Raw genomic sequence first — 60,164 nt, 5'->3', positions numbered from 1 at the left:
CATCGACCCCTGGTGAACCAGGGCTTTGCTCACCCACCATGTAAATATATATATATATATATATATATATATATATATATATATATATATATATATATATATATATATATATATTTATTTATTTATATATATATGCATATATATTTATTTATTTATATATATATATGTATGTATGCATATATATAAATATATATATATATACATATAAATATAATTGCCATACTTTACATCATTTCCTGTGTCTCACATGTACCAATGGTGGCTTAAACTTAACTTAGGACAGCCCAGGGGGTTAGTCAGTTGTTTTTGATTTGTCACTTGCTAGCATACAGGTTACAGACCATCGTCCCCCACACTTAATCCTTAAGTGGGAATGTATACATTCCTTGGTTGATAAAATTGTAATGACTAAACAGGGTGGAGTAAATCTAAAATTTACATAAATTATTCCTAAGTGTGTGTCAATCCATTTTATGATGGATTTTATAGCAAAACAATTCACATAAGAAGTTACCAGGAGAAAAAAGTCATTGAGACCAGGAGATCCAGAAATGGTCTCAAAGACCAGGGGATCTGGAAATGGTCCGGGAAATGGTCCTAGAGTCCAGGAGGAATGGCAATTCTCTTGGACACCTCTTGTATGGGAAGGGGCTGGGGGTAGAGCAGAAACTAAAAAAATGTATATATTCTGCATTTCAGAGTTTGAAATTCAACTGGGGAATCTGAAGATCTCTGACTCACTTGTCTTTCCCAACAATTTGCTCAGACACTACTTTGCCCAGTCCTTTATTCCTTTATGTGAAAAAATATTTCTGAGCTTGCAAATGTATAATCTTTATCAATTTGTTTGAGTCCTCAGGGAAGAGGGACATAACTTGGAGTCCAAAATTAAAAAAAAAAACTAAACTAAAGTTAAAGATATTTTATAGGTAATTAAAATGTTATTAAAATGCATGGCAAATAGTGAATCTTTTATATATAAAGGGAGTCATTTAAAATGAAGTCTGATAGTTTCATCCACATTCTTGTTCTTGTGATACTTTGCAATTGGAAGGTATTTCAGTAGGTTGAAAATAATCACAACAAAAATAAAATTATCACAAAAACCTAGAGTGTCTTCATCAAGAGCAATTCAAAGCAAACATACATTTCCCTTTTAGTTTTCATTAATGAAACATAAGCTAGGGGGCACGACATACAAAAGACAAAGAAGCTTCTCTCAAAATAACTCAAAACATTTCTCTTGCTCTAAAAAAATGGAAACACAAAGAAAGTAAGCACAAAAGGGTAACAAAGCCATGGAGAGATGTTAGCTAAAAGACTTGTCTAAGATGTCAATTCACCAGCAATTGAGTAGCAGCACCAAAGAGAATGGTTTGCTAATGATTCAGTGACAAGTTGGAAGGAGCTCTCTAAAGCTCTTCTCCAGGGAGGACGACCAACTTATGTGTGATATGAAATTTTTGTAAATCATTTGGGAAAAGAATATTGCAGGTTAATCAGATTCTATTATGACTTGAAACATGGAGGGATCACTAACATCCTGGATCACATATTCATGACCCCAAATCATATCATTGCACTTACATATTAGGGTAGTCTAAATGAAAATTAATAGGATAAATATAAGATCTTAAATTTGACCTAAAATAAGCTCTGATGGAGGGGAATAGAGAAGCTTATGTAGAAAACATAATGTATATTGCTGAAAATTCAGCAAAACCAGTGGTGACAGTGTCAGGCACAGAAAATGCCACCAGATGACAATCCATCCTCTCTCCTACAGCACCTGTTCATTCCAGCTCAGAGGGAGGAACTTGCTCAACGCTGCTTAGCTTTTGCTCACACCTAACAAAGGAGAAACTTTCTATCTTTGTACCCCAAGAGTATTAATTTCCCAGACCTCAACTTCGAGTAACTGATGCCAGGAAATAGCTACTAAAGGTTGTGGACATTGCACTTAATTTCCTTGAAACTCCTGCTTCAGTTCAGAGATATCAGAAGGGTGCCTTAATGTTACACTGGTCCATTATTCTCATTCTATTTGTCTTTCCCAGAATCCTTGGCTACCTCTGAAAGTGCTCTATCCTTCAGTTCATACAGGAGACAAGAGAATTGCACGTGGGCCCCATTCTCTGTTAGCTCAGATTCCTGATCCTCACACAATATTTCTGAAAATGAAACTAAGCATGTTCAGGCTCTCCTGGAGAACATAGTGGGGTGAGAAGTTCTGTTACTCTGGATGCAGAGGAGGAAAGAAGGACTGCCCTACTTAATCAGGTTAAGACTTTGCTGTGGAAGAATTAGTATATACACATGATTGGGTACTTGTGCATATTTACATACAGTTTATAGACAAAAAGAAACAAAGCTATTTGGGTATCACTGTTAATACTCTATTTAATATTCACCAGAAATATATCACATTGTAGACTTCAGCTGTACAAATTAATGACACATGAATTAATATATGAATTTATATGTACTCACAAAAACACAATATTTGGAGAACATTCCTAGGTGTCCCATTCCCCTGACATTTGTCACAGAATAACTCTAGAAAAGTGTCATCCTCTCTTTTTGTTTCTTTTAAAGGCTTCCATTCAGGGTAAAATCCCATCCAGATACTTCTTATCTCTAGCAATGTGAGCAAATTACTTCCTTGATAAAAGTCTCCTTTTTCTCATCTGTCCAATGGGGATTGAGGGACTGAAGAAGAATGTTGGTCATCCTAGGCCTCGTGGAAAGTTCTTTCATTTCTGAGACTGAATCTACCATGGCATACATTCTTCTTAAACAAGGACCTGTCAAATGCTGATTCTTCACTCTGCTGCTGTTCTGGGGAAGGGAAAGAGAAGAGAATACTCATATGCTTCTCGCTTTATGCCGGGCACGAAGCTTAGCCTTCTTCAAATGTTATCTACTTTGATTGGAAGAGCAAGAATATAAGATTGAAAAAGGAATTTAGCACAATTCCTGGCACAAAGCAACCCCCACATGAATGTCCATTAATATTAGCTAATATTAAATATCCTTTCAATAAATGTATGAAGTAGATGCTATTATCTGTCCCATTTTAGATTTGGGGAAACAATATAGTGGATAAGTGATTTACCTGACCCTCCACTCACCATACTCCACCCACCATAAAAGTGTCTTCATCTACTTGGGGAGCTATTAATTATTCATTTTAAAACCCAGAGTATCCAACATATCTAGAACACAAACATGATGACCAACTTATTTAGGGACGGTATTAGATAAGAACAGTCCAGGAGAACAATGTACATTTCTGTAAATTAGGTTCTAGCAGGACTTAAACAAGCAGAAAAGACAATAACTTTTCTATCTGTTTGACTCCTTTGCAGAACTCATGTATATATTTTATATGTATGTATCATATGTGATAATTATCCAGCAAACATATATGTATATAATGCAAAATACTAACAGACTAATAGATTAACTTAGCATGGGGATGAACTGACAGATCTAACCCTTAACATATAAGGACAGAGATAGTTATGGTGGAAAAAGGGAAGTTATATAACCCAGAGAGTTAGCTATAGGGAAAGGATGAATTAAACTTAAAGCATACAAAATCTTACATAGTTATACAATTGTGATAGTTAAAACCTTAAATAAGCATTAGTAGTACTAGTAGTCTCTCGGTAACCGAGGATGACGATTGTCTTTGTGCGTTTTTATCTATGGTGTGTAGATGAGTGTGCACAAAGACACTTGTGCGTGAAGGGAATTTAAGTGGAAGAGTCGGTGCACAGAGACAGTCCCACTCTCTCAGTGTTGGAAGCCTGGGTCCAGTGGCACGAAAAGTCGTTATACCTGGAGACTTCCTCAGCTGCATTGGATGGCCATGTTGTCCTTTGTGCTCCAACACACCCTCAGCACTCCACAGTGCTTTGCTGCATCGCCCTCTCAGCTGTTGAACCTTCTTATTGGTTTCTTCTGCCTGTTCTGCCAAAACAGTTTTCACATGCTGGGTGAGCAAAGCCCTGGTTCAACAGAGGTCTAAGACCCAATGGCTACCCTCACAAGGTTTAGCCGGCCTGTCGAAGCCCTGGCCTGGGGTGTGGCCACTGCCGCATGCTAGCAGCTACTGGGAGCCACAAGTGAGAGCTGGGTGTCAGGTGAGGGTCAGAGGCTTGAGAGCTGCCCTAGGAGAGCACGACAAGCCCTCCATACCAGAGATGCTATGCCTCCCTGAACACCCCACATGAGGAAGAGGATAGCTGAATGGGCTAAATCAAATCCAAAAATTCATTTGGAAGAACAAAAGGTCAACCATATCACGGAAAATGATGAAAATAAGCCAGGATAACTGGAGAACAGCACTGCCGGAACTCAGACCAGATCACAAGTCAGCAGTCATCCTATACCTGGGGGACTGGTAAGATAATAAGGAGATAAAGCAATGGGGCAGATTAAAGAAAGGAGAGTCAGCAAAAACTCAATGTCTGAGAAAGTGGGAAACAAGCTATTTGGGGGGAAATTCCTCATTTGGTAAACACTGCTAAAAGAACTGGAATGCATTCTGGCAGGAAATGAGGCTCAGACCATAGAAGGTAAGGGCAGGGAAGAAAAGGGCAAGGAACAGTAGTTGAAAGGAGGGAAGAAGAAAGGAGAACAGGATAGAAAAAAAGAGAATAGGTCAGAAGACCACCCTGAGAGGCTCCCTCCCTCTTCTACGCCATTGGCTGCTCAGGAAGAAGTAAATGAAAGGGTTTGCGCTGCTGTTCACACAGGCCAGGAGCCTGGAGAGCTCATAAAACATTAAAGGGAAGCGGCTAAAAATCCAAACTGCATAAAAAAAACCCCAGGGCAGGCCGCAGAGCAGGAACACGAGGACTGTGAGCAGCACCAGGAAGTAGAGCCTTGGTGGGCGCATGCGCTGGGAGCTGCACTGGACCCTCAGCACCAGCATCAGGCTGGACACGCCCAGCACACAGGTGAGGAGGGAGAACCAGCCGAACTGGACCAAGTTGAGATCGAAGTAGAGATCATAGAAGGTGTTCTTGTTCGGGAAATAAAGAGCCACATATACTCCCCAATACAGGCCAGGCAGAGCCCATAGGAAGGCGCACACAGCCGCAGACATGTGCTTGGGCCGGTGACATCTGTACCAGAGGGGGAAGAGCACAGAGAGGCAGTGCTCGGTGCTGATCGCCGCCAGCAGGCTCAAACCCATACAGTAGGACATGTTTAGGAGGCAGGGCCCTAGCAGCATCAGGACAAGAAGGTTTAAATCTCCAACAATTACCCACATGCACAACACAAAGTGGCTGCCAAGGAAGAGGGCGTCGGCCGCGGCCAGGTTGAGGATGTAGACAGAGAAGGGGCTCCTCCGGGTGCGGAAGCCCAGCAGCCACAGGACGATGCTGTTCCGCACCAGCCCGACCAGGGCAATGACCAGGGAGAGGATCTCTGTCCAGGAGAGTGAGACAGATTTTCTAGCTGCCTCAGTCAGAGGATCTAAGCTCCAATTTGTACTTGTCAGCACTGTGGTGTCCAGAACAGATTCCAGCTGCTCAGCTGTGGGAGACTCAGCCATGGTAGATGATTCCAGCCTCAGAAAACGCTCCTCTCAGTTGCCCTGGAGACACCAAGACAGGGAAGTGGGTGAGAGAGTATTCCAGAGTTATTGATTCTAAGAGGGAAGGTAGAGTTGTCTATTTTTAACAAGGAAGAGATTGGAGTTACTGGGTCTGAATCTCCAACAAAACGAATGGGGAGATTACAAAGGTACACATTCAAGTTTCAGTTCTTGGAATGTCAAGGTTCCTTCATCTTGTCTGGATCCCTAGGTTCGATGTCTGGCCTGACACCCCAGACCTAGGCTTATGATTTCCTCACTTTATTGCCATCATGAATGGAAGATTCTAAAACTCATTCAACTTCTACATGAGCATTCTTTACCCATTTACACTTTAAATTTTCTGGGCAGAACCTGCCCTTGTTTTCCTTCTCCTCCATGGTGACTCTGGCACACATTTCAGGAAAGACTGTGTATATCTTCCCTATACCCATGATGTAGACAAGGGGCAGGATGATGGGAATTGGCACTGCACAGGCCATGGCATGCAGATAAATCCTTGTAAATCACACTGACTCCTTTAACCAAGCATATTACTAAATAGTTTTGTTTTGTTTTGTTTTCTCTGTACAAGGATCACTGGGAGAAATGTGTAAAAAGTGAGATTTTGAACCCTGGACTTCAATCCCCAGAAGTCCTTGGTATTTCCCAGAATTCCCTATAATCTCACCTGAGTCTCCATATTGGCAAGATCACAATTGGTATTTAACTAGCTCTCTGCTCTTCAATTGCAATGATGTAGCAAGTATGCTAAACATGGGGATTTTGAATGGGCTAATCAGCCATGGGCATATGGTTATTATTTTGTATCCTGATTTCTAATAATCCTTAACAAAACTCAAAAATATAATATTTTTATTATCAGAGATATAATTTAATTTTTACAGTTAATGGCAACCACTTGGAAGAGAAATTTAAAATTTTTTTAAGATAGGCTAGATAAAATTTTTTAAGCCATGTTTCTCCTGCCAAGGCTTTTTTGCCCCCTTCGCAAGCTTCTCTTGATTCAGCTTGGAAGCTCTCTCCTGGTGCTCCTGCCTCCATCGATCCACTCAACCTTCTTGACCCAGATTGCTCACCTGGCTCCAGCCCAGCATGGCCCTACGCTCAGGCCCAGTCCCAACTACTCTACTCTGGTGTCTGAGTCCGATCTCCCCAGGCCCAGCCCCAGGACCCAGACTGCTGGTAGCTGGCCTTGTGTCTTCGGAATCACAAACCAACTGGTAAAAACTAGAGTGTTCATTCCTTAGGCTACATTTAGCCTCCACAAGGCAGCAGACCTGGAGGGGGTGGTGGGGTGGAATGAAGAGAAGGAAGAAACTTTCCCAAACAGGAAGTTGATTACTAATATGGTGTGTTCTATGAGAGATCAATGCATGGCATAATTAAAAAGATAATTTTTGAGTGCCCAGTTCCTTTTACTTATTTTACCTGCAATTCAGGGGAGGAATTCATCTCCCTGCAACTCTTTACCAATTGGGCCCGCCCAATTTGAGATTCCTAAAACTCATTTTCTTCCTCCATATCAGGAATTCCACAGTACTGACAAAAGGAATCTCAATGGATGAAAATAAAACAAAAACGAACTTTAAAGTGACTGGAGGTTATATTTTAAGGCTTTTCAGACTCCAAGGTTTTATAAAAATCTCTGTATTTTATTGCATTTTACTGATTGTTTTGTTTAAGTTTTAATTCTGTTGGTTTTAAGTTCATATATTAATGTATTCAATACTATTCTGTTACACTGAATCATTTTAATGTACTGGGTTTTAACTACTGCTATATTCTGTTGCTTTCCCCTATAACTATACTGAACAAAAATTATTGAATAAGTCCATATATAAAAATAGCCTTTTTTCTATCTTGACTTTCTAAATTGTCACATAGAGGATGGATGGACTTCATCAAAACTGGTTACAATTGTAAAACAACCTTTGGAAAATTTAATGAGCTAAATATCTCAAATTATTTTAAGGGGTCTTTAGACATGATTTTTATATTTTTTTCAACAACTGATCAGTAGCTGAAGTGAAATAGAATTATAATTCCCACCTTCCACATTTATAAAAATGTGAATGGATGGGACATCACAGTCTCATACCAAAGAAGTTAGGGAGTTAATCCCAGGGAATGGTACCCCTGGATGACTCCCAAAAAGGAAGCATCTCTCATTTATAACTCTTCACCTCACTTTACTTCCACCAGAACAATCTAGATTTCTTGATGATGTTCTAGACCCAAATAAGTTTGACTTTGTTTAAAAATGTATTTGCCAAGGTTGAACTATTGTTATGCCTCTAAAACTTTTGACAAGTATCCATTTTCTTTAAATGTCATGCAGCAGACTAATGTTAAATATAATAGTGGGTTTGTTTGGTATTGTAATTAACTGGTCTATTGTGAAATTTGGGGATTTTGAAACTTTTTTGAATGTGTAGTTGTGAAAATCATTTTCTTTGCACTCACAGTGGATCATGGCTAGGTATGAAGAGGAAATGGATCTCATTTTTGGTGAGAAACCTTTGTATTTTACATTTCCTTAGCTAACATAGTGTGTGTGAATCTTGAAACTTCTCAGACTTGTGAATGTTAAAAAATTCCCCAATGGGGAATTCTCTCCATTGGGACAAATCCCTATTGGGACCATTCCCCATTTGGACAGGAGAACTCTACTTAGATCAGAAATGGGAAGACCTCTACTCCACACGTACTTAAGACTGCTTTAGGGACAAAAAAAAAACTCCTTCCTGAACAATGAAAAGTACTTAAACCCATACTTAAGCCATGCCTATTTTTAGAATTAATACAGAGGGTTGCTAAGTACCTATAAAGTCAGGCAACTTGTGATCTTATAAGGAGCAAAGAGAAAAAAACTTACACCGAGATTCTAGCCTACTCAGGTGTGGATTACTAAAAGGATTAGTCTACTCAGGTGTGAATTCAGAATGGGCTGTCCTTTGGAAAACATCTACTGTGATTGGTAGATGGAAGAACTTAGGGGAGGTGACATAAGAGAAAACCCCCTATATAAGAAGGACAGTCTGTTGAAAAAAACAGTCTCTAAACAGTCTCTAAGGAGGCTGTTATAAGGAGAGTGCTCTAAGGAGGAGGCTCTGAAAGAAGAGTCTCTAAGGAATCTCTTGGGAGAGGCTCTTGAGGACAGTCAGAATAATCCCTCTCTGGAGAAGGATGGCTGGCTGACCTGGTGTCTATATCCTTGCTTGGACACATCTTGTGGTGAGTGATTAAGGACTGACTGATCTTTTCTTTTAGGACTTAGGCCTGGGTTGGCCAGGCCTGCCCTGGGCTGGTCTATCCTTTTCTCATTATTCCTTTTTTCTTACACTTTCTTTGATTCCTCATTATATTATTTTTTAATTTCTCTATAAAACCCAGTTGACTTGGGTATATTCATAATTGGGAATATTTCCTTGGCGACCACCTTATATTTGATTTAAAACAAGACACTGTAGTGAAAACATATTTTCTGAGGTCAAAATTTACTCACCCATTCTTATATCGACTACAATTTATATTATCCACTATTTTAATCACTATAATTTATGGCCTAAACTATTTTAACTCTTACAGTTTATGGCTTCCACTCTTTTAAATATAACACGTGTCAATGATTATAAGCTATAATTTTGAATTTTAAACTTCTATTATTATATTCTTCTTGCATGTGTAATATACTATTATCAGTTTTTTTTTATTTTTCTCTCCTTTTTATATTTGAAGCACATGTCACCAGTAGTAAGATTTTCTTTAACTTTTTTTGATTTTGCAGTAATATATGTTTAAAATACATTTGCTATAATGTCAATGAATACCCAATGCTTGAGACTATAAAAATTATGCCACTGATTTAAAAAAAATTATGGGACTTTACATAATAATTCTCTCTGATTCAGGCACAAGAGTTACCAAAAAAAGAGCTAAATTGCAGAGTGTCAATCAAGCACAAGGTCAGAGACCAACCAATCCCAATAGGGTTGATGAAAATTTTGGGCCATGACAAGAGTACTTTGACTCATTTGGGGTTTGAGGTTGCAGCTTTTTAACATTTGGTAAAGGCAGGTCTTCCTTGTTCCATATTCTACCAAGTATCTCAAATTTGGCTCATACCTGGATCCTATAATCTAGTTCCTTTTCTGTCTTTCATAGTATGGCAAACTTTCTGTAGTCCTGCCTACTGATTGGGTAAATTCTTAATGCTTATATCATTTTAATGGGGCCCTGATTCAAGGACCTATTATGTATTTATTTTTCCTTTACTTAGAAGTTTTATACATAAGTTTTTGATAGACTATATTTCATCCAGAAATTATCTTCTTTTATTTGGATTTTTTTGATGTTTTTGATTTGTCTTCTGATTGATTCATGCACCCCAGAGTTCAGCCATGCATGCCAGAGTGATCGCTGTGTTTTTCAATCACCCTTTTAAGGGGGGAACATATAATTATTATTAATTTAAATTTGCAAAGTTTAAATTCCTTTTGAGAGTAATTTTAGGTTAAGAAACATTCTACCTCTCCAAATCCAGAAAGTGAACTTTTTGGAGAAGACACCAGGAAGATGCCTCCACAGACCACAAGCTGCACCAGAAGATCCAAAGTGAACTTTGGGATTTGGTGATTTGAACTGTTTGATGTTTAAATGCATTTGTTTTGTATGTGTACTCTTATGCCAAAGGGGACTTCCCCATAACTGGCTTTTTGTCAGTGTGTCTATCAACTATTGGTATTGTTCTCTTTTCCTCTTATCCTCAAATTATTGTAATTTCATTGTTTGTATGTTTACAAGACCCATCAGAGAGACTAGTCCTCCTTGGGTCTCAGGGGAGTAGGTAAAAAGGGAGATTTTGAACCCTAGACTTCAATCCCCAGAAGTCCTTGGTATTTCCCAGAATTCCCTATAATCTCACCTGAGTCTCCACGTTGGCAAGATCACAATTGGTATTTAACTGGCAGTAAAGCATCCCAAATTCTCTTCTCTTCCATTGCAATGATGTAGCAAGTAAACTAAGGGTGGGAATATTGAATGGGCTAATCAGCCATGGGCATGTGGTTTTTATTTTGTATCCTTGATTTCCAATCATCCTTAATAAACCTTATAAAATGTAATATTTTTATTATTAAAGATATAATTTAATTTTTACAGAATGTGAAATTAGAAAATCTTGAATACTTAGAGAGTTCATCTCCCAGCATCCTTTACCATTTGTCCATATAGCGGTCCTTACTATATTTGTATATAGTTGTGTGTGACTTCACTTGCTTTTCTTCTCTTCCATAGTGACAGTCAAGTTTTGCTCCCTCTTTACTTAAGCTTTTTACTTTCCATTTGATTTAAGTTATTAGTAATAAACATTTTAAAATATTATATATGGAGTATCTGGATATTAATACTTAATCTTATAGAATGTAGTCCCAGAGTAATATCTGAGTTATATTTTCAATTATATGTATTGCTATGTGTATGTATTAAACACAAACAAGTTACTATGTTAATCCTAAGTGGGTGGATACACTTTATAATGTAATTTGTATCAAATACATTCTTTGAAGAAGTTAACGGGACTGGAATGTCATCCAAGGGTCAAGAGGTATGGAAAAGGTCTGGAAATAGTCTTGGGGACCAGAATATTTGAATATGATCTTAGAGATCTCTCAGAGACCTCTTGTGGGGGTTTTGGACAGACGTGAAATTCTCTGTGTGTATATTTTACAAGTTAAGGAATCTAGCAGACCTTTGACCCTTTGATTTCTTTCTCACAAAAGAGCCAGATCTTCATCCAGAAGGGTCTCTTTGTCTGATTTTTAATAGTATGTAGTAGTTAAAAGTTAATATGTTTAACTGGACCACTTGAGGCTAGCCTACTTCAATCCTTACATGTATTAGAGAGGGGAATCAAGAAAATTCCTTATTTCCCGTCTTCTCAGTTCAAGTTCTGGAAATTTAATAGAGAGGCAACTCCTTTCATTATTTCTTTATCCATCAATTGGCTTAATGTTCATTCTGGGGTTGGTTTTATGCTTGTCTGACATATGAAGGAGACCCAGTCTAATCACAGAGACAACATATAACTCAATGGAAGACCTTCTCAAGTCAATGCCTAGAATCCATCATGGTATGCATTGTCTCTGAACAATGATTGAACAAACGCTACCTCCATATAAAGTTGCTTCTCTAGGGACAGAAAGGGAAGAGCCATGTTTATTATATATGCCTGGCATTGTTCTAAGCATTTTACAAATATATTCACATTTGATCCTCACTATATCTATTGCTGGCTGTTATCAGGCCATGATGCCTTGACAGAGTCATACATAGTCACTAAGGAGACCACAGAGTGGAGCTTGGCAAGCTGTGATTGCACACTCAATCCCCCTTTCATGACCTCTCTCATTTACATCCCTTACCTTTCTAATTGACATGATTATTATTCCCCCTAGTCTCAGAAGGAATAATTCAAGAGCAAAATATCTAATTCCCCAAAACATCTCCAAAAGATCAGATCCTCAATCCCAACCCCAAAAGACTATCATGGTTTAACTTTTCCTTAGTAACATAATCCCCATTAAAACTGGAGCTGCAGGCCAAGCCCAGAACTTTCCCACTCATAGAAGCTTAATCTCATGAAGCCAGCACACAAATCCATCAGAAAGGCCCATACAAGACATATAGTTACACTACAGGTACACTAAGTTTCAACATGCCTCAGTGACTCAATTTCACAAACCAGTAACTCAGAAAATCCCCAGTAAACCCTGAAAAATCACCAGTCTAATATTAAATCTGAATTGTGTTCCCAGTACCCCTCAACCTCAATAATATGTTTACTGGATTTTCTTTTAAGACCTTTTATTTGATTATTTCTTTTTATTAAAGTAGTAAGTAAATTTCCTCAATTGTTTGTAAGCTCAAAACTCCTCACAGGGTAATGAGAAAACTAAGCCACCTGTGACAAAATCATTTCTCTTGTGTGAAACCTTTATGCTGTCTGTAATCACAATACAAAAATATAGAATGTTAATCAAGTTATTTGTTAAAAGTTAATGTATCAATTTTCTAATTATTTCTTTTTAAACATATATGTTAGGTAATGTATCTGTGTGCCAAGAAAATGGATATAAATATAAACACCGAGGTTGGGGATGGCGGAGCAGCCATCAGATGCAAAGCATTCCCATGGCCATAAGGATACAGTTGACTTATGTTTGTTATTTTCTTGATTGATTGTGCACCACCTGTTGGGAAGCTCTGAAGTTGCAAGTGAGGCTGGACCTTGCCCATGATATTTCTGGCACCAGAACAGGACCTTTCCCAGCTAGGTAAGCCCCCTTCCCCAAAGCCCCATGAGTTTTCAACAGGTCGGATTGTCCCCCTGGAAGAGGTGCTGGGCCCCCCTGTGGATGGAGCAGGATTTGTGGGGTAGTAATCCAGGGCTCCTAATATAAGTGGAGCTGTTCAAAACAGGAGAAGTTAGGAGAAGAAAAGGGCCATCATGGGATACAGTGAAACAAAAGAAAGAAAGATATTCACTGAAATAATCAAACACAGCTTTCAGAAAAGGTGAGTAAAAGAGAAAAGTAAACAAGTCACAGCTGACTAAGCTCTTGGAGTTTATTCAAAATTGCAGTCTGCGGTTCCCCAATATAAGGATGGTAGATTTTGATATAAAAGAAAAAGTTAGCCTTGACTTAAAATCTTTTAACACTTACATATGGGTTAGAAAACCACTGACAATCCCTCCACCTCAGGGAAAGTGGAGTGAGTGGACGGGAATGAGGGGTCCCCCTCCTCATATACCTCCACAAGCCTCAGATCCTCTGCTCTAGCAGAGAAAAGCACATAATTAAAAACACTAGAAAGCATAGGAATAGAAGGGTCGTTACTAGAATAATAAACAGTATATATCTAAAACCATCAACTAATATCATCTGCAATGGGGATAAACTAGATGCATTCCCAATAAGATCAGGAGTGAAACAAGGATGCCCATTATCACCTCTACTATTTGACATTGTGCTAGAAACACTAGCAGTAGCAATTAGAGAAGAAAAAGAAATTGAAGGCATCAAAATAGGCAAGGAGGAGACCAAGTTATCACTCTGCAGATGACATGATGGTCTACTTAAAGAATCCTAGAGATTCAACCAAAAAGCTAATTGAAATAATGAACAACTTTAGCAAAAATGCAGGATAAAAAATAAACCCGCATAAGTCATCAGCATTTCTCTATATCTCCAACACAGCTCAGCAGCAAAAACTAGAAAGAGAAATCCCATTCAAAATCACCTTAGACAAAATAAAATACTTAGGAATCTATCTCCTGAGACAAACACAGGAATTATATGAACACAACTACAAAACACTCTCCACACAACTAAAACTAGACTTGAGCAATTGGGAATACATTAACTGCTCATGGGTAGGACAAGCCAATACGATAGAAATAAAAATCCTACCCAAATTTATTCATCTATTTAGTGCCATACCCATTGAACTTCAGAAAAAAAATTACTGATTTAGAAAAAATACATAACAAAGTTCATTTGGAAGAATAAAAGATTAAGGATATCCAGGGAAATAATGAAAACAATACAAAGGTAGGGGACTTTGCCGTCCCAGATTTCAAACTATATTGTTAAGCGGAGGTCATCAAAACAATTTTGTACTGCATAAGAGACAGAAAGGAGGATCAGTGGAATAGACTGGAGGCAAGTGACCTCAGAAAGACAGTATATGATAAACCCAAAGATCCCAGCTTTTGGGAAAATATTCACTATTTGATAAATTCTGCTGGGAAAATTGGAAGACAGTGTGGGAGAGATTTGGTTTGGATCAATACCTCACACCCTACACCAAGATAAATTCAAAATGGGTGAATGACTTAAACATAAAGAAGGAAACTATCAGTAAATTAGGCGAACACAGAATAGTATACATGTCAGACCTTTGGGAAGGGAAGGATTTTAAATCCAAAGAAGACTTAGAAAGAGTCACAAAATGTAAAATAAATAATTTCGGCTACATCAAATTAATAAGGTTTTATACAAACAAAACCAATGTAACTAAAATCAGAATGGAAGCAACAAATTGGGGAACAATCTTCATAAAATCCCCTGAAAAAGGTTTAATTACTCAAATTTACAAAGTGCTAAATCAATTGTACAAGAAATCAAGCCATTCTTCAATTGATAAATGGGCAAGCGACATGTATAGGTAGTTTTCAGATAAAGAAATCAAAACTGTTAATAAGCACATGAAAAAGTGTTCTAAATCTCTCATAATCAGAGAGATGCGAATCCAAACAACTCTGAGGTATAACCTCACACCTAGCAGTAGGCTAACATGACAGCAAAGTAAAGTAATGAACATTGGAGGGGATGTGGCAAAGTTGGGACATTAATTCATTGCTGGTGGAGTTGTGAACTGATCCAATCATTCTGGAGGGTAATTTGGAACTATGCCCAAAGGGCGACAAAAGAATGTCTAATCAAAGAGCAAGGAATACCTGAAAAGGTAAATATTAAGGAAAGGGGAAAAATGTTATCTTCTTTTACTCAAACTCTCTTCTATAAGGACTACATTTATATCAACCTATGTATACTAATATGTGGGGAAAATGTAATGTATAAATAGGGGGTAAAGAAAGACCAAATAGAATAATGGTTCTCACACAAAGATTCACAGGGGAAGGGGAGGGGAAGAAAACTCCTATAAGAAGGAGAGGAAGAGAGGGGGGGGGGTTTACTTAAACCTCAATCTCAGGGAAATCAACTCTGAGAGGGAAAAACATCCAGATCCATTGGGATCTTGAATTCTATCTTACCCAACAAGGGTAAGGAGAAGGGAAAATCAAGGGGGGGAGGGGGAGAGGGAGAACAAAAAGGGAGGGAAAGAGAGGGGGGAGGGGGAGGGAACAAAAAGGGAGGGACTAAAAAGGGAAACATCAAGGGAGGGGACAAGGGGGACTGATTCAAAGTAAATCACTGGACTAAAAGGTAGAGCCGAAGAAGAAAAGGTTAGAATTAGGGAAGGCAATCAAAATGCCAGGGAGTCCACAAATGACAATCATAACTTTGAACGTGAATGGGATGAACTCACCCATAAAACGTAGACGAATAGCTGAATGGATTAGAATCCAAAACCCTACCATATGTTGTCTTCAAGAAACACACATGAGGCGGGTTGACACCCACAAGGTCAGAATTAAAGGATGGAGTAAGACCTTCTGGGCCTCAACTGATAGAAAGAAGGCAGGAGTGGTAATCATGATATCTGATAAAGCCAATGCAAAAATAGACCTGATCAAAAGGGATAGGGAAGGTAATTATATTTTGTTAAAAGGAACTCTAGACAATGAGGAAATATCATTAATCAACATGTATGCACCAAATAATATAGCACCCAAATTTCTAATGGAGAAACTAGGAGAATTGAAGGAAGAAATAGACAATAAAACCATACTAGTGGGAGACTTAAACCAACCATTATCAAATTTAGATAAATCAAATCAAAAAATAAATAAGAAAGAGGTAAAAGAAGTGAATGAAATCTTAGAAAAATTAGAATTAATAGACATATGGAGAAAAATAAATAGGGATAAAAAGGAATACACCTTCTTCTCAGCACCACATGGCACATTCACAAAAATTGACCATACATTAGGTCACAGAAACATAGCACACAAATGCAAAAAAGCAGAAATAATGAATGCAGCCTTCTCAGATCACAAGGCAATAAAAATAATGATTAGTAATGGTACATGGAAAACCAAATCTAAAACCAATTGGAAATTAAACAATATGATACTCCAAAACCGTTTAGCTAAAGAAGAAATCATAGAAACAATTAATAATTTCATCAAGGAAAATGACAATGGCGAAACATCCTTTCAAACCTTTTGGGATGCAGCCAAAGCGGTAATCAGAGGCAAATTCATATCCCTGAAAGCTCATATTAACAAACAAGGGAGAGCAGAGATCAATCAATTGGAAATGCAATTGAAAAAACTCGAAAGCGATCAAATTAAAAACCCCCAGCAGAAAACCAAATTAGAAATCCTAAAAATTAAGGGAGAAATTAATAAAATCGAAAGTGATAGAACTATTGATTTAATAAATAAGACAAGAAGCTGGTACTTTGAAAAAACAAACAAAATAGACAAAGTACTGGTCAATCTAATTAAAAAAAGGAAGGAAGAAAAGCAAATTCACAGCATTAAAGATGAAAAGGGGGACAGCACCTCCAATGAGGAGGAAATTAAGGCAATCATTAGAAATTACTTTGCCCAATTATATGGCAATAAATACACCAATTTAGGAGAAATGGATGAATATATACAAAAATACAAACTGCCTAGACTAACAGAAGAGGAAATAGAATTCTTAAATAATCCCATATCAGAAATTGAAATCCATCAAGCCATCAAAGAACTTCCTAAGAAAAAATCCCCAGGGCCTGATGGATTCACCTGTGAATTCTATCAAACATTCAGAGAACAGTTAACCCCAATACTATACAAACTATTTGACATAATAAGCAAAGAGGGAGTTCTACCAAACTCCTTTTACGACACAAACATGGTACTGATTCCAAAACCAGGCAGGTCAAAAACAGAGAAAGAAAACTATAGACCAATCTCCCTAATGAATATAGATGCAAAAATTTTAAATAGGATACTAGCAAAAAGACTCCAGCAAGTGATCAGAAGGATCATTCACCATGATCAAGTAGGATTCATACCAGGGATGCAGGGCTGGTTCAACATTAGGAAAACCATCCACATAATTGACCACATCAACAAGCAAACTAGCAAGAACCACATGATTATCTCAATAGATGCAGAAAAAGCCTTTGATAAAATACAACACCCATTCCTATTAAAAACACTAGAAAGCATAGGAATAGAAGGGTCATTCCTAAAAATAATAAACAGTATATATCTAAAACCAACAGCTAATATCATCTGCAATGGGGATAAACTAGATGCATTCCCAATAAGATCAGGAGTGAAACAAGGATGCCCATTATCACCTCTACTATTTGACATTGTACTAGAAACACTAGCAGTAGCAATTAGAGAAGATAAAGAAATTGAAGGCATCAGAATAGGCAAGGAGGAGACCAAGTTATCACTCTTTGCGGATGACATGATGGTCTACTTAAAGAATCCTAGAGATTCAACCAAAAAGCTAATTGAAATAATCAACAACTTTAGCAAAGTTGCAGGATACAAAATAAACCCACATAAATCATCAGCTTTTCTATATATCTCCAACACAGCTCAGCAGCAAGAACTAGAAAGAGAAATCCCATTCAAAATCACCTTAGACAAAATAAAATACCTAGGAATCTATCTCCCAAGACAAACACAGGAACTATATGAACACAACTACAAAACACTCGCCACACAACTAAAACTAGACTTGAACAATTGGAAAAACATTAACTGCTCATGGATAGGACGAGCCAATATAATAAAAATGACCATCCTACCCAAACTTATTTATCTATTTAGTGCCATACCCATTGAACTACCAAAATACTTCTTCACTGATTTAGAAAAAACCATAACAAAGTTCATTTGGAAGAACAAAAGATCAAGGATATCCAGGGAAATAATGAAAAAAAACACATATGATGGGGGCCTTGCAGTCCCAGACCTCAAACTATATTACAAAGCAGCAGTCATCAAAACAATTTGGTACTGGCTAAGAGACAGAAAGGAAGATCAGTGGAATAGACTGGGGGAAAACGACCTCAGCAAGACAGTATACGATAAACCCAAAGATCCCAGCTTTTGGGACAAAAATCCACTATTCGATAAAAACTGCTGGGAAAATTGGAAGACAGTGTGGGAGAGACTAGGAATAGATCAACACCTCACACCCTACACCAAGATAAATTCAAAATGGGTGAGTGACTTAAACATAAAGACGGAAACCATAAGTAAATTGGGTAAACACAGAATAGTATACATGTCAGACCTTTGGGAGGGGAAAGGCTTTAAAACCAAGCAAGATATAGAAAGAATCACAAAATGTAAAATAAATAATTTTGACTACATCAAACTAAAAAGCTTTTGTACAAACAAAACCAATATAACTAAAATCAGAAGGGAAACAACAAATTGGGAAAAAATCTTCATAGAAACCTCTGACAAAGGTTTAATTACTCATATTTATAATGAGCTAAATCAATTGTACAAAAAATCAAGCCATTCTCCAATTGATAAATGGGCAAGGGAAATGGATAGGCAGTTCTCAGATAAAGAAATCAAAACTATTAACAAGCACATGAAGAAGTGTTCTACATCTCTTATAATCAGAGAGATGCAAATCAAAACAACTCTGAGGTATCACCTCACACCTAGCAGATTGGCTAACATAACAGCAAAGGAAAGTAATGAATGCTGGAGGGGATGTGGCAAAGTAGGGACATTAATTCATTGCTGGTGGAGTTGTGAACTGATCCAACCATTCTGGAGGGCAATTTGGAACTATGCCCAAAGGGCGACAAAAGAATATCTACCCTTTGACCCAGCCATAGCACTGCTGGGTCTGTATCCCAAAGAGATAATGGACACAAAGACTTGTACAAAAATATTCATAGCTGCGCTCTTTGTGGTGGCCCAAAACTGGAAAATGAGGGGATGCCCATCAATTGGGGAATGGCTGAACAAACTGTGGTATATGTTGGTGATGGAATACTATTGTGCTCAAAGGAATAATAAAGTGGAGAAGTTCCATGGAGACTGGAACAACCTCCAGGAAGTGATGCAGAGCGAGAGGAGCAGAACCAGGAGAACATTGTACACAGAGACTAATACACTGTGGTATAATCGAACGTAATGGACTTCTCCATTAGGGGCGGTGTAATGTCCCTGAACAACTTTCAGGGATCCAGGAGAAAAAAAAACACCATTCATAAGCAAAGGATAAACTATGGGAGTGGAAACACCGAGAAAAAGCAACTGCCTGAATACAGAGGTTGAGGGGACATGACAGAGGATAGACTTTAAATGAACACTCTAATGCAAATACTATCAACAAAGCAATGGGTTCAAATCAAGAAAACATCTAATGCCCAGTGGACTTACGCGTCGGCTATGGGGGGTGGGGGGGAGGAAAAGAAAACGATCTATGTCTTTAACGAATAATGCTTGGAAATGATCAAATAAAATATATTTAAAAAAAAAAAAAAGCAATTGATAAAGAGAGAATGTACATCAAGAAAGAGGTTAGAGGTGTCTGTGTGTGTGTTTGTGTGTGTGTGTGTGTGTGTGTGTCTGTATGGGAGGAAGAAGATAGAACCAAAGCAATCAGAAGTGGGCAATTGAGGATGACCCTTTAATAATGGCAAAATGATGGTCAGAATCACCAAGGTGGGATTGGTATATGAAGCAGAAGTATGTTAATCACTGAGAATTGGTTCAGAAAGGTGTGAGGTACTTTAGACAAATAGATTTTCTTCATATGCTTGCCAATATGGCTCATAATTTAAATGTCAGTCTTGTCTTTCCCATGAGTCCTGAGGGAGAGACATTGTTAAATAGTATGTCCTGATAGCCATGCACAATTTTACTTTAGTAAATTGTAGCCATTCCCCTTGGGCTACCTTCTGGGGTCAAGAATATCAAAACAAATCCCACTTCCAATTGACAGCCATCTAAATACTGCAGGATAGCACTGTTTTACAATACAAAAGTAATACTTTATGACAGTATAATTCCTATGTACATTCATGAAAGATACACAATTATTGTTACAGAAGGAGTCAAAGTGTATTGAGCATCATTCATCTCCTCTGAGTTCCATTCAAATTTCTATTCTATGATCCTGAGATTGTTAGCTTCTCATGTGTGACTAATCCCTTCCCCACCATGAAATTAGGGAGGACAAAGAGATGCTGGTAGGATCTGTAAGATATAAAAGAGATTTCTTGATTGTGTGAAAATGTTACTGAACTCTTTGCTAACTGAAAGCCTTTTTAATTTTCAGAAGGCAGAGTGGTTAGTGTTAACCTGATTCGTGAAATGAGCAAAAGAGACAGAAATCAGATTCATATTTTTTTCTACACATAATAAAATCTGCCTGGTTACTAAATTATTCAGCTTTCAGTATGTGCTGAGAGTAAATCTTTTTCTTAACCCTTACCTTCAATCTTAGAATCTTAGAATCAATACCATGTATTGGTTCCAAGGCAGAAGAATGGTAAGTGCTAGGCAATGGGCTCAAGTGACTTGCCCAGAGGCACACAGCTAGGCAGTGTCAGAGACAAGATTTGAATCTATGACCTCCCATTTCTGGGCCTGGCTCTCAATCCACTAAGTCACCCAGCTGCCCTCGAAAGTAATTTTTTTTTGCCACCGCTCCATTCAAAATGAATATGTCTTGTCATATTACACACAAAGAGAAGGAAGGGACAACTGAAAGAGGACACAAAGAAGTCAATAGAAAAGGAAAGGATGCTGGGATAAGGGAATGAGAACGTAACAGAAGTATTCATTCCTGTACTATTCCCTCAAAATTGTCCACCTGGGATTCCAAACTCTGTCACATACCACAATACCCAAAGATGACAAGAATTTCCTTCTGCTTCCTTCTTACCCATTTTATCAAGGACAGAAGGAATAGGTTAATTCTCAAGCAAAGACGGGGTCTTGAGGAGACTTACCTGGAGAAGTTTTTTGCATTGATCTGGGTTGTGAGAAGCTCTGAATGGAAATTTAGGGTACAGCAAGTGAAATCAAGATCTTAAATCAGTCCTTGTACTTTGTGGTTTTGTAGAACTGCTCAATCAGAGCACAGAAGTATTAAAATATTCTCTTAGGGGAATTATATCAGCATCAACTCATGATTCTGCTTATATTGCTCTTCCTCTGATGCTTTGTGATCTGCCCAATTCTAATCCATATGTCCACACAGGCTAAGATCTTAAGTTCTCAGACAAGAGTTTAAATAATTCCAGCTCTATGTAATGAAGAGTATTTCTCTCAGAGTCCCCTGCTTCAGGTGAGATTCTGCCTTGGAAGGAAGACTTGGATCAGATGAGGGAAGAGGCTACTAAGAACCTAGATGATGGCAGGTAGCAAGAGTCTCATTCCTGACACCCCTTTTGTTTCCTAAACCTCATTCTGGCATACACTCATTACTTTGGGTTCCTTCCCCCATCTGATTGCTCTGGCCTTCATCCCAACAGCTGTTTCTGGAAAATAGTGATCCCTAATTATCATTTAAATCCCTTTTCATAGTGTATTGTTGATGTGGCTCTGTTTGCATGTATTTATGTGTATTGAACTGAAAGTCCTCTATAAGTCAATAATAAGAATGACTATTCATCATTCAGAAAGAATTTTATTTGGTGAATCTGTTTAATATCTTGATCTCTATGCTGGTCACTGTGATCCTGGAGTTGTTAATCCATTGCCTCAATCCTGGTATGCCAGAGGAGATGATCTCCTCAGCAGTCATCAGTCCCTGGGAGCAGCTAAAGCCATTCATATGCAGCCATGGAGCATCCAAAGGGAAGCAGATTTCCTTATGGCAGTTAGAAAGCAAACTCCACTTGAGTTGAAAGTATCTATGCTCATACTCATTACCCTTATTTCCCTGTAGAAGAATCCATCACCTTTTCTCTCTTCCTTCTTAGTCCATTGAATGGCTGCCCAGGGACCAAGAAGGGGAAAGAGCTGTTCTTGCAACAGTGTCTTATGCTGCAATTTTGATACAAGTGGTGGGCAAAGCAGGCTGCTGCCAAGAGGAGAAGAAAAAGAAGAAAATGGGAAAGAGCTGTGATAAGGGGCCAGTGAGATGTGTTTGAAATTGTTCCATAGAAACTGTTGTTGTAACTTTCCCCCTCCCTCATTTTAGATCCCTCAAATCCTTAGATTTTGTCATTGTGTAGTTCAGCTTCATTCCTCTTTCAAGAGAGACCCAGAAGGTTCTTTCATGGGAAAGAGAAGTCTAGTGAACCATGAAACCCCCTTCCTACTCTATAGGACAGATTTCCATAGAGGATATAAAAGAAACCTACAAAACATAGAGATTTCAGTGAAAACCAGTGGTGACTGTATGAGTCACAGAAAATGCCACCAGATGACAATCCATCCTCTCTCCTCCAAGACCTGTTCAATCCAGGTCAGAGGCAGGAACAGAGCACTTGCTCATCACTGCTTAGCTTTTGCTTACAGCTAACAAAGAAGAAACTTTCTAACTTTATACCCCAAGTGTATTAATTTCCCAAAATTCAACTTCACGATAACTGATGCCAGGAAATAACTCCTAAAAGGTGTGGGCATTGCACTTAATTCCCTTGAAACTCTTGCTTCAGTTCAGAGATATCAGAAGGGAGCCTCAGTATCACACTGATCCATTATCCTCTTTCTACTTGCCGTTCCCAGAATCCTTGGCTACCTCTGAAACTACTCTGTCCTTCCGTTGAGACAGAAGACAAGAGTATTGTCCATGGGCCCCATTCTCTGTTAGGTCAGATCCCTGATCCTCACACAATATTTCTGGAAATGAAAGTAGGCATTTTCAGGCTCTCTTGGAAAACATTGTGTGATCTTAGGTTCCGTTATTCTGAATGCACATGAGTATAGAAGGCCTGCACTACTGAATCATGCTAAGACTTTGCTGAGGAAGGATTAGCATATGCATATGATTGGGTTCATGTGCTTATATGTGGAGAAATTTCCCAGCTGTCCCATTCCTTTGACATTAGTCAGAGAATAACTCTGGATAAGTGTCTTTCATCTCTTTGGGGTGCTTACATAGGCTTCCTTTCAGGGTATAATCCCATCTAGATAAGATACTTCTTCTCTAGCAATGTGAGCAAATTAATTCCTGGATAAAAGTCTCCTTTTTCTTATCTGTCTAATTGGGATTGAGAGATTGAAGAAGAGTTTGGGAAGTACCGAGGCTTGCCTAGCATTAAAGACCATTAACTCACCCAGCTATACCCCACTTGACCTGGGAGAGTAGCCCATGGTAGGTGATAGTTGGAATCTCCACCACTTGTATGAGAATAGAATGAATGGGGAGAATTTAAAGGTACACATTCAAGTTTCAGTATTTGGAAAGTCAAGCTCCCTTGATCTTGTTAGATTCACAGATTTGTTGTATAGTCTGACACCCCAGTCTTCAGCTTATCTTTCCTTTTCTTTCTTCCCTTTAGGATTGGCAGATTATAAAGCAATGATGTCCTCCAAACTCTTCTTTACCCATTTATGCTTTAAACATTTCTGGATGTCAATGACCCTTCCTTCTGTTCCTCCACAGTGACTTTTATAGACTTTGAGGCATTGCACCAGGTGTCCTAAGTATATCCATTACATAAACTAGGGAAAGGATGATGGTTATTGTCATTGCAGAGTCCCTGGCAAGCAAATGCATCCTTGTCACTCATACTGGCTCCTTCACCCAAGGTTATCTTTAAAGTTCTTTTTTCTTTCATGTGAGAAGGGATGAAGTTTGGCATTTTATAAATTATACTAAATCAAAATAAAATGAGATCAAGAAGCTGATAAACCATTGTTCCCCCTTAGGCCATAGGAGACTCATTATGAGAAAGCAATCCTTTAAGAGATGTTACTCACATAGTATGACATGGAAGGAAGATTCTGTAAGCCTGAGTAGTCATTGAAAGCTGATATGTGGAAGACAGGTCTCACTGCTGTGTACATGATTCTAAACTGTTCAACATTCCTTAGAGTACATATCTAATATCATTCTGTATTTCCTGCCCTCTTGGTCTATATTGTGGCAAGGAAAGAGGGAGGCTGGCCCTAATCAGATTCCTTTTTATTTCAATTTTCCCATTCTTAATTTGGGAGTTGGCTCTATCCTCTTCTGGGTAATCTTTGAGATCTGTCCAGCACTTTATCAGAGGTTGAGGGTGTACGCCTTCTAAGTGTGAAGATCCAGTAAAGTAATAGAGATGGAAAGTGCTATGTGCTCAGTCCCACATGCATAGGCTTCATGTATCATTCTGCTATCGCACAGTAGCTCATTTCTCATATAGTGTCATAGCAGGGACAATAGGTTGGTTATTACATATTTCTTTGGCACACAATCAATTATTTATATTTATACATACATATATATATATATACATATACATATATACATATATATATTTCCATGGAACTTAACAACAGACACATAACCAAAGAGATAGTCAACAAAACATGAATGACATGATGATTTAAACAGTGGGGTGTATAGGGTGCTCAGGGAGGGGTAGTATCTCTGGTATGGAGGGCTTGTCGTGCCCTCCTAGGGCAGCTCTCCAGCCTCTGACCCTCACCTGACACCCAGCTCTCACTTGTGGCTTCTAGTAGCTGCTAGCATGCGGCAGCGGCCACACCCCGGGCAACGGCTGGCTAAACCTTGTGAGGGTAGCCATCGGGTTTTAAGTGGAAAGCTTTAAGTGGAAGATTTAAGTGGAAAAGTCGATGCACAGAGACAGTCCCACTCTCTCGGCATTGGAAGCCTGGGTCCATTGGCACGAAAAGTCATTACACCTGGAGACTTCCTCAGCTGCATTGGATGGCCGTGTTGTCTTTGTGCTCCAACACACCCTAAGCAATCCACAGTGCTTTGCTGCATTGCCCTCTCAGCCGTTGAACCTTCTTGTTGGTTTCTTCTGTCTGTTCAGCAGAAGCAGTCTTCACATGCTGGGTGAGCAAAGTCTAGGATTCTAACCCTAACCTGACACCCAGCTCTCACTTGTGGCTCCCAGTAGCTGCTAGCATGCGGCAGCAGCCACACGCCAGGCAAAGGCTTTGACAGGTTGGCTAAATCTTGTGAGGGTAGCCATTGGGTAGTCGACCCCTGGTGAACCAGGGCTTTGCTCACCCAGCATGTAAATCTATCTATCTATCTATCTATCTATCTATCTATGCATATATATAAATATACGTATATACACCTAAATATAATGGCCATACTTTACATCATTTCCTGTGTCTCACATGTACCAATGGTGGCTTAAACTTAACTTAGGACAGCCCAGGGGGTTAGTCAGTTGTTTTTGATTTGTCACTTGCTAGCATACAGGTTACAGACCATCCTCCCCCACTCTTAATCCTTAAGTGGGAATGTATACATTCCTTGGTTGATAAAATTGTAATGACTGAAAAGGGTGGAGTAAATCTAAAATTTACATAAATTATTCCTAAGTGTGTGTCAATCCATTTTATAATGGATTTTATAGCAAAACAATTCACATAAGAAGTTACCAGGATAAAAAAGTCATTGAGACCAGGACATCCAGAAATGGTCTCAAAGACCAGGGGATCTGGAAATGGTCTGGGAAATGGTCCTAGAGTCCAGGAGGAATGGAAATTCCCTTGTACACCTCTTGTATGGGAAGGGGCTGGGGGTAGAGCAGAAACTAAAAAAAAATGTATATATTCTGCAATTCAGAGTTTGAAATTCAACTGGGGAATCTGAAGATCTCTGACTCACTTGTCTTTCCCATCAATTTGCTCAGACACTACTTTGCCCAGTCCTTTATTCCTTTATGTGAAAAAATATTTCTGAGCTTGCAAATGTATAATCTTTATCAATTTGTTTGAGTCCTCAGGGAAGAGGGACATAACTTGGAATCCAAAATTAAAAAAAAAACTAAACTAAAGTTAAAGATATTTTATAAGTAATTAAAATGTTATTAAAAAGCATGGCAAATAGTGAATCTTTTATATATAAAGGGAGTCATTTAAATGACTCCCTTTTTTTTTAAATGACATTTAAAATGAAGTCTGATAGTTTCATCCACATTCTTGTTCTTGTGATACTTTGCAATTGGAAGGTATTTCAGTAGGTTGAAAATAATCACAACAACAAAAATAAAATTATCACAAAAACCTAGAGTGTCTTCATCAAGAGCAATTCATAGCAAACATACATTTCCCTTTTAGTTTTCATTAATGAAACATAAGCTGGGGGGCACAATATACAAAAGACAAAGAAGCTTTCCTCAAAATAACTCAAAACATTTCTCTTGCTCTAAAAAAATGGAAACACAAAGAAACAAAGCACAAAAGGGTAACAAATCCATGGAGAAATGTTAGCTAAAAGACTTGTCTAAGATGTCAATTCACCAGCAATTGAGTAGCAGCGTCAAAGAGAATGGTTTGCTAATGATTCAGTGACAAGTTGGAAGGAGCTCTCTAAAGGTCTTCTCCAGGGAGCACGACCAACTTATGTGTGATATGAAATTTTTGTAAATCATTTGGGAAAAGAACATTGCAGGTTAATCAGATTCTATTATGACATGAAACATGGAGGGATCACTAACATCCTGGATCACATATTCATGACCCCAAATCATATCATTGCACTTACATATTAGGGTAGTCTAAATGAAAATTAATAGGATAAATATAAGATCTTAAATTTGACCTAAAAATGAGCTCTGATGGAGGGGAATAGAGAAGCTTATGTAGAAAACATAATGTATATTGGTGAAAATTCAGCAAAACCAGTGGTGACAGTGTCAGTCACAGAAAATGGCACCAGATGACAATCCATCTTCTCTCCTACAGCACCTGTTCATTCCAGCTCAGAGGCAGGAACTTGCTCAACGCTGCTTAGCATTTGCTCACACCTAACAAAGGAGAAACTTTCTATCTTTTTACCCCAAGAGTATTAATTTCCCAGACCTCAAGTAACTGATGCCAGGAAATAGCTACTAAAGGTTGTGGGCTTTGCACTTAATTCCCTTAAAACTCCTGCTTCAGTTCAGAGATATCAGAAGGGTGCCTTAATGTTACACTGGTCCATTATTCTCATTCTACTTGTCTTTCCCAGAATCCTTGGCTACCTCTGAAAGTGCTCTATCCTTCAGTTCATACAGGAGACAAGAGAATTGCACGTGGGCCCCATTCTCTGTTAGCTCAGATTCCTGATCCTCACACAATATTTCTGAAAATGAAACTAAGCATGTTCAGGCTCTCCTGGAGAACATAGTGGGGTCTGAAGTTCTGTTACACTGGATGCAGAGGAGGAAAGAAGGACTGCCCTACTTAATCAGGTTAAGACTTTGCTGTGGAAGAATTAGCATATACACATGATTGGGTACTTGTGCATATTTACATACAGTTTATAGACAAAAAGAAACAAAGATATTTGGGTATCACTGTTAATACTCTATTTAATATTCACCAGAAATATATCACATTGTAGACTTCAGCTGTACAAATTAATGACACATGAATTAATATATGTATTTATATGTACTCACAAAAACACAATATTTGGAGAACATTCCTAGGTGTCCCATTCCCCTGACATTTGTCACAGAATAACTCTGGAAAAGTGTCATCCTCTCTTTTGGTTTCTTGCAAAGGCTTCCATTCAGGGTAAAATCCCATCCAGATACTTCTTACCTCTAGCAATGTGAGCAAATTACTTCCTTGATAAAAGTCTCCTTTTTCTCATCTGTCCAATGGGGATTGAGGGACTGAAGAAGAATTTGTGACATACTCAGTCTTTCCTGGCACTAAAGACCATTAACACACCCAACCCACTTTACCTGGGGGGAGTGGGGTTCATGTTAGGTGTTAATCAGAATCTCTACCACTTAGTTAAGAATAAAAATGAATGGGGAGAATTTAAAGGTACACATTCAAGTTTCAGTTCTTGGAAAATCAAGGTTCCTTCACCTTGTCTAGATCCCCAGGTTCGATGTCTGGCCTGACACCCCAGACATCAGCTCATCTTTTCTTCTCTTCTTTCCCATCAGGATCAGCAGATTCTAAAGCACTGAACTCCACCTGAGCATTCTTTATGCATTCACACTTTAAAAATTTCTGGATGACAACGACCCTTCCTTCTCTCCTCTGAAGTGACTTCCATATGCTTTCAGGCATCGTACCAGGTATCCAAAGTATATCCATGACAGAATCAAGGGAAAGGATGAGGGTTATTGGCACTTCTTAGACCCTGGCAAGCAGATGAATCCTGGTCACTCACACTGGCTCCTTCACCCAAGGATGCCATTATAGGTCTTTTTTCTTTCATGTGAAAAGGGAGGAAGTTTGGCATTTTAAAAAGTGTACTAAAGCAATATAAAATGAGATCAGGACACCGATAGGCAATAGTTTCCCCTAAGGCCAGAGGAGATTAATTATCAGAAAGCAATCCTTTACCCAATAACAATATCACAATAATAATAAGGGATGTTTCTCACATACTGAAACCCTGAGTTGTCATTGAAAGCTGATATGGGGAAGATAGATCTAATGTGTATGTACATGCAACTGTTCAAAACTCCTTAGAGTGCAGATCTAATAATATTCTTTATTTCCTGCCTTTTTGGTCCATGTTCTGAAAAGAAAACAGGGGGACTGGTCCCAGTCAGATTTCTTTATACTTTGGTTTGCCCAATTGCCTAATTGGGGAGTTGGCTCTATCCTCTTCTGGTTAATGAACATGGCCCAGTCTGATCATAAGAGAGCATAGAATATGTGTTGTCTATGAGTTCCCGTCATGTCAGTGTTGGAATATATTATAATATGGCTTGTCTCAGAAGAATGAAGCACAATAGCCTGTCTCTTTGGTCATCCTAGGCCTCGTGGAAAGTTCTTTCATTTCTGAGACTGAATCTACCATGGCATACATTCTTCTTAAACAAGGACCTGTCAAATGCTGATTCTTCACTCTGCTGCTGTTCTGGGGAAGGGAAAGAGAAGAGAATACTCATGTCCTTCTCACTTTATGCCGGGCACGGAGCTTAGCCTTCTTCAAATGTTATCAACTTTGATTGGAAGACCAAGAATATAAGATTGAAAAAGGAATTTAGCACAATGCCTGGCACAAAGCAAACCCCACATGAATGTCCATTAATATTAGCTAATATTAAATATCCTTTCAATAAATGTATGAAGTAGATGCTATTATCTGTTGTAAACCTCAAATTTCCTTAGACTTATAAATGTTAGAAATTTCACCATTGGGATATTTTATACTTGGAAAATTTCTTACTGATAGTCTATTGGAATGGGAACCCCATTGGCATAGGAGGTTCCTTCTCTTCCCTTCTTAAGATTACTTTAGGACAGAAACCTTTTGCTGAACAATGGAAAGGACTTTGACCTATGCTTAAGCATAGAACAGGAAATTCTTTGAATCATGACTGATTTTAGAATTGATACAGTGGAGATACTTGGAATAAATCTCCACCCTATTCAGTCCTAACAGGATTGAGTAAGGGCTGCAGCCTAGATCAAAGATTTAATCATTTGAAAATATGACCTTCAACAGACATGTGCAAAAGCCAGAAACCTCTGGGCGGTCCTGGGTTAAGCTAGAGCCTCCATTGGCATAGGGAAATTGATGAACAGTGATTGGTAGATGGGAGAACTGAGAGGAGGAACTTGGATGGTTTCCTAAAAGATAGGAGGGTCTGGAGACTGGAGGAGGTTGAGGAGTTTGATCGGGGGTGATTGCGGTGGACTCGGAGAGGCTATCTCTGAAGGAAGCTGAAGGTGGGGGCCTCTGAGACTGTTTCTCCATTTTTGGTCACGTGAGTGATAGGGACTGATCTCTTTTCTTTGCCCCAGCTATCTAAGGGCTTGGGCCTTTTGGCCCAGCCTAAACAGAAGGGGTATTTAAGCCCTATTCCCTTCTCTCCCTTTTTCTCTCTCTCTATCTCTAATTCCTTTCTTGCTCCTATTGTAATTAAACTCCAAAAAAGGCTGACGGCTGACTTGAGTCTTTCATATAGGAATTACGTAGCTGAATTCCTTGGGGACCTTAAATTAATATATATCAGTCCTTTAAAGTGATTCCCTTGTCACATTGTGGTGACCACGAAGGGAGTCTAAAGAAACCTCTCAAATAACTTTTGAAATTCCTTGCCTTTTTTACTATACCGTATCACCACTTAGTCCCTCTTTTTTTTTTTTTAACAAAAAACTTGGCTTAAAGACACAGCTGCTAGAACACGTGAGAATAAAAAACTTTTTCTCTTTTCTCCTTAAGTTAAATTGGAATCAGCAGTCTTTTCTTTTTCTTCCCTTTAATCTTAAGGGACAGCTGGGTAGCTCAGCGGATTGAGAGCCAGCCCTAGAGGCAGAAGGTCCTGAGTTCAAATCGGACCTCAGATACTTCCCAGCTGTGTGACTGTGATAGACAGAAAACAGCTGTTTTAAATCTCAGCAACAGGACTCTAAACTCCTGGCTGGAAGAGCTGTTTCTAAATATCCTTTCCCTTAAGGAACAACTTCCTGGATTAGAGAGAAAAAAAAAACCTGTGGACAGTTTGTTGCTTTGCCCTGCTCCCCACGTGTTTTGTGAAATTACAAAATATACATATAAAAATGAGTACTACATTCTTTGACAATTATATGGCAGCTGAAGAAGTAGGGGCATTGAGGAATGAAGGATACCTCCAAATTTTTATATTAATAGGTACTGTCATTTTTGTAATCCTCAATACTATATTTAGAGATGATAAAATAAGAAAAATTGAGGATAAAATACAAGCCCAATTAGAAGATCTAAAAAGTTTCTTACAGGATCAATTGGCAAACAACCACTCTACCAGAAACAGACCTGTTTCTGAACCTTTGAATGAGGAAATTTCCTTCCCTGAAATAGAGATGGAAAACACCTTCCCTATAGCCCAGTTAACAGACTGCTTCTCTCATGTAGTGCAAATCTTGTCTGAATTTAATCCCCAAAATCCTTCCCCTGCAATCCCAGTTTCTCATGTTCCCTCTCCTACAGAAAACCAAATTCCAACGCAAAGGAGATCTTGTCCTCCTAGAGAAACCTGTCCTTGTCAAACTGACCCACAGGTACAAAATTCAACTAGAGGCCTGTTTCCTCTAAGAGAAGTACCTGAAATAGGACGGAATGGGGATGTGGTGACTTTAAGACATAGGATTCCGTTTACTCCCCAAGAAATAAATGAATTTACACGAAATATCCCCACATATGAACAAGATCCTTTTCTAGTAACAAAAAAGATGGGAGACATATTTTTTCAGTATAATCCATCTTACAAGGTTGTTGAGAACTTACTACAGGCTTTTTTAAGTGAACGTGAAAAAAATAAAATAATTGCTCATGTCAACAAAACCCGGGGGCGTAATGCAGCACATTGGCCATCTCAGGATCCCGAATGGGACTATAATAATCCTGAGGATTATCTACAACTATACCGTTGTAGAGAGGCCATCCTCACGGCTATGAAGGAATTTGCAGACAGTACAGATAAGTGGATGGAACTGGAAAAAATTAAGCAAAAGGACGAAAAAACACCCTCCAGATTTATGGACAGAATTATTGAGTTTGGGGACAGATACTTAGATTGGGACTTAACTAAAGAGAGTAGTTTAAGACAAGTTAGGAGAATCTTTGTAAACAATTCTTGCAAAGCAATTAAAAATTATTTTAAAACACAGTGCCCAAGATGGTCAGATATGGACCTTGAAGAATTGCGAAAAACAGCTATATATGTTTTAAAGGGAAACAAAGAAAAGGAGAAAGAAAATAATGATGACATGTTGGAAATGAAGAAAAAAATGAGATGTGTAATAGATAGGATAACTAAATTAGAAAGTGGGCATGATAATGAACCAACGACAATTGCCCCTCTCCAGAAATCCAATTATCAATCCATTACTTGCCACTTCTGTGAGAAGAAGGGCCACAAAATGATGGAATGTAGAACCTTTCTTAAGATGTTTGGAAGGAATACACAGTTTAATAATAGTTTTAGAAATAATAACTATAGAAATGATGATAATGGTTATAGAAACCAGAATTCTAGAAATTATAATAATGACTATGGAAATAACTATAATGAATATAGAAATAAGAACTTTAGAGACCAGAATTATAGAAATAGGAATTGGGAAATTAATGACAATGCTCAAATTGAAGAAAATTTTAATGATAATACTCAACAATATATGAGAAATGGCGCTCATCCAAAAAATACTCAAGGTACTGATGACCCTCAGAGAGGTGCCCTTCAGAGGGGTGCCCAAGGAATATCCCAAACACAATGATGGTGTCTGGGGGGGCTGGGGCACAGGAATCAGAGGATACAACCTTTGATTTCCTGGACCCTGATGTCCTACTACCCATTGTCCCTATCCACTGCCCTCCCCATACTAATGAACCCCATGTTACCTTAAAGGTGGGTAACACCTATTATGATTGTCTATTGGACACCGGAGCTTCCTGGTCTGTATTAAAGAGAACACCTGATTTACAATGTTATTCTATTGGCTCAGAGAATGTAATGGGATTATCAGGAATAACCCAAAGAGTTAAAAGACTTCCTCCTAGAATGGTGTCTGTAGGACCCCTAGAGGTACAACACTCCTTCCTTTTGATGCCTGACTCCCCTTTAAATTTGCTGGGGAGGGACCTTCTATGCAAACTCAGAGCCACAATAACCTGCTCCCCAGATGGCTCATTATCATTAGAAGTACCAGAGGAATCTTTAAATTTACTCCCTGTACTTCTCTCGGAAAACCAGGAGGCAAAAGAGCCTTCCATTTTTGAAATACCTAAAGATATACAGGAGTCTCTTTGGGCCACATCTTCTTCTGATGTAGCCTTACTTAAATCTGCTGTTCCTGTGCAGATAAAAACTAAATCTAGCCCACCTCCTTCTATCCCTCAGTATCCCCTCTCAAAGGAGGCAATTGAGGGTATTACACCAGTTATTAACTCATTAATAGAATAGGGAATAATAATCCCTTGCAAATCTGAATACAACACGCCCATCCTGCCAATTAAAAAAACAAAAAAAAAAGGGCCCGATGGCAAGCACATCTATAGATTCGTACAGGATCTAAGGGCAGTGAATAATCACGTTATAAAGAGACACTCCATAGTTTCTAACATACATACTATTATTTCATCTATTCCTAGCACAGCTACATACTTTACAGTAGTAGACTTGTGTTCAGCTTTCTTTTCCATACCAATACATGAAAACCCCAGGCATATTTTTGCTTTCACCTGGAAGGGATCACAATATACCTGGTGTCGGCTGCCACAGGGTTATGTCGAAAGTCCGAGCTTATTTGAGCAAATTTTGAGCCAAGACACAGACAATATAACATTTAAAAATAGCAAATTAATCAAATATGTAGATGATCTACTCTTGGCTTCAACAGATCGAAAAACATGTCAAGAAGATAGCAAACACCTTCTGTTGGAATTGCACAAAAGAGGACATAAAATCTCTAAGGATAAAGTTCAATGGTGTCTCCAAAAAGTAGAATATTTGGGATTCATCTTGACTGCGGGTGCTCGTTATATTTCTCCAAAACGAATTGAGAACATTCAAAAATTGAGTGCTCATACCACTAAGAAACAGCTGAGAGCAATTTTAGGAGCAACAGGGTTTTGTAGACAATGGATTCCTTGCTATGGGGAAATCACTAAACCCCTTATAGCATTAACAAAGGATTTGGTTCCTGAACCCCTCAAATTAGAGCCTGAACACTTGTCAGCTCTACCAGATCTAAAAAAGGCTATCATGTCTGCCCCTGCTCTAGGCATCCCAGATTACAACAAGCCATTTACTTTATATGTGCATGAGCGAAGAGGAGTAGCCTCTGGTGTGTTAACTCAGACTTTGGGACCTTCTCAGCGCCCAATTGCTTATTATTCTGCCCAACTAGACCCAGTAGCAGCAGGAGCACCACCATGCCTTAGAAGAGTAGCTGCTACAGCCTTACTAGTAACAAAAACCATTGATTTAGTATTGGGATGTCCATTAACAATAATGTGCCCACATGAGATTGAAGCATTATTGAAAAAACATAGAACACAGGCATTCTTGGATCAGAGAATTACAAGGTATGAAATAACCTTATAAAATAGTGAAAATATTACCTTGAAACGCTGTTCAACTCTTAACCCTGCCACCTTGCTTCCAGATTTACCTACTTCAGGAGAACCTTTACATAACTGTGAAACATTAGTGTCCATGGCAGAAAAGCCTCGAGATAATCTCTTGGACACTCCCTTAGACAATGCAGATCTGATTTTATTTACCGATGGTTCCTCTTTTATGAGGGATGGCATACTTTACACTGGAGCTGCCGTAGTCTCAGAATTTGCCACTGAATGGTCAGCTTCACTACCTTCTAACATTAGCGCTCAAGGAGCAGAACTCATAGCTCTAAAACAAGCTTGTATAATTGCCAAGGATAAAAAGGCAACAATTTATACGGATTCTAGATATGCTTTCGGCATTTGTCACTCAGTCGGGATGCTATGGCTCCAAAGAGGATTTTTAACCTCAGCTGGAAAATCCATAGCTAATGCAGAAATTATTAATGAAGTTCTTTCTGCTCTCAAACTGCCTAAAGCCCTAGCTGAAGTTCATTGCTCTGCCCATACAGGTGGCTCTGACCCTGTCTCTAGAGGAAATGACCAAGCAGATGCCGCTGCAAAACTAGCAGCCACAGAAGGACCTGGATTAATTTTAACATTAACAACCACTGATAATTTAAATTTATCACTTTCCTATAATGAAAAGGAAGTGGAAAAATGGAAACAAAAATTTAAAGCAAAACAAATTAATGGAGTATGGGTGTCATCTGAAGGAAAACCTCTGCTCCCTAGAAGTTTCTATAACCAAATTTGCCAATCTATTCATAAAAATGGTCATTTTGGCACCCAGGGCATCGTAGACTCTGTCAAGAGAGTATGGATAGCCCCTGGTATAACTACTGTAGCCTCTAAAGTATGTTCAGCCTGCCCTATCTGCCAGGCATATAACTAACATGCATATCGTGGAAAAGCCTTTGGGGGACGTCCTCTGGCTTACACACCTTTTGAACATCTATAGATAGATTTCACAACAATGCCAAAGGCTGGACGTTATAAATTTTGTCTAGTAATTGTAGATCAACTAACCAGATGGCCGGAAGCATTTCCTATGACCCGAGCCACAGCAGATTTTGTTGCAAAGATACTTTTAAAAGAAATTATTCCTCGTTTTGGCCTACCAGCACATATTGATTCCGATAGAGGGAGTCATTTTATCGATTCTGTCTTAAATCAAATATATTCTTGCTTGGGGATAACTCCAAAATTCCATGTTCCATATCACCCCCAGAGCTCAGGTCAAGTGGAGAGGATGAATAAAGAACTTAAGACTATGATTGGCAAATTATGCACTGAGACCCATTTAAAATGGCCTGAAATTCTCCCTCTGGCCCTATTTTATCTTAGAAGCAGGCCTAGAGGAGACTTACATATTTCACCATTTGAGATGCTTTTTGGACATCCGCCTATACAGGCTAAGCCTTTCTCCCCGGCTTATACATCGCTATTAGGGGGAGATATTACTATTGCTTCCTATATACAGGAGTTACAGCACAAACTACGTGAACTTCATGAATCTGGAGCTGCAGTACAAGCTGGACCATTAGACTTTTCTCTGCATGACCTGAACCCAGGAGATAAAGTTTATATCAAGAATTTCAAGCGAACTGGAGCAACTGAACCTTCATGGGAAGGACCATTCCAAATATTATTAACTACTCCAACATCTATAAAGATTGGAGAAAGAGACTCTTGGATTCACTGCTCACATGTGAAGAAAGCATCTTCTGCTGAGACTGATTGACTCTATCCTATCATATGAATTGTGACTCTATCTTATCATATGAATTGGAGATAATAATCCATAGACAAATGGATATTTTTTTTCAAGAATATATTGAATTACTGATTTTTTTCTTATTTTTTCTTATTTCTTTTCTTTTATTTTTTGATAAGAATATTTGATTTTTTTCTCATTTTTTGTACTGAAGGTACACATAATTAATATTAATATTATTTTTCCTGCAGTAATACAAGTTAATATATATACATATATATATATATATATATATACTCTTGCTATAATATCAATATATGCCTAAAAGCTTTAAAATATGGGAACCTGCCATTTATTGATAAAATATTATAGGACTGTGATTAATGTTTGTGTCTGATTCCAGGAAAAGGGACAAAAACAAGGAGCACAGACTAAACCTGAATAGTGCCAATAGAGCACACAAGAAATATTAAAGTCAGACTCGAGGTTGCGATGCTTAACTTATGTTTAAGTCGTAGGACTTCCTTGTATCTACACTCTTTTCGAAGAACTCAAACAAGTACAAAGCTTGACTATCATGCTGGCTCCCTATATCTCTGAAGGAAAAAAATCAGACAAGGGAATGACATTTCCCCATCAAAATAGAATTCTAATTCTTTCTTTCTTATATTATGGCAACTTCCTGTAGTCTTGGCTACAAATGGCTAAGTGAAATATTACTGCATTCTGTCCTACATATTTGTGGGATAGAAATTACTTTAAACTGGACCTATACAAGGTCTACTTTGAATTTTTCTTATGTTTTTGATTATTTTTCTATTCTTTTGATAATTGACAAATACACGCCCATAACTAAACATTGCATTCTGAGCTAAACTTGATATTTTTTTTTAAAAATACTTACTTCAGGGGGGATTATATTTTAATTTAAAATCTAAGAATTTTTGAATTTTTTTTTGTTTGAGATTGTATTTTTATAAAAATCCAAGACTTTTGTTTAAGATTTTACTGTTATAAAAAAATTTCAAAGATTTTGATTTTGTTCGAGAAAAGATCTTCAAGAAAGAAGCTTGAAACGTTTATATCCAGAGAATGAACTGTTGCAGAAAAATGCCAAAAACCTACACTTCATCAAGAATGAACTTTGGATGTGATTGATTGGACTGAACTTTTGATTGAACATTTATTGTAACATTTATGCCAAAAGGGACTGCCCCTAATTTGGCTTTCTGTCAATGCGCCTAGCAAACATTGGTTTTGCTTTCTTTTCTTTTCTATTTCCTCTCTCACTATTCTAATTTCTCCTAGAAAATTGAATATTGTGTATATCTTTAGTTAGAAGTGAATTTAGAACTACAAAATGATTATGTTAAATGATCAATGGGGAGACTAGTCTCCCAATGATCATCAGGGGGGGTTGTGAACCTCAAATTTCCTTAGACTTATAAATGTTGGAAATTTCACCATTGGGATATTTCATACTTGGAAAATTTCTTACTGATAGTCTATTGGAATGGGAACCCCATTGGCATGGGAGGTTCCTTCTCTTCCCTTCTTCATATTACTTTAGGACAGAAACCTTTTGCTGAACAATGGAAAGGACTTTGACCTATGCTTAAGCATAGAACAGGAATTTCTTTGAATCATGATTGATTTTAGAATTGATACAATGGAGATACTTGGAATCAATCTCCACCCTATTCAGTCCTAACAGGATTGAGTAAGGGCTGCAGCCTAGATCAAAGATTTAATCATTTGAAAATATGACCTTCAACAGACATGTGCAAAAGCCAGAAACCTCTGGGCGGTCCTGGGTTAAGCTAGAGCCTCCATTGGCACAGGGAAATTAATGAACAGTGATTGGTAGATGGGAGAACTGAGAGGAGGAACTTGGATGGTTTCCTAAAAGATAGGAGGGTCTGGAGACTGGAGGAGGTTGAGGAGTTTGGTCGGGGGTGATTGCGGTGGATTCGGAGAGGCTATCTCTGAAGGAAGCTGAAGGTGGGGGCCTCTGAGACTGTTTCTCCATTTTTGGTCACGTGAGTGATAGGGACTGATCTCTTTTCTTTGCCCCAGCTATCTAAGGGCTTGGGTCTTTTGGCCCAGCCTGAACAGAAGGGGTATTTAAGCCCTATTCCCTTCTCTCCCTTTTTCTCTCTCTCTATCTCTAATTCCTTTCTTGCTCCTATTGTAATTAAACTCCAAAAAAGGCTGACGGCTGACTTGAGTCTTTCATATAGGAATTACATAGCTGAATTCCTTGGCGACCTTAAATTAATATATATCAGTCCTTTAAAGTGATTCCCTTGTCACACTGTCCCATTTTAGATTTGGGGAAACAATATAGTGGATAAGTGATTTACCTGACCCTCCACTCACCATACTCCACCCACCATAAAAGTGTCTTCATCTACTTGGGGAGCTATTAATTATTAATTTTAAAACCCAGAGTATCCAACATATCTAGAACACAAACATGATGACCAACTTATTTAGGGACGGTATTAGATAAGAACAGTCCAGGAGAACAATGTACATTTCTGTAAATTAGGTTCTAGCAGGACTTAAACAAGCAGAAAAGACAATAACTTTTCTGTCTGTTTGACTCCTTTGCAGAACTCATGTATATATTTCATATGTATGTATCATATGTGAAATTATCCAGCAAACATACATGTATATAATGCAAAATACTAACAGACTAATAGATTAACTTAGCATGGGGATGAACTGACAGATCCAATCCTTAACATATAAGGACAGAGATAGTTATGGTGGAAAAAGGGAAGTTATATAACCCAGAGAGTTAGCTATAGGGAAAGGATGAATTAAACTTCAAGCGTACAAAATCTTACATAGTTATACAATTGTGATAGTTACAACCTTAAATAAGCATTAGTAGTAGTAGTAGTCTCTCAGTAACTGAGGATGATGATTGTCTTTGTGCGTTTTTGTCCATGATGTGTAGATGAGTGTGCAAAAAGACACTTGTGTGTGAAGGGAATTTAAGTGTAAAGTTGATGGACAAAGACAGTCCCACTCTCTCGGTTTTGGAAGCCTGGGTCCAGTGGCATGAAAAGTCATTATACATGGAGACTTCCTCAGCTGCATTGGATGGCCCTATTGTCTTTTGTGCTCCAACACACCCTAAGCACTCCACAGTGCTTTGCTGCGTCGCCCTCTCAGCCGTTGAACATTCTTGTTGGTTTCTTCTGCCTGTTCGGCCGAAGCAGTCTTCACATGCTGGGTGAGCAAAGCCCTGGTTCACCAGGGGTCGACGACCTGATGGCTACCCTCACAAGGTTTAGCCGGCCTGTCGAAGCCGTGGCCTGGGGTGTGGCCACTGCCTTAGGCTAGGGGTCACAAGTGAGAGCTGGGTGTCAGGTGGGGGTCAAAGGCTTGAGAGCTGCCCTAGGAGAGCACGACAAGCCCTCCATACCAGAGATGCTACACCTCCCTGAACACCCCACAAGAGGAAAAATAGCTGAAAGGGGTGAATCAAATCCAAAAATTCATTTGGAAGAACAAAAAGTCAACCATATCAAGGAAAATGATGAAAATAAGCCAGGATAACTGGAGAACAGCACTGCCGGAACTCAGACCAGATCACAAGTCAGCAGTCATCCTAAACCTGGGGGACTGGTAAGATAATAAGGAGATAAAGCAATGGGGCAGATTAAAGAAAGGAGAGTCAGCAGAAACTCAATGCTGAGAAAGTGGGAAACAAGCTATTTGGGGGGAAATTCCTCATTTGGTAAACACTGCTAAAAGAACTGGAATGCATTCTGGCAGGAAATGAGGCTCAGACCATAGAAGGTAAGGGCAGGGAAGAAAAGGGCAAGGAGCAGTAGTTGAAAGGAGAGAAGAGGAAAGGAGAACAGGATAGAAAAAAAGAGAATAGGTCAGAAGAGTTATAAAGATAAGAGTTTGGGAAAGATAGAGTATAGAGAAAATAGAGGGAGAGAACAAAGAAGAAATTTAGAAAGTGATAGGTGAGGAGAGACACAGAGTGGGAAAAGGGAGAGAGAGAGAGAGCGAGCGCGCACACGCACACGGGCGTGCGTGAGAGAGAGACAGAGAGAGAGGCAGAGAGACAGAGAGACAGAGAGACAGAGAGACAGAGAGAGACAGAGAGGGAGAGAGAGAAACAGAGAGAGACAGAGACAGAGAGAGAACACATCAATCTTTGAGTAAGGTATCTCTATGTGGGAAAAAGGTTAATGGTGGAATGGAGAGGAGATGTTTCAGGGACCATAGGGATGAGAAAATGGTGCTTCAACATTCAAGAGGAAGGGATTTCTGGCATACTTCCTGGTTGAAGGAACATAAGAACAATGCAGCCTCTTCTGATCTTTAGAAGTGAGCTCCCCTTGTCTTCCTAGTTTGGCACCCCTTTGTGGGCCGGTGCTCCCAGAAGTGACATAGAGAAACCAAGTAAGCAAAGGAGGCTCAAAAGGAGAGAAGAATTTGGGGCAGATGGGTTGTTTTCCGGAACAGGCACCACCCAGAGAAATAGAAGTACATTTCCCAAATCAAGCTATTTACCATCCACAAAGAGGCTGTCCCTCTCTATAAGCATGTGTTTTAGCCTTCTTCTTTGAATCTGTTCAGTTAGCTCCCAGTAAACCTTAATAAGCATTAGATATGTAAGAAGTTGAGAAAAATTTCATGTTGGTCAAAATTTCCATAAGATACTGTGATTAGATAGTTACAACCTGCATTGCATTCTGTTAGAGATAGTGTTAATCCCCAAACCAAAATTGTTTATTTGTTATTTGTATCAAACCTTTATACCAACACACTTAGCCTAAACCATTTTCCTTAACCCATATCTTAGTGTAGGAATTACCCAAGATAAGATAGGTTTAAGACCAAGGACACAGGTAAGGTTAAGCTGTATATTTTATTATTTTGGGAGGGTGTATGAAGGGGAGAGCATGTAGATAAAGGGAATAGCACATAGGTAGACAAAAGGTAAGTAAGTAAGTAAGATTTAAGTCACTGCAAAGTGTCAAGTTGACAACTTTGAGAAAGTCAAAAGGGGGATTTGTAAAAGAGGAACTAAACTTAAGCTACCAGAAGAAGAGAGAAGAAGATTTGGCAGACTGGAATATCTGCTGGAAGGGGGGAAGGACAGGAAGGAGAGAGAATTCTGAAAGGAAGGAGAGAGGAAGTAAGCTGGATCTTGGCATTTGGAGAGGACTTCTGTTAAGGGTAAATTTAGGGTTGTTCACTGAATATATTATACTAGTGGTCACCAGGGATTAAAATTCAATCCCAATAAAATGCTCAAGTCAGTTTGGGATTTTTATGGTGGTTTCATTACAATATAGGGAAGAAATTAAGAAGAAGAGAGAGAGAGAGAGGACAGGTAATTTGGACTGCTCTGACAAGCAAAATAGGAATTGGAGGTCAAGGAAAGGAGGAAATGAGGAATCAATCACTTCACCAAGGTCACACAGGGAAGACGCCTCACATAACCCACAATACAGAGCTTCTCCCAGTCACCTCACCGGCAAGCTGTAACTGCCAAACCTCCAAGATGCCAAGCATGCCACCATGAGGTCCCAACCAGGTAAAAGACCAACACCTCTGAGAGACAGTGAGCAAGAGTGAGAACGCCATGGCAAGAGGAAGTGACATGAAATATATAGACTGTTCCTTACATCACTTCCTGCATCTCACATGTATTAATGGTAGCTTAAGCTTACTTTAGGACAGCCCCTGGTGTCTGTCAGTTGTTTTTGATTTATCACTTGCTAGTACATGTCAGTCATAGGCCATCCTCCTCAACACTTAATCCTTAAGTAGGGGTATATACATTCCTGGTTGTTAGATTTTCTAAAGACTAAGCAGGCTGGAGTAAAACAAAAATTCATACTTCTTTGTTGAAAGCCCACCTAGAAGGTGGATCCAAAGATCCCTGATACTTTATCATCTTCCTGTGACTCCTGACCCAGTCCCCCAAGAAGACAGCCAAGTGAAGAAGTGTTTACCAAAAGCCATTCACTATTAGAAATAGTCCTCTAAACCCCTGAAGTCCTCAACTCATTACAGTAGCAAAGGCAGCTAGCAAGTCAGCACATCATCACAACTGACTCCAGGGGGTCAGGAGAGCAAAGCATGTCCTGACAGATTTGGGGAGAAGGGGTCAGATATTTTAGGGACTTCCCACTCCCTCCTTCCCAATACCTCATTCCTGAATTCATCTTCCCCTTTCTTCATTTTTGTTCTCTTTAGAATAAACACCTTTTCATAAGAGCAAGTGATTTACTCCATAATCTCCAGAAGGAGAGATTTGAAGTTTGGAAAGAGGAAAGATATATTCCTCTCCTCAGAGAGGGAGAAGTTATATGTGTCAGGCCTGTTCAGCCAAGTCTCTGAGGGAAGAGAAGTTTGTGATCTTGAAGGCAGCCAGAGTGGGGTTTGCCAGAGAGAGCTGAGAGTGAAAACAATCCATCCCCCCTATGTCTCTACTTGACTCCACTCCATCTTTACCTCACTCTGATCCTGTCTCAGTAGATTGATACTCCGTTTTCTCTCATTATATTACACTAGGAAAGTAGAAACTCTCTATTTTTTATACCATGAGTAGAAATTTCCCAGACCTCAACATCAAGAGACTGATACCAGGAAAGAACAGGTAAAAAGTATCTTCATGCAGTTCATTCTCTCTAAATCCCAACTGAGTTCAGAGACATCTCCAGCATCACAGTGGCCCATTATCTCCATTATACTTGTCTTACCCAGATACCTTGGGGACTTTAGAAAGTCCTGTGTCCTATGGTTTAGACAAGAAACAAGAAAGTCACCTTCAGTCCCCATCATCTGTTATCTCAGATTTCTGGCTTTCCCAGCATAATTCTGGAAATGAGACCAAACATTCTGCCCCAAATTTAGATTCACCTAGAAAATATATTAAAACCTGAGATACTGTTATTCCAAATACAGATGAAGAAAGGAGGCCTGCTAGTGTACAAAGATAAAGCTTTGCAGATAAAAGATTAATACATATGTATGTGAGTGCATTTGTTTACATATATACAGTTTGTATTGTGGAAAGGAAACTGAAACAAGTTCTGGACTTCCTGCCACTGTGCTGGAACAAGCAACAGTGGGAATATTAGAGAGAGAAGAAATTGAAAAGACTGACAGTTAGTGGGGGAAGGGGCAACTGGGAGTGGTGGTTGGTCTTGTGACTAGTATTTCCTTTCTGGTGTGGGAAGTATGAGGAGCTTTTCTTCCCAATCTCTGGATAGAAGTGCCTTTATTTTCTTCAGTCCAAAGAGACAGGTCCAACCATCTCTAAAAATCAGAGCTTTTCATGTTGCTTGCTGTCTACTGCTAAGATTTTGAAATTATGAAATCTGGCACAAATATAGCACAGACAGGAATAAGAGAAACACTCCACTAGTCTGTGAGGCCTGGCCTCAGCTCCAAAGCTGAAAAAGACTGAAACCTTACTTAGAGAAACCCCTCTACCCACTTTCCTGATACCTCTCCAATGCAAACTGGTTATTAAAATTCATCTTATTTGAATATCACAGTCAGATAAGTGGACTATCTTTTCAGGGGACATAGAGGGAGCTGAACCCCAGTTCAGTCATTAAACTACAAATGGTCCATATCAGACACCTGCTGAGCGACCAAAGCCTGGGGAAAGGCTTGTTCTTCAGGAGGGTCCCTGTTTACCTGCTCTAGGGCATCTTCAGCATCAATCCATAGAGAAGACATCCCCCCAGGCTATCATAAGTGACTCATTTCTTGAACACCCCATTTTGGCATAAAAATAGCCTCTCGGCAGGGGGCATCTCCCTCCTTTGCTTCATCAACAGCCATATTCCCTCTCTCCCTTCAACTCCTCCATTCCCTGATACAAACCTTCCTTATCCCCTGTTTTCTCAATCCCCCATATTTCCCTATAAATATTACAATATACATAAAGAAATATGCATAGTTAGGAATCACTGATAACATTAATGGATTACATAGATATATGCATTCGTTAATAATGTGAATTATAAACTAATACCTCTGTATATATACACATGCAAACAGTGAATTCCAAGATATCCTATTACCATGACATTAGTCACAGAATAAACTTGGGAAAATATCCTTCTCTATGGGGATCTTACCATAGGCTTTCAATCAGAGTTGTAAGAACAGGATGTAAAGGGAAAGATGGAACATTGGAAGAAGAGATGATTGATGGACAATGAATGTGTGTAGCAGAGGATGATGGGAGAGAAGACTGATCCTGGAGGAGCTCTGAAAGAAACTCTGGGCTTTCTGAGTGGAGATCTCAAGGTGACAGAAGCAGTTTCCTTGCTGGAGATATACTCAAGAGCCAAGAAAGGATTTCCAAGGGACTTGCCATGGGACATCATCAGAAAAGTGATTCAACATCTTAATATCTCTACAACATCTATAAAGAGATTTTTGGTTTCTTTGGACCTGTGAGTATCTTGAACTCTAAGCCAGAGAGCCAAACTCTCTCTCCCCGTCTACTGCATCTGCTATACTGTTCCTTGACCCTTCTAATATTTGATTTAGTGAGAGAAATAGTGGGAAGAGTAGGTGAAACTTTTTCTGGCTTTGAAGCTGATGGAGTGAAGGACCTATAGGGACATAGAAAATAGGGACCCCTGTAACCTCTATCAAACTCCCCTCTATCTCAATATTCAATATCTATTAAAATAATTTAACCACAGTCAGATATCAGCAAAGAGGAATTATTCAAAGGAACTTGGAGATAGCTACTCACTGAGACTACTGATCAGTCACAGCTGGGTTTTGCTGTAGACCCCTCTCCTGCTGAGTCCTTAAAGTTGGGGGAGTCTTATCTCCCTGACCAGTTTGTGCAGAGGAATTTGGGGGAACCCTTTCTATTAACTGATAGGGGAGACTTCCTTTCAACTCCCCTTTATTTACTTACCATTGAGGAAACCCATATTCTTAAATTCCACCCCTTGTATCATGGCCTAGTAAGAGGGTGCAAGTGAGCACAGTAGGAGTAAATGTACCAAGAATTCTGTCCTTCTTCACCTCACTTGTTCACCAATAGTACACTTCTGTAGATCACCAAGACCACATGGCACATTCACAAAGAATGACCATAAATTAGGTTACAGAAACATGGCATACAAATGCAGAAAAACAGAAATATTAAATGCAGCCTTTTCAGATCACAAGGCAATAAAAATAATAATCAATAATTGTACGTGGAAAACCAAATCAAAAACTAATTGGAAATTAAACAATATGTTACTCCAAAATTGTTTAGTTAGAAAAGAAATCATAGAAACAATTAATAATTTCATTGAGTAAAATGACAATGGCAAGATATCCCTTCAAAACTTTTGGGATGCAGCCAAAGCAGTAATCAGAGGTAAATTCATATCCCTGAGTGCATATATTAACAAACTAAGGAGAGCAGAAATCAATCAATTGGAAATGCAAAAAAAAAAAAACACTCAAAAGCGATCAAATTAAAAAACCCCAGCAGAAAACCAAACTAGAAATCCTAAAAATTAAGGGAGAAATTAATAAAATTGAAAGTGATAGAACTATTGATTTAATAAATAAGACAAGAAGCTGGTACTTTGAAAAAACAAACAAAATAGACAAAGTATTGGTCAATCTAATTTAAAAAAGGAAAGAAGAAAAGCAAATTAACAACATCAAAGATGAAAAGGGAGACATCACCTCTGATGAAGAGGAAATTAAGGCAATCATTAAAAACTACTTTGCCCAATTATATGGCAATAAATATACCGACCTAGGTGATATGGATAAATATTTACAAAAATATAAATTGCCTAGACTAACAGAATAAGAAATAGAATTCTTAAATAATCCCATATCAGAAAATGAAATCCAACAGGACATCAAAGAACTTCCTAAGAAAAAAAATCCCCAGGGCCGGATGGATTCACAAGTGAATTCTATCAAACATTCAGAGAACAGTTAATCCCAATACTATACAAACTATTTGACATAATAAGCAAAGAGGGAGTTTTATCAAACTCCTTTTGTGACACAAACATGGTACTGATTCCAAAACCAGGCAGGTCAAAAACAGAGAAAGAAAATTATAGACCAATCTCCCTAATGAATATAGATGCAAAAATCTTAAATAGGATACTAGCAAAAAGACTCCAGCAAGTGATCAGAAGGATCATTCACCATGATCAAGTAGGATTTATACCAGGGATGCAGGGCTGTTTCAATATTAGGAAAACCATCCACATAATAGACCACATCAACAAGCAAACCAACAAGTTCCACATGATTATTTCAAAAGACGCAGAAAAAGCTTTTGATAAAATACAACATCCATTCCTATGAAAAACACTAGAAAACATAGGAATTGAAGGGCCTTTCCTAAAACTAATAAACAGTATATATCTAAAACCATCAGCAAATATCCTCTGCAATGGGGATAAACTAGATGCATTCCCAATAAGTTCAGGAGTGAAACAAGGATGCCCATTATCACCTCTACTATTTGACATTGTACTAGAAACACTAGCAGTAGCAATTAGAGAAGAAAAAAATTGAAGGCATCAAAATAGGCAAGGAGGAGACCAAGTTATCACTCTTTGCAGATTGACATGATGGTCTACTTAAAGAATCCTAGAGATTTAACCAAAAATCTAATTGAAATAATCAATAACTTTAGCAAAGTTGCAGGATACAAAATAAACCCACTTAAGTCATCAGCTTTTCTATATATCTCCAACACAGCCCAGCAGCAAAAACTAGAAAGAGAAATCCCATTCAAAATCACCTTAGACAAAATAAAATACCTAGGAATCTGCCTCCCGAGACAAACACAGGAACTATATGAACACAACTACAAAACACTCTCCACACAACTAAAACTAGACTTGAACAATTGGAAAAACATTAATTGCTCATGGATATGAAGAGCCAATATAGTAAAAATGACCATCCTACCCAAACTTATTTATCTATTTAGTGCCATACTCATTGAACTCCCAAAAAATTTCTTTACTGATTTAGAAAAAATATAACAAAGTTCATTTGGAATAACAAAGCATCAAGGATATCCAGGGAAATCATGAAAAAAAAAAAAACCACAAATGATGGGGGCCTTGCAGTCCAAGATATCAAATTATATTACAAAGCAGCAGTTATCAAAACAATTTGGTACTGGCTAAGAGACAGAACGGAGGATCAGTGGAAAAGACTTGGTGTAAATGATCTCAGCAAGACAGTTTATGACAAACACAAAGATCCCAGCTTTTGGGACAAAAACCCGCTATTCAATAAAAACTGCTGGGAAAATTGGAAGACAGTGTGGGAGAGATTAGGAATTGATCAACACTTCACACCGTACACACCAAGATAAATTCAAAACAGGTGAATGACTTAAACATAAAGAAACCATAAGTAAATTGGGTAAACACAGAATAGTATACATGTCAGACCTTTGGGAGGGGAAAGACTTTAAAATGAAGCAAGACATAGAAAGAATCAAAAAATGTAAACTAAATAATTTTGACTACATCAAATTGTAAAGCTTTTGTACAAACAAAATCAATGTAACTAAAATCAGAAGGTAAACAACAAATTGGGAAAAAATCTTCATAGAAACCTCTGACAAAGGTTTAATTACTCAAATTTATAAAGAGCTAAATCAATGGTACAAAAAATCAAGCTATTCTCCAATTGAAAAATGGGCAAGGGACATGGATAAGCAGTTTTCAGATAAAGAAATCAAAAGTATTAATAATCACATTAAGAAGTGTTCTAAATCTCTTATAATCAGAGAGAGGCAAATCAAAACAACTCTGAGGTATCACCTTACACCCAGCAGATTGGCTAACATGATAGCAAAGGAAAGTTATGAATGCTGGAGGGGATGTGGCAAAGTAGGAACTTTAATTCATTGCTGGTGGAGTTGTAAACTGATCCAAACATTCTGTAGGGCAATTTGGAACTATGCCCAAAGAGAGATAAAAGGAAGTCTACCCTTTGATCCAATCATAGCACTGCTGGGTTTGTACCCCAAAGAGATAATGGGGAAATTGTCCAAGAATATTCATAGCTGCGCTCTTTGTGGTGGCCAAAAATTGGAAAGTGAGGGGATGCCCTTCAATTGGGGAATGGCTGAACAAATTGTGGTATATGATGGTGATGGAATACTATTGAGCTAAAAGGAATAATAAAGTGGAGGAATTCGATGGAGACTGGAATGACCTCCAGGAAGTGATGCAGAGCGAAAGGAGCAGAACCAGGAGAACATTGTACACAGAGACTAATACACTGTGGTATAATCGAACTTAATGGACTTCTCCATTAGTGGCGGTGTAATGTCCTTGAACAATCTGCAGGGATCTAGGAGAAAAAACACTATTCATAAGCAGAGGACAAACTGTGGGAGTAGAAACACCAAGGAAAAACAACTGTCTAACTACAGCAGTTGAGGGGACATGACAGAGGAGAGACTCTAAATGAACACTCTAATGAAAATACTAACAACATGGCAATGGGTTTGAATAAAGAACATATGTGATACCCAGTGGAATCACGCGTCGATTATGGGGGATGGGAGAGGAGAAAAAGAAAATTATATTTGTCTTTAATGAATAATGCTTGGAAATGATCAAATAAAATATTATTTAAAATTTAAAAAAAAAAGAATTATCCCTCAAATCTTGGGAGTCCAGAATCTGTGTCACTTACCATAATTCAGAAAGTTAACACGGAAAGCCAGCCTCTTCCCTCTATTCCCTTTCCTTTAGGGCAAAATGAGGAGGTCGATCCTGAAGAGAAGGCATAACCCTGGAGCCTGGCCTGAAGATGTTGCTCTTTTTTTCTGGATCTGGGTCTATGTTGTGTGAAGGAAATTTTCTCTTCTGGGATCATACATCTTACCTCATCTCCTGCCAACAATTTAACCAAGAAGTCACGACTGTGTGAGGGAAATAATTTGGTAAATTAGGTCCCTTGAGTGTACATAAGTTTTCATGAGTTTGTGTGTCATGTAAATCACCTAGCATAGGTCATAGGAGTGTGACCTCTGAACTTGATGTGAACATGACTCTGAATTTGACCTGGAAGTGAGAGAAAAAAAGGCAAAATGAGGAAGTGTTCTCTCTCTCTGTCTCTGTCTTTAGTGAGGGACCAAGAAAGCTGCTGTTGCAGGTAAGGCTCACGTGAGAGCTAGATTAGACTATTTTATTCTTATATTTCTAACTATTTCACATCTTCTCTCTATCCAAGGCCAGTCTCATAGCTTTAATTCATTCAGTCAGCAAGAACTTCTGACTGCAAATTTTGGCTAGAGCAAGTGGTAGCAAGAACTTAAAAATGTCCTTGTGGTTTCTGATGTAGTAAAACTATCTAGCTGGAGCCCAGAATTATTGAAAAGTGTCCTCTCAGGGGAATTATTTCATCATCTTTCCATGACATTACTCATGTTCCCATTCCTTTAATACTTTGTGATCTGCCAATTTCCTCCCAATTTGGCCACACTGGATGACATCCAGAGGCTCCAGACCAGTTTTGTACAACTCCAGGTCAATCTAATTAATGATTAGGCTTCATCCCTGAAACCCCTCCTGTATTTGAGATCCTAACTGGGAAGGGAATCTTGGATTGGATAAAGCGGTATGCGACTGACCTCATTGCTGATGGCCGGAAGCACGATTCTCACATTTCTGATGTTCCCTTAGTTTCCTATATCTCATTGTGACAGATACTGTTTCTTTTTTATTATTTCTCACATCCGTTGCTTCTCACCCTCATCCTATAATGTGCTCATAGAAAATTGTGACTCCTAGTTATTTTCTCATTGCATAGTATATTGTTGTTGCTGGGTGTTTGTTTGTGTGTGCATGTGTGTGCGTGTGTGTGTGTGTGTGTGTGTTGATGTGTTCATATTCATGGCATCATGAGATCATGATTTGTTGCCATCAGGTAGAAGCAATGTATTTCAATCAGTAAATTCACATTTCCCAATAAATGACAAAAGGAATACATTGGGGAACTTTCCACCTCTATAACTAAAGGCATGAAAGAAATTAAAAAAAAAAAAAAAGATGAAGACTTGAGGCTATTCTGTTCACATCTGAAGCTTTGAAAGGGACATGAAGCACTATAGTCACAGCTCTCTGAGGTTCTGGGGTACTATCTGGACGGACACTGTTCTCATAGATGAGATCCACTTGGGATATGAGTGAAGTGTGCAGCAATTAACTTTTCCTTCTTTTATCAGAATGAGCCAAAGTTCGTTTTGGAAAATCAGAGGGGTTCTCTTTTATGCTGTTGGGCATTTGCTCATAATTAATTTTATTTTATTACATGTTCTTGTCTTCTTTTGTTCTTATACTTCTTTTCTACATACTCTTCCACTCCCACCAATATAAGTGATAGCTAATAGAGGTTCTACTAAAGGGAGAAATAGAAGATGTTGACATGGAATCTAGAAACCCCCAAATATATAGCCTAGTAAGATTGGAAGAACCAACTTACAAGTTAATCCTAAAACTTTGAGTCAATGATTTTACTATGGCATACGTTTGGTGGTTTCTAGATTCCAGGTAAACCTAGGGAACACATAATAGTTCTATTTTTTAATTTAAAAAATCAATAAACAAATTGTTTCTCCAACTCTTCGATGTCCCCTCTAGATACCACGGTGAAAGAAGAAAAACATAAAAACAAATCTTGTAACAGATTTGCTCTTGCAAAAAAAAAAAAAACAATCCTCTTTGAATTCATTAACTGCCTATCAAGATATAGGCAATCCATGTCACCACTGATCCTCCCAAGTTTGATTTTTTTATTTTGGTTGCTTTCATTTTGTAGCATTTTAACTTTTCTTTGGGATGCTTTTGGGAGATCTGTGCTCTTCTAGGTTCTTCCTTGTTATAGCCTTATCTGAGAATTAGACTTTTACTTGCTGTCCCTGAGAAGCCAGCCTCAGAGTTGCTTTGGAAATGATGTTCTGGTGATAGAAGAAGTGCAATAAACAGTCTTCAGTTTTCTTCTTTCAAAGGTAATTCGGAGGAGACCAATTTTTAGTCAAGGAAAAAAGGAATGTCTTCATGAAAATCAGATGCATTGTTGTCAAAAGCAAGGCAGAGAAAGAGACCTGATAGTACTTTGGAAAATCAAGAAGTTTAGGCAATTGGTGGCAAAGATGCCTGTCTTTTTCTTTTCAGGGCTTTGGGAAAGATATTATATTGTAAAAGAACACCTCTAACAGAATTGGAATTTCCTCGATTACCTTCTCATCTGTAAGAGTATGAATGGGACATGTTACTTGTTGAACCCAAGGAGGTGGTAAAAAAGTCACACATGCCTGGAGAGCTGTTTAATTTATACCTTCACCAATACTATGTAGATTTCTTCACTGAAATAGATCTCGTGAGAGCCAATGAATACATGAGGAGTGCTGACATCCTCTGTAGTGACTGGAATTCAAGGACCACTCTTGGGGAGGTCAGTGCATCTGTAGCTACAACAGGTATGATGCATTCCAACAAATCCAGAGGTTTTGCTTATTGTCAAGGAGGAGGAGCAAGTTTTCAACCCTTGCACATACCTCAGTGGTTCCTGATAAATAGAAAGTATCAATTGCCTGGCAGCAAAGTCACTTTTTTCCAGTTTTTGCTTACCCCCTTTGTGTCTTCAAACACAGCTATTGCCATACCTGGCTATGCTAACTAATCCAATGAGAAATCAAGCTCAGATTGCTTTCATCCAGGATGTTGGAAGGCTTCCCCTAAGGGGGGTTTTTGGAAGATAGAAAAATGGAAGCTCTAACTGATAAGGATTCTGGAATGATAGACTCTAAGAGGGATGATGAGGCTAAACTTGATGGATCACCACCTACAAAGATACTTCTGCACATGGACAAAATCAAAACTTCAGAGCCTGATGCAGAAACATCACTATTTCTTCCTTTGAGTCAGACTAGTGGAACAGATCTACCTGCCAGCCATCCCCAGCCTGCTACAGCTCAAGGATTCATGGAGGAAGAAGAGATCACAATAGAGGAATATGACAGTGATGAAATGTAGCTAAACAATCTACCTGATGGTCAGGTGCTCTTTGACAAATTCATTTTAATCTTATTCACTTTGTAATGAAGTTACCTGGATAAAGTTAATATGTTTCCAGTGAAATTATTGTATTGTGAAAGTCCACCTGCATGGTGTATAGTCTATACTTGTAATATGTATATAGTCTGAACACTCATATTTCTATACAAATCCATTTTATGGGACTGACTATGCCTTTAATGGAGAAAAAATTCAATCAGGCTTTAAACAGTTAGCTTAAATCTGAACCCTTTTTAGTTAAAGGAGTATTGATAAAGCAATCAAAAGACATAGCAAGAATATTTATGGGAACATTATGAAGTTTTTGAAACAGAGCAATTAGTAAATAGTGAGATCTTTTAAGTTAATTAACTGCAAGCTGATTCCCTTCATGGATTGGGCCTGGCAATGATAAAGGGCCCTGACATATCCGATGTGGAACAGAGTGTCACCGGCCTGAATGAGTTTTGGGAGTTCTAGTAGGAGGGAGAGAATGGAACGTTTAGAGGAGGGCACACTGGCAGTTTCAATGTGAGGAAAAAGTTTGACTACAAATTGGGAATTGGAGAAGAGATTGAAGGGCACATTAACCAATCTTTTAAAGGCGTAAATGACTGCAAGAATTTCTGAATGCTGTGCGGAACATTCTCGTGTTTCTTGTATAAATGGCTCATTATTGATCACTGTCACTGCTTTTCCATTCAATGACCCATCTGTAAAAACCATGGTGGCGGGCAGGGGGAGAGGGTTTGGGTAAAACTGGGAGGGAAAAATGACTGCCTGTGTCTTTAAGAACTGCAGCAAAGGACTTTGAGGAAGGTCTTAAGGGAGTAGTCTTAGAGTAGTTTGCCAAATTAATTTGCCAATCAGTCCATTCACAATAGAGATTGTCAACTTGCATTGCATTTAGAGGGGTGATAATGAAAGGGGGGTCCTCGCCAAAAAGTTTCCTACTTCTACAACCTTTGACGATCAATTCTGTGATTAATATGACATATGAGGAGATAACTTTCCGAGTAGAGTTAGGCAGGTGTAGCCATTCAAGCTGCAGATCTTGCCACAGGCTCCCAGTTGGATTGTACTCAATAGGGAGTATTATAAGAGCCCAAGGATGACTATAGTCTAAGCGGGACAATTTCTGATTGTTAATTGCTCGATTTACTAAAGTCAAAGCTTTGTTTCCTCCCTCTGTAAGAGTATGGGGTGAGGTGGGGGAAGGGTCTCCTCTTAGGATTTCAAATACAGACTTCTGATCTGCAGTAGTGATTTTTAAGAAAGGGCGGATCCAATTGATATACCCTAACAGTTTTTGAAAATCATTTAGAGTATTAAGATGACCAAATCTCAAGTGTAAGTTCTGATGGGAGATCAGTCCTAAGTACCAGATGGGGAGTTCAGTATGGATTTTATTGGGTGCAATTTTTAACCCGTTTTCTACCAGAGCCTGAACAGTGCTGGACATAATCATAATGCAATTTGGCCGGGTCAGGGTGGGCCAGCAGGATATCATCCATATTGGGTATTACATAGGCACCTGGGAATTGTACTCTTATAGGATTTAGGGCAAGATCAACAAATTTCTGACAAAGGGTGGGGCTTGTCTTGCTGCCCTGGGGCAGATTTTTCCAGTGGAAGAATTGATAGGGTCTTTTCAAATTTACTGAGGGCACTCTAAAGGTGAACCTGGCTCTGTCTTGGGGGGATAAAGGGATGGTAAAGAAAATCTTGTAGATCCATTGCTGTGATCTCATACCCTTTGGGAATGGCTATGGGGGAGGGAAGTCCTGGTTGCAAGCTCCCCATAGCTTCCATGATATTATTTATGGCTCTTAAATCTTGTAAGACTCCCCACTTGCCTGATTTTTTTCTTTATGACAAATACAGGCACGTTCCATGGGCTGTTACTTGGCTCTATGTGTCCCAAATGTAATTGCTTCTGTAATAGTTCTTGTAAAGCATGTAATTTCTCATGTTAGGGGCCATTGCTCGATCCAGATTGGTTTATTGGACTTCCACATTATTGAATCAGCTGTTATCTCAGCAATGGCCCCTCCAGGGGCCATTCCAGGGGTTCATCATTGGGGGGCATTTGGGTATCTTCCTCTGGTGTGACTAAAGAAACCTTCATTTGTGATAATATATCTCATCCCCATATAGTGACAGGGAGAGAAGGGACCACGTGTGGACAGAACTGTCCTGACAGGTTCCCATCTGACCATGTTAAAATCTGAGAGCTTTGTGTGCTGCGTTAGTGACATTTCCAATACCTGTGAGGTTAGAGGGGATGATTTTGGTGGGCCACTTGCTGGCCAGTGTTTCCCTGCTATACAACTAGTGTCTGCACCCGTATCCAGTAATCCTTCTATATTCTTTCCACTTATATTAAGAGTTTTCATGGGTCTTGAATTTTTTATTTCCTGGACCCAGAATGCCCAATTAGAGGATCCGAATCCTCCCTGACCTCTATATGTTTTGAGGATTGGATTCCCTATTTGTACATAAGGGAGAATGAGCAGTTGAACAATTCTCTGTCCCTTCATAATTGTCACAGTTGTAGCTGGAGGTTGTACTATTATTTGTAATTCCCCTGTGAAATCTGAGTATTACTCCCGGGGTTACAACTATTACTCGGAGGGAGACAGACCTTCCTATAATGAGGCCCATTGTCCCCTCGGTCACAGGACCCTTCACCCCTGTAGGGATGAGTGCAGGGGGAGAATCAGGGGTCAATATGAGACCAGAGGCTGCGCAGAGGTCCAATCCTGTGCTTCCTGGGGTTGCTTGATGAAAGGAGAAAATTTTGGGGGGAGGAATGGGTTTCTCTGACTGAGCCCCACAGTTGTTGCCCCATTGTTTTGAGGGGCCCGGGGCCAGGTCCCATTTGAAATTTCCCTGTTGCATGTTTTGAGGAGGCCTAGCAGGTAATAAGTGCCCATTACGGTGGTATCTTGATTGACAGTATTTGGGCAAATGGTAACATTTTCCAAATCTGTTGCAGGGACCTGGTCCATAGTTGAATGTGAGTAGTGGGGTTCTGGGGGTCTAATGTCACCCTGTGGGCATTCTCTCTGATAGTGTCCTATTCCCCCACACTTGAAACACTCTTTTCTAGCTCCTGGATTTCTAATCACCTGAGGATATGTCTTTCCCTGGAGGGCTGCTGCTATGGCCACTCCTTGGATAAAGGAAGGAATGAAATCCTCCCAAGCCTTTACAAAGTCACTGATGTTCCCTGTTCTTTTTACATTTTGGAGCATCCCCTGGCAGGTCTTATTGGCATTTTCCTATGCAAGCTGATGGATTATAATGTCAGCTGTATCTTCATGGGGGATGTTTCTCTTGATTTGCTGAATCAATCTATCCAAAAAGTCTGCATACTTTTCTTCAGTTCCTTGCTTGATATTAGCCAGCCCTGATGTTAGCCCTTTTGATACTGGGATTTTTTCCCAGACTTCTAAAGCACCGGTGGTACATTGGTACAGAGAATTCTTGGGCAGTTTAATTTGCTCTGCACAGTTTGTCCAATCATCCTCACCCAGCAACATGTCTTTAGTGATCCTATTTTCCTTTCTTTTGTTGTAAACTGCTTCTCTCTTTGCGGATTCTTCTTATTCTGCTTTCCAAAGGAGGAAATCTCCTCCTGTCAGACTTGCTTTAGCAGTCTGATGCCAATTATAAGGGGTCATCCAGTTCCCCAAGGGGGCTCTACTAAGGTTAAAGTGAACACGGAAGTGGGGGCTATGAGGCACAAACTGTTTTGATTTCTTTAATCATTTTGTAGGGGAGAGGTTCCCACCTGGGCTCCTCTTCATCATCTGAGTCTCCCCCCACCCAGTGTAAATGATGGGGAAGAGAGAGAAATCTTCATCCCTTTGTGCATTCTGTATTGCCCCTTGAAAACCTACAGTGCAGGGTGGGGGCGGAGGTCCCCTCTGCTCTCCTTTTTCCTTCCTTTTCCCCTTGGTATGTATAGGGGATGGGGGTGGCCTGAGGCCAACCAGAAAGTCCCAATCAGTGCTATATTTTGCTGCCTCTCTGGAAGGGAGTTTCTCTTCATTGTCGTCCTCCTCTTCAGACTCCTGGTCAGAGACTGAGACCCTGAAGACTTCAGCCCTGGAATTTTGCCTAGATAATAAGGGTGTTTTTACAGTTGCAGACAAGCTTGAGAAGGTCTGCACAAGGCGAGTGGCCTCATGAGTTGGATCTAGTGCGACCCTAAAGAAGGACCAGAATGAGAATGCTTCTGTGGGGACATGCTCTGGGCCATGTTCAGTATAATAAGATTTTAGATCAAGGACAATCTTTCCTCAAGTGTTTAAATCTATTGTCCCTTCCTCAGGGAACCAAGGACAGCAAATTTGGATAAAATCCAAAAATTTGGTTAGCCGAGTCTTGCTGACTTTGACTCCTCTTTTCTGTAAAGTATACTTAATAATTCGAGTGAATAGCTTTCTTTCTTTGGATTCACTGTGTCCCATGTCAGCCCTTTTCTTCTCCTAACTTACCCTGTTCTGAAACCGCTCCTCTCTGGGAGCCCGCTTCTCTTATATTGGGGGCCCTGGATTACTCCCCCCCAAACCCTGTTCTATACATAGGGGGGGCCCGGGACCTCTTCCAGGGGGAGAACCTGATCTGTTGGAAACTTTTAGGGCTAGGGGGAAGGGACTAGCCAGGAATGGTCCTGTTCTGGTGCCAGATAATGTCACAGGCAAAGTCCACCCTTGCCCACAATTCCACGATATCCTGACTGGCGACGAACAATCAGTCAACAAAAATAACAAATGGAAGACAGCTTAATCATTACAGCTACTGGATTGCTTCACATCTGACAGCTGCTCCACTTTCCCAATGTCTGATCTTTATTTTTATACCCATTCTCTTGGCATGCAGATACACAAAATCAAAGAGAGATCATTGGAAAAGTGACACATCAACTTTTAACAAATCACTTGATTAACATTCTATATTCTTGCATTGTAATTACAGACAGAATAAAGGTTGCACACAAGATAAATGATTTCGTCACAGGTGGCTTAATTTTCTCATTATGCTGTGAGAAGTTTTGAGCTTACAAACAATCAAGGAACATTACGTATTGCTTTTAATAAAATGGAATAATTAATCAGCAGTTCTTAGAAGACAATTCACCAATCATACCATAGCGATTGAGGGGTCTGGGAACACAATTCAAATTTAGACAGGTGGCTTCTAGGGAGTTTCTTAGTCACTGAGGCATACTGAAGCTTGATGTACTTCTACTTATCTCTTGGGCCTCTATGATTGATTTGTGTGCTGACTTCATGATAAAGTTTTGGGCTTGGCCTGTAGCTGCAGTTTTGCTGGGAATTATGGACCTAAGTAAAAGTTAACCCATGAGAGTCTTTTGGGATTGGGTTTGAGGTTTTGATCTTTTGGTGCTGTTTTGGGGAATTAGGGTACAGGTGTTTTGCTCTTGCATTATTTCTTTAGAGGCTAGGGGGAATAATAATCGTGTCATTTCATAGGTAAGGGGATTTGATGAAAGAAGTCATGCAAGGGGGATAGAGTGGGCAGTCACATCTCACCAAGGACCCTTCTGTGGTCTCCCCGGCTACCACGCGTGACTCTGCCAAGGTGTCCTGGACTGATGGCCCCCAGCACCTATGGCTCCTAGTATTGTATCCCTTGCTTCTATAAGTGCTTCATACACCCCATCATCTGCTGTATCCAGTTTTAAATTCTCTGGCCATGATTGTAAAAGAGAGTCTGATCTAGTCTCCTCTATGAACTTATTTCTCCCTCTCTTTGTAAGTACCTCTTTCATTAGGAGTTCAAAATCATTAAAATCTGGGTCATAAAATTGAATTTCCCTTTGCACATCCTTGATAACTATTGGGTTCGTCACTATCATTTGAGGTTCTCCTCTTAATAGATTCAAGGTCCTCTGGGGAAAATCTTTAATGAGTTCCCACTTTGTGTACCTCATTCTTTGTTAGCATGGCAAATCTCTAATTGAATAGATTCAATTTTCCAGTTGCCTCTTCCTGCTTGAACCTGTTTAGTCTCTAACATTATTGATAGTATTGCTATTATTATTATCAGCATTGTTTCCATACCCCAGGTTTATAGATAAGTTGTTCATAAACTGTTCTATAGTGTCAAGTTCATTTTTCCTATGTGTTACCATAATCTTCAATTCAGAATCCTTCTTGAACCATGCAATCAGTACCTTTAGCCAATTTCCAAAAATAAACACAGAGGCATGAGACTTGTACAAATCCACAGATTACAGTTAGGGGAACATAGGCAAATACACCAATTATCTTAATTATCGATCACAGGTTTCATACAATCCAATTCTATACAAGGTGACAAGAGGTAAGGAAAGCAACAAATATACCATAAGGTATGAATATTACATATTCCCATAATAACAAAAATATTGTGCTTAATATGTCTGATTACATGTTTATATCCACTATTATTGAATAATGAGAGTATGAGCATTATTACAATGTCCAACATACATGTACTAAAGAGATTGTTACAATTTTCAAAAATTCAAAAAACCAGTTTTTCCAAAATGGTCACTCCAAGATGGCTGCCAAGAGCATGTGGTGCAATCAGAATGGCTGCACTAGGCAAGCCAAACCCTCAAAATTGTTTTGGGCTTTCCCCTTTAGCTCCTGGCATTTCAGAGAGGCTTTGTAATGTTGTCTCAAGCGAATGTTCCTTGGTCACTTTATTATATCTAATTTCTACTTTAAACATACAATTAACAATATAAACCTAGATGGCTCTGCCAAACTGTTATTAGGGGAAGTAACAAGAGGGAAACATCTAAATATTTTAAATTCATTGTTGGGAAGGTTGAGAGGAAGGAGGGTAAGATGGTGAGGGAAGCTTATTGTTCTTAACCCCAAAACCTAGTTCCCATAAACCTATCTCAATAGCTAACTTATCTGTGCTAAATAAAGTTTCCCCAAACACAATCTCACAAAATAGAGTCCAGTATATGAGCCAAGATCCCAGAAGACGATGTCCAAAGTAGGTCTAGCAGAGAAATGATTCTTCTGTGGTCTTCTGCGTAGCAGCCAGCAGCCAGGTTTTCTCTCACTCAAGTTGGTACCTTCAAACCTGGTACATAGATGAGATGGAAAATCTCCAATCTCCAAAAGCTTTCTCGAGGAGATGGTTTTACTGTTGGGACCTTGGAATCTTCACACAGGATCTGGACTCAGGCTCCCATGTGACCGTCTGTCATATGTCCCTGTCAATCATTTGGAAGTTCATATTACAAAATCCTTTTGCAATCTTCCTTTTCTTATTACACATTGCACAGGTCATGGCAAGCAGATGTATCTATGTCAGTCACACCGGCTTCTTCACCCAAGAACCTCCTTAAAGGTTGTTGGTTTTGTTTTTATTTTCCCCCATGGGAGAAGGAAGGGAGATGGTTTGATCTTTTAAAAAGTACTAATGCAAGAGGAAACAAGACCAGGAAAGTGAGAAGCTTTGGTTCTCCCTTAGGTGAGAGTAGACTCATTAGGAGGAAGCCATCTTTTACCCAGGAGCAATTTCACAACAAAAATATTGTATAATAGATGCTTCTCAGAGATTGATTTATCAGCAGTTGGCATTTGAAAGCAGATTTTGTAACCCAAAGTAGTAGTTAACCGCTGATATGAGGAAGATAACTCTAATTGGGTGCACATTATTCTCCACTGTTAGATGCCCCTTAGAGTGCAGACCTAATCTCATTTTAAATTTCCTGCTTTCCCATTTCATGTTTCCATCAGCAAATAGGGAGGTCGCACTCAGTCATCGTTTTTCAGTCCCTAATTTATCCCATCCCTGTCTTGGTGTTGGCTCTGACCACTTCTGGGTTATGA

At 39.0% G+C, this 60,164-nt stretch overlaps 1 protein-coding gene and 1 pseudogene across 1 annotated transcript; one reads left to right on the top strand and one right to left on the bottom strand.

The window, feature by feature from the left end:
• Positions 1 to 4,669: 4,669 nt before the first annotated feature.
• LOC130458045 (mas-related G-protein coupled receptor member X1-like) lies at positions 4,670 to 5,569 on the bottom strand. Its single transcript, XM_056820939.1, has one exon. It carries the CDS (start codon positions 5,567 to 5,569, stop codon positions 4,670 to 4,672), a length of 900 nt encoding a protein of 299 aa, XP_056676917.1.
• On the top strand, positions 5,568 to 52,272 carry LOC100027767 (cell cycle checkpoint protein RAD17-like; annotated as a pseudogene).
• The last annotated feature ends 7,892 nt before the right edge of the window (positions 52,273 to 60,164 follow it).

The sequence above is a fragment of the Monodelphis domestica genome, chromosome 3 (assembly GCF_027887165.1).
Source record: "Monodelphis domestica isolate mMonDom1 chromosome 3, mMonDom1.pri, whole genome shotgun sequence".
In the NCBI taxonomy this organism is placed as follows: domain Eukaryota; kingdom Metazoa; phylum Chordata; class Mammalia; order Didelphimorphia; family Didelphidae; genus Monodelphis; species Monodelphis domestica.
Note: the sequence above shows the minus strand (reverse complement) of the source record. Positions and strands in the feature narration are given on the sequence as shown.

Bases quoted from the DNA above. Each gene is read 5' to 3' on its own strand.
- LOC130458045 (XM_056820939.1), bottom strand. From the start codon at position 5,569: ATGGCTGAGTCTCCCACAGCTGAGCAGCTGGAATCTGTTCTGGACACC.